Below are 72,089 nucleotides of genomic sequence, written 5' to 3'. Positions count from 1 at the left end.
CCTGACTCCTGGAGCACTCCCCACTCCTACTTCTCCCTCAAGTTCTTGGTCCAGCTCTATCGCAAGAAAGAAAAGGTAAGGTGGGGGCAGGGACACAGGCATGGTGGGTGTATCCAGGTCAGATTTATGCAGCCCATGTGGGGACAATGTGAAGATCCTAACAACCAGGCAGGCACTTGCTGCAGGGCTAGGCCTGTGCTGAGGACTCTCTCTGTGTGTATCACACACAACCGACACAAAGGCTCAGAGGTGCCTCTTCACAGAGGACAGTGAAGTTCAGAGAGGCTATGACTTGTCCAAGTTCACCCAGCTTGAGCAGTGACAGAACCAGAGGCAGTTTTATGGAGTCTTTAAAGTCACAAATCAAAGGCTTTTTTTCCTACATAGCATTTAGAATGTGGTAACAATTCAGCTCAGAGATTCAATCACCCTCTAAAAGTGGGAGAAGAAAATGAGGTTATCTTGAAACAGATTGTAACTATTACACTTTGCTAAATTTCAGCCCTATGTATATGTATTTAACACTCATATCTTAAATAGGTAATGTTCAACTTGATAAAAGCTTTCTGAGCACTTTCCCATAAATACTGTATTTACCTGCTTCAATTCTTAGAGGCGGGCATGATCATGGGCCCCATTCATAAATAGGGAGAGGTACAGAGAGCCAAAGACATGTTCCTGAAGCCCCACAGCTGTTTGGTAGTACTGCCAGGATTTGAAGTCACCAATGTAAGCTGACAGGCACGAGGGGGATGGGGGATGTCGTATTTCTGGATAGCCAGAATACAACTAAGAAAGGCCGGTCTCAGTCCCCCCATGAGCCTCATTATGGAGTCTTTGCTTGTGAACAGACTATTATTCAGAGAGACAGAAGGTGAAGCTTACTAAACAGAAAAGTGAGGCCCTGGGAGATGGGCGAGTCAGTGAAGTGTTTCCTGCTGAAGCGTGAAGACCTGGATTCTAACTCCCAGAAATTATGTAAAAGCTGGATGAAACGCCTATAACCTTGGCATGGCACGAGTGTGTGCACACGCATTTACACATGTATTTACAGCTTCTGCCAGCAGGTGGTGCAAGGATAGCATCCTTAAGACGACACTGTGTTCGTTTAAGAAGGTCATGTCCTGCAGGAACATGCCAACCTGCCTTAGATTACCTAAAACCCTTACACACTTTCCTCTCCTTTGTAGAAAAATGACTCCATGATTGTAGATGAGACCTCTACCAAAGTCACATGCCCCAAAAATACAGAGGTCCGCGTACGAGCTCAGGATCGCTACTATAATTCATCGTGGAGCAAATGGACATCTGTGCCCTGCAGTTAGGTGAGCAGATCCAAAAATCCCAGACACACCTACACATTCAGCTATCCCGGTGGAGGAAAACAGTGGGGGCGTGGCTTTTGAGAGAGGAGGGGATTGAGTTACTGGCACAGGGATATCACGATAACATTTGTTCATTCCCAGATATTAATTTGATGTCTTTGTTAGTTCAGGCACTGTTCTGGGCCCAGGGATATTACAATAAAGAAAACAAGCAAGGGTCCTATCTTTGTACGGGGAAAAGCAAGGAAGGCTGGATGCCGAGGAAGCCAGGAATCAGAGTCAGGAGGACCCGGAAGTAGATAAAGTTGGAACATCATCCCAGGGGCTCTGACGACCACTGAAGAGCTTTTAATAGCCTAATGCGATGCCCTTTTAAGAAAATTCTCTCGAGAGCCCCTGGCGAGCATGAAACCAACTGAATTCTGAGTCTTGTAAGGAAGGGCTGGTTCTTCTCACATGGGAATCCCCAAACCCAATGGCTAGGGAGAAGGTGTGCTGAGCAATGGGAGGTGTGCTTCTGACTAACACAGACTTATCCACATTTCCTTACAGGGTCTAGTCCCAGGATGCAACTTTGGAAGAAAAAAAAAGTGCAAGACATTAGGGGAAAAAAGTTTAAACTCATGATGGAAGAGACCCCTCCCAAAATCTATTTTCTACTTAGTTGGCTTTTTCCAGTGTTTTAGCTTCATAATGACACCTTTGCTATATTTCTACATTTAAATGTTAAATGCCCACTGAGACAACGAACTAATTTATTAACATAACGAGCCTTATGTTATTTAAATATTTAAGTAATTTATGTATTTATTAATTTATTTCTGTATTTAACATTTGTATACCAAGATGTATTGAATATTTCATGTTCTCATGGCCTGATCCACAGGGACCAGGCCCTATTATGCAAAGTGTGACTTTATTATTTTTTCAACACCTTTTCAACCAGTGCACAGGTACCCTGGCTTTTAAGACAACCAATAAGAGCATAATATTCTGACACAAGCAATGTTACGTATTTGTGACCAGTAAAGACACAGGGGACATTAGGAGACTATGAAGAAGCTATGAAAGAAATTAGTGCTGGCTCCAACATCAGTGAAGACTTCCTAGCAGTGGCATTGATAAGAAGTCAGGAACACCTGTGCTTCTATTAGATTTTGGATACCTAAATTTAAAAGATTTTCTAAATCCAGGTTTTGGTAAAGTGTTTGCCTAAAATTCGTGAAGCCCTGAGTTTGATCTCCAGCCCTGTATAAACTAAGCACGGTGGTGCATACCCTAATCCTAGCACTAGGGAAATAGAGGAACTTCAGAAAAAGCAGACGTTCAGCATCATCCCCATCTACATTACAAGTTCAAGGCCAACCTAGACTGTCTGATATACTACCTCAAGAGGAAGGGAAGGAGAGAGGGGGTAGGGAGAGTTAGCTGGTTACTCCTCCTTGGCAGTCCCCACCTCCAACACTCATAAGACACAGAATAGAGGCATCCTGGGTGTTTGGAAGAAAAGGGACTCTTAGAATTGGCATTTGAGAGGGAATATAAGTAAAGTTGTGTCTAAAGGACATAAAATCTGAAGTGCCTTGATAACCATGCAAATGGATGCAAAGAAAGCCATATAGAATCACTGCCTCATCAGCCTGAGTACAGCTATGACCTGACAGGACTCCTCATGCCCCCGAAGGTACCACAGCTACATAATGACCTAATACCATGCTTCTTGTAGTGATCAATCGCCTTTGTCTGTTTATTTGTTTATTTATTTATTTATTTATTTATGCCTTGTGAAACCAAACGAATAAAAACTTTTCTTCGCAACCATGGTTTGGTACTTTCTCAGCTGACTTAGGCGTTCCGTTTCCAAGCCTATTTGGGTACCCTCCACCTGCCCCCTCCTCCCCCTACCCTCATCACCCCATAGTCTAAGAACTGCTTCTCCTTGAAGTGATTTCATCTCCAATTGTGCAGAATCGCTCTTTCCTTTTATAGTGTCTCCAGCATTGGCACCTTGCTGAGCTCAGGGAAGGTCCCTGCAAGCTTCCCAGCAGGGACTCCACGAGGGCACAAAACTGCACTGTGCCCTCTTTAGGGGTTTGATGCTCCATCATCAATCCTGAAATGATACTCTGATTCCCCGCCCCCGTCTTAGCTCGCTTTATATTGCTGTGATAAACCCCCACAATCAAAAGCAATTGGGGAGGAAAGGGTTCATTGTAGCTTAAAGCGTGTAGTCCACTGTGGAGGGAAGTCAGGGTAGGAACTCAAGATAGGAACTAAAGCAGGGGCCATGAAGGAGCACTGATTACTGGCTTGTTCTTTGTGGCTTGCTCAGTTTTTCTTTCTTATACAAGTCAGGACTACCTGCCCTAGGATAGCACTGTTCATAGTAGCCTGGGCCCTTCCACATCAGCAGTCAATGAAGAAAATGACCCTCAGGCTTGCCTTATAGGTCAATGTGATGGGGACATTTTCTTTTTTCTTTTTCTAATAATTTCTTTCTCTCTCTCTCTTCTTTTTCCCTCTCCCCTCTCCCCATCTCTCTTTCTTCTTTTTACATCCCAGTCACAGTCTCTGCTCCCTCCTCTCTTCCCAGTCCCTATCCCCCACCCCACCCCCACCCTCTGTTCCCACCCCCAATTCACTACTCCTCTGTTTCTGTTCAGGAAAGAACAGGACTCCCATAAATATTAACAAAACAAAGCGTATCAAGTTGCAGTAAGACTAAGTATCTCCCCATGTTTTATGTCTAGGCAAGGCCTCCCAATATAAGAAGAGTCCCCAAAATCAGTAAAAAAAAAAGGGGGGGTCAGAGACAGCTCCTGTTCCCACTGCTAGGAGTCCCACAAGAGGACCAAGCTTCTTGTAATGTTGTCGACCCCCTCTGGCTCCTACAGTCATTTCTCCTCCTCTTTGGCAGGATTCCCCGAACTCTGCCTAATGTTTGGCTGTGGGTCTGCATCTGTTTCCATCAGTTGCTAAATGAAGCCTCTCTGATGACAATTGGGCTAGGTACCAATCTGGTCATAGGAGATGACCGGTTTAGACTATGTATCTACTACTGCTAGCAGTCTTAGCATCGGTCAATCTTGTGGATTACTGGGAGATTCCATTGCACCAGGCTTTTACCTGACCCTGAAATGCACCCTCCCTTTCCAGTATTCTTTTTTCATGACTCTCTTCCCTGCCCCACAACCAGATCACTCATGTTTCCATCCCCACCCACCCTCAGCCCATTCACAGAGTCTATTTCCCCTTCCCAGGGAGACCCTGGCATCCTCCCATGAACCCTCCTGGTTACCTAGCCTCTCTGGGTCTGTGAATTGTAGCATATTTATCCTTTATTTTTGCAGCTAATATCCACTTATAAATGAGTACATATGATGTTTGTCTTTCTCGGCCTGGGTTTCCTCACTCAGAATAATTTTTTTCTAGTTCCATCCATTTGCCTTCAAGCTTCCTGATGTCACTGTTTTTAACACATGTTAACTTCATTGTGTAAATGTACCACATTTTCTTTATCCATTCTTCAGTTGAGGGGTATCGAGGTTGTTTCCAGGTGCTGGCTTTTACAAATAAAGCTGCTATGAACATAGTTAAGCAAGTGTCTTTGTGGTATGACTGAGCGCCCTTTGACTATACGTGCAAGAGTAGTCTTGAGGTAGATTGATTCCCAGTTTTCTGAGAAACTGTCACACTAACTTCCAAAGTGACTTCCAAAGTTTGCCAGCCGTGGAGGAGTGTTTTCCTTGCTGCACATCCTCTCTGGCATGAGCTGTCGCTGGTGATTTTGGTCTTAGCCATTCCGACAGGTGTAAAGTGGAATCTCGGAGTTCTTTTGATCTGCATTTCTCTGATGACTAAGAATGTGGAGCATCTCCTTAAGAGTTTCTCAGCCAGGGACATTTTCCTAGCTGAGGGTCCCTCTTCTCAGATGACTCTAGCAAGTTGACAAAACCCTAACCAACACATCCTACACCATGAAATCAAATTCTGTCTCTACATGAGATGGATGTCCTCCTCATTTCCCCATTTCACCCACTCAGCTCCAGGACTCACTGAAGATCTGTATTGGGTCTGTATGTCCGGTAGCCCTTAGTCTTTGAAATTTCCAATGGACCTCATGTTATTTCCCCTCAAAATACCCATTTCTGGTATTATTTATAAAATAAGGCTGGGCATGTCTAATCCCATTGAGTGCTGAGGTGCTCACTGTGTATCATGTTCCAGGATCTCAACAGACTGAACAGAAAAGAGAAGTCAACTTTGTTTAAATCACGGGCAGATCCTATCAAATTCTCCTAGTGGCTCCTATGGGAAGAGTTCACTAAGGGTTAACTCAGAGAAAATGGAGATTAACTCCCTGATATCCTAAAAATCCAACTGTAAACAGCAGGGCTTCTTTGCAATGGTAGGGGGATTTTTTTTGGTATTTACTTAGAGTCCTGGTAGTATTTTCTAGAAGGGTGGGAGGAAGTTTCTGTCTTTCTATTCAAGCCATTGAAGTACAACATCCTGTTATGAGCCCACACTTGACAGTGGGGAACAGCTTCTAACACCTGTTGATCTTCCTACGAGTTCTTTTATCTAGTGATACCACAACATCTAGTAGGAACCAAATGAACAATGATAGGAAAAGAATAACCACATTTTAGAAGCACAGAGGCCTAGGGATGCTTCCCCAAACTTCCAGCAAGCTTAGGGCAGGCTTGGCTGTGCTGTTCCAGCCCTCGCTACACAGTTGCTTTTCTGATATGACTTCTTCTTCTTCTTCTTCTTCTTTTTTTTTTTTTTTTTTTTTTTTTTTTTTTTGGTTTTTCGAGACAGGGTTTCTCTGTAGCTTTTTTAGAGCCTGTCCTGGAACTAGCTCTTGTAGATCAGGCTGGTCTCGAACTCACAGAGATCCGCCTGCCTCTGCCTCTTCTTAATATTTGATTGACTTTAATGCATGCAATTGTAGTAGGGAGAGCAGGTCCTTTTGTTTCATCCCACCCAGCTAGCTTACATCAGAAATAACCACACAGAAATTGTATTAATTAAATTACTGCCTGGCCCATTATCACTAGCCAATTACTGGCTAACTCTCACATCTTGATTCAACCCATTTCTAATAATCTGTATAACACCATGAGGTCATGGCTTACCAGAAAAGATTATAACTGGAGTCAGTCTTAGGCAGGAGCTTCATGACGTCCTTCTTCCCAGCATTCAGTTTGGTCTACTCCATCTATCTAAGTTCTGCCCTATCAAAAGGCCAAAGCAGTTTCTTTATTAAACCAATGAAAGCAACACATAGACAGAAGGCCCTCCTACACCATGCAATGAAGAGTTTCTCCATTTGAGTTTCTCCAGGACAGACCTTCATAAAAGTCAAGTACCTGGATGTAGCAATGGCACTGAGTGGCTTGGTCATGCAGTGCGAGTGCCAACCAACAGGCTCCGGTGATGCTCAAAGCCCTAAGACCTGCTATGACCATCCTGATGAGGTTAAGATGTGGCTGGTGAAGACGCTTCCAATAGTAGACCGCAAAGGGCTGACAGGACATTAGCATCATGGTCTGATGGTAACCAGACCATGGGCACTTTGAGGTAAGGGTTCATTCTTGAGGTACAGAAAACGCAGAAGCCCAGGAGTGTGGTCCTGGTGGAGCACAAGACACAGGAGGACACCACTGAGCCCCGGAAGCTGAAGGTCGGGAACTGGATAGAGAACCAGCAGTTACAGGGGATGTACGTCGATGGGTGGCAGCAGAAAGCAAGAGACAAGAGCAATGGCAAGCCCACATGACGAGGAAGAGCAGACTTAGGCGCAACTGAAGGAACGAGCACTGTGCCCACAAGAGTGAAAACTTTCATGCCCAGGGGCACCATAGAGGCCTGTATAGAAGCATCAGGCTCCTGAAAGAGCTACCATTGGGCCAGGCGGTGGTGGCACATGCCTTTAATCCCAGCACTCAGGAGACAGAGGCAGGCGAATCTCTATGAGTTCGAGGCCAGCCTGCTCTATAAGAGCTAGTTCCAGGACAAGCTCCAAAGCTACAGAGAAACCCTGTCTCAAAAAAAAACAAAAACAAACAAACAAACAAACAAAAGCACTACCATTGAACCAGGACTAGAGAGGGGCAGGGCATTCATGGTCAGCTCTCAATGCAGATGCTCTTAGGAACCCAGAGTTTTGTGCCGGTAATTATTAACTGCACAGAGGTCAAATACACAATGGTGTGTTGCTTCTGGACTGGGACCTCTCACAGCACCCCTTCCCATCCTCCAGCTCTTATTTACTTCCCACTCTCTTTTCTCGGGATGTTCGCTGAGCCTTGGGGAGCTTGATACAGATGCCCTATTTAGAGTTAGGGATCCAACAAGCGTTTATTCTCAGTACTTTGAACAGTTGTAAATCTCTGCATTAGCGGCTGCCCACTGCAGACACTTCTGTGGCTGGGATTGAGAAAAACACTAATTAAAGAGTGTCACCACAAATATTTAAAAGGCAGTTTGGCAGCATGTCTACTTAGGTAAATAATAGCAGTAAATAGGGCCACAACTTTCCAAACCATTGCCTTCTAACCAGTTTTATATCAGGCATGAATTCCTATTATGGAGCAGGCTTCAAATTCAATCAAAGTGATCAATAGCTGCCACTCTGACGTCCATGCCACTGTTGCACCAGTGGGCCCAACTTACAAGGCAGGATGAGGATGGCATTACAGCATTCCGAGTGCTCCACTGGGTGGTACCATTCATGAATCTTCTCTCTCAGAGGCCTGCATGGTACCTTCCAGAACTGTCAGAATTAGCCAGCAGCAAGTTTTCAGGTCAGTTCCAGCTTTATTTTTCGATATCCTGCTGTGAGAGTGGTCTGCTTTGATGATTAAAGTTTTATTGGAACCCTTCCACATCCCAAAGCAAGCTAATAAAAAAAAATCAATAAATATCTGAGCAAAAGATCTTAAAACTTGGAATCAGAAGGCCAGGCTTTAAGGCAGACCAGTTATGTGACCATGCAATCTTGAGCAGGGCATCAGTCATGATCTGTTGACTGTCCAACCAATACTTACTCCCAGGGTCCTTCTCCTCTGCTCCTCCTCTTCGGTTCCCAAGGTTAAAAAGCTGAGTAAACACTTCTCTAGGCATCTAGGCACTCCTCCTGCTCAGCAAAATCAAGGAGGCCAGTTCGCCAAAAAGTAAGAAAATTCCACAGAGAAATGCTGAGACACCTCCGTTTTCCTGCTGAGAGATAGAGCCATGAATATCATTGTTTCTCTCCTTCCTTTCTTCAGCAGATAGAACTCGAGACACTTCAGAGGACATCTAGCACTTGGGGTGAAAGCCATTGTGTAAAATCTGTTCAGTGGGATTCCGGATCCTCATGGTAATATCAGGCAGTTAAACAGACTTCTAATAATGATCTGCCCTAGAGTCCAGTTGAGTCATGTCTTAGTCTGTTCCTGTGGTTATAGAAAAATACCTCAGACCAGATAATGTATGAATAATAGAGATCTGCTCAGCTCATGGATTTGAAAGTGGAGAATCTGAGGGCACGATGCCAGTACCCACTGGGGGTTGTGCTCTATAATTTCATGCTGGAGGTCATGAGAAGCTAAGGTGATGCAAGCTCAGGTCTTTCTTTATCTTCTCATAAAACCACTAATACCACAATGGAGCCCAACCCTCATAGCTTCATCTAATTCTAATCATCTCCCAAATGGGAGACCGTCACCTTCAAATACATTAACATGTGAACTTGAGTAGTAAGTTTTCAAGACATAAATTTTGTTTCTGGTGGGGGGGTGGGGGTGGGAGCAAGTTCTCAAGTAGTTCAGGATATCCTAAGATTTACTTCCTATGTAGCCAAAGATGTCCTTGGAACTTCTGATCCTTCTGCTTTCACCTCCTAAAAACTGGAATTGCAGGCACACATTCAGTTTTTTAATTAACTAATTAATTAGTTATTTTATATCCCAGGCTCAGTTTGCCCCTCCCTCCTCTCCTCCAAGTCCCTCCCCCATTCCCCTCTGTAACCCCCCCCCCCAACCCACTCCTCCCTTTCTGTTCAGGAAAGGGCAAGTTTCCTGTGAGCATCAGCAAAACATGACATCTCAAGTTGCAATAAGACTAAGCACTTCCCCGTGTGTTAAGGCTGGGCAAGGTGACCCAGTATGAGGAGTAGGATCCCAAAAGCCAAAAAAAGAGTCAAAGACAGTTCCTGTTCCCACTGTTAGGAGTCCCACAACAGAACAAAGCTACACAACTGTCATGTATTTGCAGAGTGTCTAGGTCAGTCCCATGCGGACCCCCTGGTTGTCAGTTCAGTCTCTGTGAGCCCCTGTGAGGTCAGATTAGCAATAGGGGATACATAGCTCGAATTGGTCATCTTCTGTGACGAGGCAAGACTTCAATTGGAGGGATTGGGACACCAACCCTGCCACACAACCTTAGACCTACAGTCTGCCTATGACATGGGCTGGGGTAAGGGTGGCCTAGAAATTGAGGGAGTGGCCAGCCAGTGACTGAGAAAGCCCACCCCTGACATTGCCTGGAGCACCAGACCCACATGCTAGACCAGAGACCTAAGATAGAACCAAACACACCTGAAGAAAAGAAATGTCAAAGTAATGATAGCTAACAATATTCTGCTGTACTTATAGATAGCCCAGCCCCATTGTCATCAGAAAGTCTTTGTCCAGCAACTGATGGAAACAGATGCACAAATCCACAGTTGAGCATTAGGCAGAACTTGATGGGGAGAAAGGATGATAGGAGCCAGAGGAGTCAAAGACAACACCAGAAAACCCACACACTCAGTGTTATGTGATGCTGATCTAACTGAGGGCTCTGTACAGGCTGGGCAAGCACACTGCCACCTGAGCTACACCCCAACCCAACACATGAAATTTGGGGACACACATTCAAACCACATTCCATGAGAAAGCAATACCCATATTTGCTTCTTTTCTATGGTGTTGAAATACAGACAACGTATCTTTTACTGCATGAGTCATTTAGTACACAGTTCACTGCGTTAGTACGTTTGCAGGCTATACAGTGGTCACCACCGTCCACCTCCCAAACTGTTTTCTCTTCCGACAGCAAAAGCCTGTACCCACTAAAGCAGAAATCCCCTACCTTTGCCTTTGAAACAGAAAATGAATAAACCAAAGATGGAACAACAATGGCATCCTCCCTTCCAGGTGTGGGGGTGAGTTCCGGTCCTAGCAGCACTCGGAAGATGGGGTCCTTCCAGGTGTGGGGGTGAGTTCCGGTCCTAGCAGCACTCGGAAGATGGGGTCCGGAAGATTAGTTCAAGGATAGCCTTGACGAACAGTAAGTTTGAGGGCAGCTGAGGTTATGTGAGACACCGTCTCAAAAAATAATTACCCTAAATATCTAGACCCCCCCCCCCACTTTTGGGAAGTTCCCAACCACGTCAGATGCTGGGTTCAGAACAGTATGGAAAGGAATCTAGAGCTCGACACTAAGAATCCTGGCAAAGAACTGGAACAATCCATTTCCAACAATGCCGTGTGGGACCCTTGTTGGAGACCCTTGAACCCTGTACTTGCCAGGGTTCTCGAGAGGAAAAGAACAAATAAATTGACCATATATGACAAAGGGGTGTGTACTGATTTTATACACTGTGAGCTGGACAGGTCAATAGTGACTATTGTACAACAGAAGAAGCTGAGGACATGGTATCTGTTCAGGTCATGAGGCCGTGTGTCTCAGTAATCCCATTCTGGTACCGAAGGCCTGGAAGATTCCTGGTGAGCCATGGGTCTTCAGTCCATGTTGGAAAGTGGAGGAAGTTGAATTCCTTTATCAGCAATGGATAGCAGCAGCAGTAGCAGCAGCAATCAACCGACCGAGCAGGGGCCAGAGTCAGACAGGTGAAGGCAGCCCTGCTTTCCCCAAAGCCTTTTCATAACCGGGTCAATGCCAAAAAGTGCCACTCACTCTGGGGGAAGGTTCTTCCTCTTCACTTAGTCTTTCCAGGAAATACCCTTGCCATATACCCACCAAGACACATGTCTCTGAAGGTTGATACCTAATCCAGTCAAGTTGACAACCAAGATTAACTGTCACAAACTTCAACACACGGGCCAACCTCTGAGACCCACAAGAATCAAACCATTAAGAGTCTGCTCCTGGTGAATCTCTGTGGGTTCGAAGCCAGCCTTTTCTACAGAAAGAAAAAAAATCTACTCTTTCCTGCCTGCATTTAACAGAAGATGGAGGAGCTAAGGACCCGTTGCATCTCATGAAAGCTGTCTCCTTAGGTTCCCTGATCACCATAAGGAGGAGAATGTCACTCTCCCATTAACTCAAATATTTAAGAGTCAGGGCCCTGTTTTCCATTGGTCGCTGTCAGCAATGAAAGGTGATGGGTGGAACATGAGAGTCCTGGGAAACAACCTCTGCTGCAACTTCACCACGTTTCCTGATTGGGACCACATTGACTTTACAGCTACAGGATGAGCAAGCCATACATAACCTCACATTGGTCCCAGCCTTCTGAATTCCAAAAGGCTGGCACTTTCATACAGTAGGTCATCAGGAAGTGAGGCCATCAGTTTAATGTGATGGGCACAGTGTAAATAGCAGCTCTGCACACTGACAGCTTGATCTTGAATCAATCACTTAACATCTCCAAGACCCAATCCATCTCATCATTGTAATATCTACTGTCTTGTAGAGCAGTTGCAAGGATTAAAGGGCTATGGGAACAGAAAAGAGGATACTTCCTGTAGGCAGAGACTGCTTGTTCGTTTCCCAGCTGCCCAGACCCAAAATGATCACACAAAATTAAATTAATTACAACACTGCTTGGCCTTTTAGCTTAGGATTCTTATTAACTAACTCTTACATCATAAATTAACACATTCCTGTTATTATATATTTTACCACGAGGCTCGTGGGTTTACTGGTAAGGTTCCAGAGTGTCTATCTCCTTTGGTAGCTACATGGCATCTCTCTGACTCTGCCTTCTTTCTCCCAGCATTCAGTTTAGTTTTCCTATCTAACTCTATTCTGCCCTGCCACAGGCCAAAGCAGCTTCTTTATTAACCAATGATAAGAAAACATATTCACAGCATACAGAGGGGAATCCCACATCAACCTCCTGTACCTACCACAGGAGTCATACCAACTTCCCCATAGCAAAGACAAGTTCACATGAGAAAAATAACACTAACTTTGTTGAATTAAACCTTTTTAAAAATGAACACAGGCTTAAGGCTCCAGAGAAAACCATTGTATGCTTTGGTTCAATGAAAGGACTAACAGTAGATAGACATATGATCAGGTAGAAGGGTGTGATCTAATGATGAAAAACTGGGGGCCCAATCCCAGCAAAGCCTGTGTGTTCTTAAACATCTTGGTCTCTTTGTGTAGTGGCCCTTGCTGTCAGAGATGGAACAGGGCATCTCTGGTATGAGTGTTTTAAAAAGGGAAGAAAGAAGAGAGAGAGGGCAAGCTTGCTCTTCAAGTTTTGTAGCTTTCTTGGGGGCAAGATGCTCCTATAATTTGTCTAGAAAAAGCAATTCTATTTTTTGTGAGCTGCTTTGAGAGTAGAGGGATAGAGATGGGAGAAGAAGAGGTCAGAGGGAGATTTTTCTTTGGAGCTCTTTTCCAATGTCCTTTGGGTTAAAGTTCCCTGCATGCCAAAGCATCATGCTGGACCTCCCTATTCTAAGCCCCAGTGGTGCTTAGGAAGCTGATTTTCCTGGACTTATGTGTGAACTACTTTGTGTTGATGTAATAAAACACCCAGCAGAAACAACTTACAGGGAGAGGGATAGATTGACTTCAAGTCAGGCTTAAGAAGGATATTGTGAAAAGAAAGGCACCAGGGACATCTTTGTAGCCACTGGAGAATGTTGGGAGATTTTCACATAGCCATGGTTCAGGAAGAAAAGAATGAAGACAGAAACCAGAAGTATGAGTTTCCAAGGAGTAGCCATTCTGGCCCGTTTCCAGCAGTCAACCCCTACCTCCTAAAGGCTCCACAGCCTTCAAAATAGTGCCACGAACTGGAGGGGCCAAGTGTTCAAAACATGAGCCCATGGGTGTGCTTCTGATTTAAACCACAATAAACATACACTGTTTATCACTGGAAATAATCTTGAGGCTGGACCTGTGCTTCGTGTAGGGGTGAGAATGGAAGGCTAGCTGCTGATGTCTCTGAGAACTAGGTTGGCATTGAAGGATCATTCATCAGCTTCAGGGATTTGGGTGTGGATAATTTGGCATCGAACGTTTTTCTTACAAATAAATTTGCAAACCTTCCTCCATTTGGCGATATCAAGATGCAGCGACCCCAGGCCCTGACTTCAGGGATCGTACAACCTGTTAAGAGAGTATTTAATTTATCACTAAGGTGAGTATATTAAAAATACAACCCAGCTCAGATAAAGGCATTTGTACCACAACTGTTTCCTTTACAGAGGTTTCCAGCTCCTGGGAGGAAGCTCTTTCTTTGTCGTCTTCCCAGGATATAGTACCTCAGCATAAACCTACCGGTCCACCCTGCCTGTAAATCAGACTCTAATTATGTTTTTCTCTTTCAACACAGACTTTCTTCCAGGGCAGTGTTTGTGAGGAAAACATCTTTAGACAAGACTTTCTCCAGAGGGCCGTATTATACCAAGGAAATTAATTCCCTCTCTCAAGCTCATAAAATGCAGAAATAAAATCAGCATTCGAGCTGAAGGCTGAGGGAACTGGGTGCTTGCACTGAAAGCCCTCCTTCTGCAGGAAGCATGCTGCAGGGCCTTATTTGCATTTCCCTTCACACAGGCCTGGGTTCTGCAGAGCCTGGCACTCTGGTGGCCCACCCACTGTGTGGCCCAACCTCTGGACTGGTGGCCAAGGGCATGATGGGCTGCGGAACTCCACAGTTGCTCCCTGAGCTCCTGCCAAGCCTCACAAGGAGCACAATGCTGTGGGAAAATGCTCTTGTACACCAAAAGATTAGTCACTCACATTGGTTTAATAAAAAAAAAAAAAAAACACTGATAGGCCAGTATGCAGGCAGGAAGTATAGGTGGGGCAATCAGACTAGGAGGCTAGCAGGAAGAGGAAAGGCAGAGAAGCAGTCGCAATCCAGAAGCAGAGGAAGCAAGGTGAGAGAGAATGCCTTACCAAGAAAAGGCACCAAGCCACATGACCAAACATAGATAAGGATTACGGGTTAATTTAAGTTGTAAGAGGTAGTTAGTAATAAGCCTGAACAATGGGTCAAACAGTTTGTAATTAATATAAGCTTCTGTTTGTTTATTTGGCACTGAATGGCTGTGGGACTGGGTGGGACAGAAACTTCGGTCTACAGCACAGACCACCTCTTACGTCGCTTTGCCCCAGCCCACCTGGCACCTTCCCCGGTTGCTGGTAGAATGTGTTAACAGGAAAATAAAAGAGGAGTAGGTACCAGGGAAGCAGGTGGGTTCCTGCGGCCTTGGGTTGAGGGAGCGGGAAGCATAGAGGCCATCCGCTCTAGTTATTGATCTTCTAAGGTCAGGTGATGTAGGAGTTCCCTCTGTACCATTGATTAATAAAGAAACTGCCTTGGACCTATGCCAAGGCAGAATTTAGGTAGGCAGGGAAAGTTAGGCTGTATGCTGGGAGGAAAAAGGGCGGAGTCAGAGGAAGAAGCCATGGAGCCACTGGAGACAGAGGCTGGGAATTTTACCCAGTAAGCTACAGCCTCGTGACAATACACAGATTAATAGAAATGGGTTAAATTAATATGTAAGAGTTAGCAAATAAGAAGGTAGAGGTAATGGACCAAGCAGTGATTTAAATAATATGGTTTCTGTGTGATTATTTCGGGTCTAAGCTAGCAGGGCGGCAAGGCACAGCATAGGCAATCCTAAACCATCTCTTCTCCCATTCTCATGTCACAAGGGGTGGTTTAGACCATGAACTGTCCCCAAAGCTGTGTTCTGTCACCTATCAGGAACTTGGCAGTGACCCGGCTCCCAAATCACAGCACCCAGAGCAATGGCCTGTTTCGAAAATCCATGTACAAGTGTTCTGCGGGACCGTCTAAAACATTCTTCCTTCTTCCGCCATGGCCAGTCCCTTTCACTGAAATCCACCCACCCACCCAGTAACCCCATCCCCAACTCCTACCACCCCCATCCACAAATACACACATTGCCTTAGAGGTTAACAACCAAAGGTTGCCTGACTGGTTTGAGCAGGGTGGGGGTGGAGGGATGAGGGTGTCTCTTTGTTCAGCTTGTCCTCTTAAATGAAGTGCCACCATGCAGAGTGATCTTGGCAGGAGGTGTCTAAAGGGCTGCTTCACCTGCAACACTCTTTCAAGCACAATATATTAATTCGTGTATTTCCTGTGTATCTCAATATTAAGCTTTCGGAGTTCTCATAGGAGTAGCAGACAAAAGCAGAATTGTCCCACCCCTGTCCCCTGACCCTTTTCACCATAGACAGCCCTGGACCTCACAATACCCCCACTTTACAGGGCACCGTTGAAAATGTTCTGGCTTTATAAAAAGAGGAAAATGGAGGCAGTCTGGTGCCTTGTCCAAGACCTTGAGCCTGATTAATGTCAATGCTCAAACTTGAACTTGGATCTCCTGACTCCCATTTTGCCTGTTCCTTGTAATGAGTCATAACCCCCAGACAGTTGGCATTAAAGAGACCAGTCCGTCACCAGAGTGAGACAGCACATTAAAATTTACTATCTCCTACAAGCACTCTAGCACGAATTAGCTTCTCAAAATAGTTGTCCATCTCCTTGGATCATGATGTTCAGAACCTGGAGAGCAACCTCTATTTCACACCACAAGAGGATGGAAAAACCCCAGCACCTTTGGAACTTTGCGTGATGGCTCTTCCTGGTTGTCTTCTTGGAATCGTCATGGAAACAAACCCCCGGAGCATGTCTGTGAGCCAGCTTCTAGACTGGGCTTACTGAGGTGGGCAGACCCACCCCATGTGGACGACACCAGTCTCCTGAACTGGGATTCCAGACTAAGTAAAGGGGTGAAAGGAAGTTGAGTACTAGCGCTCCTTGTCTTTCTCTGCTTCCTGACTGTAGATGTAATGTGACCAACCCCCTCAGCCTCCTGTCACCGTGGCTTCCCTTCTGTGATGCCCTGATGGACTGCACTCTCCAACTGTGAACCAAAATAAACTCTTCTTTGTCCTTATTTTTTTGGGGGGAGGTGTCAGATATTTTGGCATTGCAACAAGGTGAGTAACCACCGGTGCAGCTTATCAGCATAGAAAAACATGCTACGGGCTTGTCCATAGCACTGCCTGCAGCAACTCTTTGCTAATTAGGTCAAAGTCATGCCTGCTGCAGGTATGCGACCACGTACCAGTTCCTGCGGTGGGACAGTAGAGAGCAGGCTAGATTAGAAAGTTCCCGCTTGATTCGTTAGTCATCCATACTCAATAAAGAGTGTTGGTCCTGAGAGAAACTGAAGGAGGAGGGGGAGTTTCGTTCAGTTATTCACTCATTCGTTCATTTAGCAAATAGTTACTTTGTCGCTATACTAGGTGCAAAGAGAACACGTGAGCAAAGTGGGCGGGTCAACGTTAAGATCTCCGTAGAGAGGACAGAAGACCTTACCGATAACCCAAGGACAGTGCTCTATGCGCTTGCGTAGGTGAGGATGGGAGTTATAAACTGAGATATTTCGCGTTGCAAGTAAGAAGAATCCTATTAAAAATGCCTGGGGAATAAAGGGCATGGAGGATGAAAATGTTAGAAATTCTGGCCGTAAACTGTGGCACAATAAATTAATCCAGCATTCAGTGACATTATCTGCAACCTCAGATCTTTCTTTCCCACCAATGTTGATATTCTGTCCTTCCTCCCACCAGGTATCTGCTACCTCAGCAAACATCATGCCCTCAGCTCCTCATGCACCAAGACTGGAAGCGCAGCTCTCTTCTTAAAAAAAAGGTTTTGTGTTTTTTTTTTTCAACTAGGAAAGATAATTATTCCCAGAGTCCCCTGGGAAAATATGCCCACACCTTGACTGTAGCAGGAGCTTAGAAAATAAAAATCTGGTCTTTTCACCCACGGAGAGCAGGAAGGAGCAAAGACTGAGGAAAGGCAGTATGTTAGATGACCCACAGTGCCTGCCTCCAGAGCACAGGGAAGGACATGAAACCCAGGTTTGAAGGTAGGGACATGTGGCAGGGAAACATTGGCCCCTTTAATGTCCACACTAGCTCCATTTCTGTTGCTGTGATAAAATATCCTCAAACAAAAAGAGCAACTTGGAAGAGAAAGGTTTGCTCTAACTCATAAGTCCAAGCCACAGTCCCCATGAAAATCCCAACACAATTCTTTACAGATCTTGAAGGAACAATACTCAGCTTCATATAGAAAAACAATACCAGGATAGACAAAACAATCCTGGACAATAAAAGAACTACCAAAAGTATCTCCATCCCTGCTCTCAAACTCTACTACAGAGTTATAGTTTCAAAAACAACATGTTACTGACATAGAAACACACACTGATCAATGGAATCGAATGGAAGATCCAGATATAAAGACACATACCTATGGATACTTGATTTTTGACAAAGAAGGCAAAACTATACAATGGAGAAAAGAAAGCAACTTCAACAAATGGTGTTGGCATAACTGGATATCAGCATGTAGACGAATGCAAATAGATCCACATCTATTACCCTGCACAAAGTCCAAGTGGAACAAAGACCTCAACATAAATCCAGTTATACTGAACATGATAGAAGAGAAAGTGGGAAGTACTTTGAACTCATTGGCACAGGAGACCACTTCCTGAATAAAACACTAGTAGCACAGAAACTAAGGTCAACAATTAATATATGGGTCCTCCTGAAATTGTAAAGCTTCTGTAAAGCAAAGGACACAGTCAACAAGACAAAATGGCAGCCAACAGAATGGGAAAACATCTTCACCATCCCCACATCTGACAGAGGGTTGTTCACTAAAATATTTAAAGAACTCAAGAAACTAGACATGAAAAAACCAAATAACCAAATTAAAAAGGGGATGCTGACCTAAACAGAGAATTCTCAACAGAGAAACATTTAAATGTTGATCATCCTTCACCATCAGAGAAATGTAAATCAAAACAACTCAGATTCCACCTTATACCTGTCAGAATGGCTAAGATCAAAAACACAAATAACAGTCTGTGTTGGAGAGGATATGGAGCAAGGGAAACACTCCTCCATTACTGGTGGGAGTGCAAAATTGTACATTCACTTTGGAAATCAAGATGGCAGCTTCTCAGAAAACTAGGAATCAGTCTTCCACAAGACCCAGCTACACCACTCTTGGGCATATGCCCAAAGGTTGCTCAATCATACCACAAGGACACCTTCTCAACTATGTTCATAGCAGCTTTATTTGTAATATCCAGAACCTGGAAACAATCTAGATGCTCTCCATCTGAAAAATGGATAAAGAAAATGCGATACATTTACACAATGGAATATTACTCTACTGTTAAAAATAAGGACCCTAGCCAGGCGGTGGTGGCGCACGCCTTTAATCCCAGCACTCGGGAGGCAGAGGCAGGCGGATCTCTGTGAGTTCGAGGCCAGCCTGGTCTACAAGAGCTAGTTCCAGGACAGGCTCTAGAAACTACAGGGAAACCCTGTCTCGAAAAACCAAAAAAAAAAAAAAAAAAAAAAAAAAAGGACCCCAGGAAATTTGAAGGCAAATGAACGGACCAAAAAAAATACTTATCTTAAGAGACGTAACCCAGACCAAAAAGAACAAACATGGTATGTACTTACTCATAAGTGGATATTAACTGTAAAGTAAAGGATAACCACGCTACAATCTATAGACCCAGAGAAGCTAGGTAACAAGGAGGGCCCAGGGGGTGACACATGACTCTCCCTGGAAAGAGGAAATAGAGGCGAGCTCCTGGTTGAACTGGGGTGGGTAAGCATGGGAACTTGAGGGATCAGGTTGGGAGTGGCGTGGTTGGAGGGGAGAGTGCTGAGAGAGATAACTGGAAAAGGGGTCTCCATGGAGTCTGATAAAAGCCTGATGCAGGGGAAATACCCAGGAGTCTACAGTTTGACCTAGCTAAGACTCTTGACAGCAGTGGATACATAGCCTGAACTGGCCATTCCCTATATTCTGATTGGTGGCTACCCTGTTCTCATCAAAGTACCTTCATCCAGTGACTGATGGAGGAAAATTCAGAGACCCATGGCCAAACATTGGGAAGTCCTGACAAGGAGAGGGAGGGGGGATTGCAGGAGCCAGGTGGGTCAGGGACATTGCAGGAAAACCCACAGTAACAGCTATCTTGGCTACTAGCGACTCACAGAATCTGAACCAACAGGGAGACTGCAGGGGACCGAGATAGGCCCTCTGCATATATGTGACTGTTGTGTAGTAGGGACTCCTAGCAAAGGGAGCGGGGGCTGTCCCTGGTGCTTTGGCTGGCTCTTGGGACCCTACTCCCAATGCTGGATTGCCTTGCTGATCCTGAATACAGGAGGAAGTGCTAGGTCTTTAGGTTGTTTGATAGGCCATGCTTTGCTGATGCCAATGGGAGGCCTGTCCCCTTTCTGAGCCAATATGGAGGGGTGGTGGATTGAAGGGAGAGAAGAGTAGAGTTGGAGGAAGGAAGTGGAAACAGAGGAGGGAGGAAAGGCTGTGGTCAGATGTAAAATAAAGTAATAATTAATGAATTTTAAATAATGAGTGCTACTTTGTATCTGTGGATGTATTTATAACTTAATCAATGGCAGGATTCTTAAGACTGTAATAATGGACCCAGGACTACATGTGAGATTTGGCCTGGGTGCAGGGACTGCGGATCACCAGAAGATACAAGACAATAACCTTGCCTCCTTTGGGTGATCCAGGGCATGCTTGCCATCCAGAAGACCCCACCCTGAGTGAGAGAGCAGCTGAAAACTGGGCCGACCTTCTCCTAGTCAGGCTGGCTGAACTGGTGCCAGGAAGGGCCGGGAGCACCCATTAAAGATAATCGAATGGGAAAATGACTGCAAAAGGCGAGCGAATGAAACCCACGGACCACGCGTCTCTCCTAGACCGCGGCTATTAAAGAGGAAAGCCGTGCTCTCTGTTTTGTTAAAGGCATTCCAAAGGCCAAGAATGTCCTCCCTTGTGGTTCAGATACTAAACTCGGGCTCTGGTTTCCATTTAGATTAGTTGATGCTTCCAAAGTGGATCCTCTCCCGAATGACTAATGTGTTTTCTTGGGAGGAATCTCAAGCTTGACTTTCAATGCCCCCCCCCCCCGCAAAAAAGCAGATATCCCATTTCACAAGACTGAGGTGGTCAAAACCGGATGGGCAGAAATGAAACTTGATTTGGTAACTACATGTGCAGTTCACTGTTCACTGTCCTTGGAAATTATATGTGGCATATCTTAAGAACCTCAAAGAAAACTGTGGGGGTTTGAATAAGAGATATCCCCCACAGTCTTGAGCATTTAAATACTTGGTGCCCACTCAGTGGCACTATTTAGGGAGGCTTCGCTCATACAGCCTTTCTGGAGGAAGTATGTCACTGGGGGCTAGGTTTGAGAGTACAAGGCTTTGTCTACTTATATTTTTGCGCTCTCTATTTTCACGCTTCTGTTCAACACGTGACCTCTCAGCTTCCTGCTCCAGCTGCTTTTGCTTGTCCCCATGCTGTCTCTATTATCATAAATCTCACACTCTGGAACCAGAAGCCAAAATAAAGATTTTCTCCTCTTGGTCCTGGCGTTTTGTCACAACAGAACAGCAACCGTCCCAAATTCAGTGAGAAGCCTTTGGAATGAGAATCCAGGCGAAATAACCCAATGCACAGTGGTTAGGAATATACCGATGGCAAGTGCAGAGGTTAGAAATCTGTTCTTCCACTTGCCAGCTGTGCAACCACAGCACAGTTAGTTCCCACTGCATCAATTCTCTGAGCCGTCGGCAAGATGGAGGGGCCAGAGAACTTCCATCGCAAGTCAGTTTGGTTCTTCCATGTGAGCCGTGGAGATCTAACTTAGGCTGTCAGGCTTGGCTGTAAGCACTTTTACCCCCATAGACCCAAACCTCAGGCCTTCCACCAGCCATCTGCGGCCCTTCATTCTCAGTGAATCCTACCACGGGGCTGACATTGCCAGGGTTGGTGATATTAGCTTGGCCACGTGGTTTGGGTGTTTCCTTCAAGGGTTCTCTACTGGTGCGGTTACTCTTTCTCCCTGGGGGATGACTATCCCTTCTGGAGGTGCACCGTGATCTGTGAGAGACCCTGCTTATATGGTCACACTTGCTCACAGTCATCTTGTCACATGTGGCTAATACTTGCTTGCAAAAATCATTGTCTACTGACATTTCCTATTTCTAGCTGTTATTGGTCTGCATTTCCTTGTAATTAATATTTAATAGGTAGGAAGAACATACATACTCCTCCCATTATTATTATTATTATTTTTGTTTTAACTAAAACCTCTCTTTAACTATATAAGCTACCAGAGGACATTCCGTGAGCTCCCTAGGACTCGATTCTTGAGGCTGCCCACTTCTGAAATAGTCTCCATACACGACACAAAAGAGGAAAAAAATCCTTCTTTATTTGGCATTTAAACCTCATGACTTCCCATTAATAGAATCTCAGAAGGCCCAGTGTGCCAAATGCTTCTCGAGGCGAAGAGGATGTTTAAATTATTCAAGAGAACTGTTTTTATACAACTGAATGTACACATAAAAATTAATGCTAATTACATACAATTTCCAGCTATTCATTAAAACAAACCCCAAGGCATTCCAAAAGTCCTTAGTTAGCCTAATGTTATTCTAGGTGCTTGAAAACAAATTGGCCTTTCTTTAAAAAAAGAAAAACCCTGAGTTGTGCTTTATGTAAAACACATATCGGCACTAGCCATGAGCACGTCTCCTGGTGCCTAGATCCCTTTCTTTCTTTCTTTTTGGCATCCACTCCACAGTCATGTATTGAAAATGGACCGCGAGCCAGACAGTTCTCTAAATGCTAGGTTGAAAGCAGTAAAGAAATAAAAACCAAACCCTACGGCTCCAGCTCCCAGTTTTATGGAAGACAGAGAGGCTGTCTGTAGTGGCTGCTTGGTGAATTAAACCCAGAACCACGGCAAGAGGACACAACACGGGAGAGGGAAGGCTGACATTTGTGTGACCTGGACAAGGAAGACGCCTCAGAGGAGGTAGAAGAGGTGGGTGGAACAGAGGCCTGAGAGAAGGGACGGGAAGTGTTGAGGCTTAGGGGAGGACAATTGGAAAAAGAGGGAGTCAGTTCAGACCCCTGCAGAACAGTAATGAGTAGGATGGGGGCAGGACTGTCCCCGGACAGCCCACTCACCTTCTAAGTTTTAAGCTTTCTTCCTCTGCTTGATTTTTCTTAATAGTTTTGAATATATTTCCTTGTCTACAAAGTCAGTAAGTATGATATAGCTGGAGATATGTGGAGAGTGATTAATATAATACTGCTTTATCTATATTTCTTTTTTTGTTTTTGGTTTTTCAAGACAGGGTTTCTCTGTAGCTTTGGAGCCTGTCCTGGAACTAGCTCTTGTAGACCAGGCTGGCCTTGAACTCATGGAAATCTGCCTGCCTCTGCCTCCCGAGTGCTGGGATTAAAGACGTGCGCCACCATATCTATATTTCTTTGATACTATTATTTAATACATGACATTTATTTGTGCACCAACAGAAATCAAGGAACAGCTTTCAGGAGTCAGTTCTTTTCCTACCACACAGGGTCTAGGGATCAAACACCATCATGAGGTGCGGCACTAAGTTCCTTTACCTGCCGAGCCTTCTCATAGGTTCTTCTTCCCCTCATATTGCATTTACTTCCAGACAAACTTCCAGGTTGTTGTTTAACCCAACAACCTCTTACCGTTCTGCTTCCACATTCAAAGCTGGACAAGCCGCTAAGAAAACCAAGAATGCTATCCTGTGAATAACCCAATCCTAGGGAAAGGAAACCACATCTGCCTATGCTGACCCACACAGGCAGGCATGGGCGCATGAACTTGGGTAAGATGGGCCGTGCTAGTAAAGTAGGCTTGGGGTAGTGTAAAAGAATGTAAAATGCCTCACTAATAATGCCTCCTATAATACGATCACAATGGAAAGTATATTATAATTATATCTTTTTAATATTAAGTTAAATTATTATTAACCTTTATTTCCCCTTCCAGTTAAATGTATATACAACGTAATTTTAAGCTACATATGACTCATATATACTGTGCACTTTTACCTTCTTTTAAACAGCATTAATCTACGCCAAAGTATTGATAATGTTATGCCAGTTGTTTTTAATGTCTTCTTTGGGCATCTGTAGAATCTTCAAGTATTCTTTAAAATTATAAAGACTGCAATGGAGAGACGGTTCGGTGGTTAAGAATACTGCTGCTCTCGAGAGGATCTGGGCACGCACATGGTGCACAGAGGTGAGCAGTAACACATGCACAAATGTAAATAAAAAATAAATACATAGTTTCCAAATGACGAACATATTTCCCAGCGCTGTTCAGCCAAGAAGAGACTGTCACCTTTCAAAATTGAAAGCATTTGCCAATTAACCATGATTCTAACACTGATGCCCACCTTCAGATGATTGTTTAATTAAGTTAAATTGAAAAGAGGCTGTGCCCATACCTTGAATCCCTACATAACAAACTACAACCTATTTGAGGAATATTTTATTTTTTTTTTCAAACAAATAGCTGAGCCTCAGCCAATAGCAGCACCCATGTTTCAGACTATCACAGACTCCTAGACCATCACACTACACCCAAATAAGGCAAAAGACCAGCTGCAGGGGGCCAAGCTCCTCTGCCCCAGCCCCACCCATTTTCCCCGTCCTTAAAGTTTCCCTTTTCTAGCTGCAGGATAGCCACTGAAAGTCACCAAAGCTAAAGGCTTAAGAAGCAACTAATATCTATCAAATGTAATTTGTCTAAGGTTTCAACAGTACCCGTAGACCCCAAGGGACAAACACCCTGGAAAAAATAGCAGCAGTAATGTCAGAATTTATAAATGCATTGATGTGTCTTAGCCCTGGTCCCATATATCTCAGGGATGATGCCATAGGATATCCAATGTATGATGGGAAACCCAGTGTAGGGATGAGAGCTGCTCTCAGCCTCCATTGGATAAGCTTCTTTTCATAGAGAATGATGGTTAATGCAGAGACCTATGACTGCTCAAGGTGCTGAGACTAAATGCACATCTCTAAACAGGACAACTATAATGTCCCCTCAAAGGGTCAGCCAAGTGAGCCAGGGTATCCAACTAAGACAGATTTAGACTTTTGACCTTGGAAACTATGAGGTAATAAACATCGGGTATTTAAATCATAAGGGCCCAACCCATTGCGGGTGGTGGCATTCGTGGACTGGTGGTCCTGGGTTCTATAATAAAGTAATCTGAGCAAATCTTGAGAAGGAAGCCAGTAATCAGCATTCCTCTACGGCCTCTACTTCAGCTGCTGCCTCCAGGTTCTAGTCCAATTTGAGTTCTGCCTTGGCTTCCCTCAAAGCAAACTTGTGATTTGGGATAGACAAGCCAAATCTACCGTTTTGTCCTTAAGTTGCTTTTCATCATGCTGTTTTATTGCAGCAACAATAACCCTGACTAAGACATGTGGGGATAGCAATGTGTAAGGCTATTACGTTCTTGGCATCTCTGTGTGGAAATAGCCAGCCCCTCGTCTTCACTCCAAAGCCCACGTTTACCAGGCTTATACCCTACCCTCCTGTTCTCAGACTGGAATCTTGTTTTGGGTCTCAGCTGTTCTCTACTACCCAACTCCGCTGACTTCCCCAGATCAGTCACACAGAAGGACCTTCTCTGAGTTGATCACATAGCAAGCCACAGTATCCTTTCATATGTACAGAGCTGTCTGACCATGGGGGTTCGCCTTGGACACATGTACAAATTGAATTGTCTAAGAGACATGTGACTCCTCCTCCTCCACTTACTGCACTCAGAGAAGCTGCGTGTGTCGGTGGCTTAATGACCTGGGTGGTGGCAGCGCAACTGGGCTTCCCTTTCCACTTGCTGCTAAGCCACATCAGTTTTAACACCTCTCATTGTCCTGGGGACCAGAAGGGACAGCCCAGAACTCTCCGGGAGCATCATTGTAAGAGAAAATTGGGGCATTTAGGTACGGCGTTGTGCATGCCTGCTCTTCATTTATGAAGTCATGTGAGATGATGTGAATCAATTTACTACAACACTAAAAGCGGCAGGTATTTAGGAGCGGGAAGAAAATATCTATCATGCATTACAGAGATCAAATGTACTGCAGGAGTACACCCATCCAGCACCTTCACATCAAGACCCAGAATTTGCAAATTTCTTCTTTTATGATAAGCTGTCCTGAAAAGATTTTTCCAATTTTAGCATCTCTCCCTGTGAAGGTAAATTGAAAACTCGGGGAGCAGATACGCAACAGGATGGAAATAATACACCCGTTGAGTTGATGTGAGTTGACGTTGCTCACATCACAGCTGAAAGCACTCAAAGAGGTGAAGTGGTAAAAACAAATTGACATTAAACCAGTGTGGCTTGCTTGTTACCGCCTCATATGCTGGGGTGGGGGTGAACAGCTCAATACTAATGGCACTTGCTGTATAAGCCTGGTGAATTCAGTTTGATCCCCAGAATCTACACAAAAGTGGAAGGCATAAACCAGCTCCACAAAATTTTCCTCTGACCTCCACAATTGCATATGTTCCCAAACACATGAATCACGCACACACACACACACACACACACACACACACACACACACCTAATACTAATATTTATTTTTAAAAAACAGGCACCAAGTTTGGAACCTTTCTGGATACTTGGGAAGAATACAAAGAAATAGACATACGGTGTCTGACTTTGGGAGTTCAATCAAGCACAGAGATGCTTAATATTGTCAACTTGACAAGATCTGGAATCACATGGAAACAAATTTTTTGGAATGTCTTTGATAGGTTATCTGGATTAGGTTAATGGACACATTTTAAATATGGGGGGCACCATTCCTTTGTCTGAGGCCCTCTACTAAATATGAAGGAGAAAACAAATTGAACAGGAACATGCTTTGCTTTCTGCTTGCTACCTGTGGGCCCGAGGTGACCAGCCACCTCCAGCTCTTGCTGTGCTGCAAAATTTCTCTACCATGATGGAGTATGTCTCTGGAGCTGTGAGCCAAAATAAATCCCCCTTTCCTTAAGTCGTTTTTATCACAGCAAAGAGACAAGTAACCAAGCAGAGCTACTAAAACCCATCTGGTCATTCTCTTTTATTTGCAATGGCAAAATTTATTTTAAAAAATATCACAGATGAGAAGCCTATCTTGGTGCTTTGAAGGTAAGTGTTTTCTATTTGAGAAAAGAATGAATAGCTTAAATTAAACCTCCAAGAAGTTCAGTTATCTAATACCAAATCTCACAAATACTTTCTCATGAATTAATTGTGCCATACGCATATACATAGCATAAACATTTGTGATGTCTTAGATGAAACCTATAGTTGCTTACATTCTAAATATTTGTGAAGGTTCTGTGCATTGTAAATGTGATTGTCGATGCTGACATGTGCGTGTATACTCATGTGTGGTGTGTGTGTGTTTGATAATGCTGGTGTGTGTGTGTGTGTGTGTGTGTGTGTTGAGACCCAACAATGACATTAGGTGTTTTCACACAACTCAATCACCCTCCACCTTAATGTTTTGAGACAGCATCTCTCACGGGATCTCTTGCACATACATTTGGCTAGGCAGGCTGGCCAATGAGTTCCAAGGATCCAGCTGATTCCACTCCATCCCACTCCCAGCACTGGGATTCCCGGGTGCTGCTCACCATCACATGTGGCTTTTATGTAAAGTCTGGGGATCACAGCTCAGACCCTCACTCAATGAAGAAGGCATTTTACTGAAAGAGCTACCTACCGTCCTCTACTAGAACATTGTCCTTACCTAAGTAGATAGCCATCATTTCATCCCAACAGAAATAAATCAGATCCAATAGCAAATCAAATAATTGTGGTGGCGACACAACTAAGAATCACATGTCAGATGTGATTTCCTATACAGAGATTTTATCCCAATAAGACTGTAAACACAATACGAACAAAAAAAATGTTATTTCCACACCCTCCTGAGTCCCTTAGTGTTCACTAGACCACTTACTGTGACCTGCAGAATTGTCCCTTTCCTGTGAACGTGCTTACCTACCCCTCCTGGCCCTCTCAGCCTACCAGCCTAGTCCCTGAATCTGCTGGTTTTCTCCTGCCTGCAGCTTAGCCACATCTTCCCCCTGGAACTTTCTCCCTAAACCCTGAGAGCTCTTGCTCAGCTCTCTCTGTGCAAATGCCATCGCTGTGACTTGAATATGGCTTCATGGATCCCTGCAAGAGCCATTTGGTAGATGCTTGGACCTCGGTATGTTAGTGTTGACAGGTTTATAACAGTCGGCGCTCGGAGGAAGGGCTCGGTTTGGTTGGCGGTGTGCTCTGGGAAGACATTGCAGGAAGCCACGCTCTCTGGCTACCTGCTTTGACACTGACGTCTTCCCACGGTCTTGTCGGTGCTGCCCCCATAGTGTGATAGAGCTATACGGGCGGCACCATGCTGTTTGGACTTCCAGGCTTTCAAAATGTAGGCTAAACACATTTCTTAATAAGTAGCCTGACTTAGGGCCCTAGTTTCAACTCTGTTGCTGTGATTAAATGTCCTAACAAAAGCTATTTTAAAAAGGAGAGGGTTTATTTGGTCACAATTTCAGGTTACAGCCCATTGCTGTAGGAAAACCAATAGAGGAACATGAAGCAGCCGCTCTCATCCACAGTCAAGAGCAGAGAGACAATGAGAACACATATGCTTGCTCATGCTCGGCCCATCTCCCCCTGCACGCCCCCCCCCCCCTTAACTAATCCAGGACTGAACTCTAGGGAATGGCGCCACCCACAGTGGGTCTCCCCACATCGATCAACAGTAAGTAAGACTACCCTCTCCAGGCAAGCCCACAGGCCAACTGATCAGGACAATCCCTCACTGAGACTCTTCCCAGGTGATTCACGATTATCTCAAGTTGACAGATAACATTATAGGGATGCAGATATGGCTAAGAGGTTAAGAGTACCTACTGTTCTTGCAGAGGACTCAAATTTGGTTCCTAGCACCCCTGTCAGGCAAATCACAACCACTCACAAATCCAATTCCAAGGTATCTGACACCCTCGTCTGGTTTCCTCAGGCACGGCAATCTGCTGCACACCTCTCTCTCTCTCTCTCTCTCTCTCTCTCTCTCTCTCTCTCTCTCTCACACACACACACACATACACACACACACACACACAGAGAGAGAGAGAGAGAGAGAGAGAAACGCAAATCACTTTAAGTCTCTTAGAAAACCAGGGTAATACTTGCAATGTGTACGCCTAATCACTTTCTTTTCTTTTAAAAGTACATACACTCTTGGTGGTGAGAATTCCAAGAATGATACAGCTTGGCTGGGGATGTAGGAGGTCAGGGGTAAAGAGAGGTCCCCAGTTCCATCCACAGCACTGGAAAAATATAAAGAATGGCATGGCTCAGTTTTAGACATGTGACTCAAACTATACTTAACGTCTGACATTCAAGTCATGTGAGCCTCTGTCACCCCATTTGACCTTTGCCACAGACTATGAGAAAGACAGTTTTTCTTTTGGTATTCTGTACGGAGCAAAGCGAAGGGCGGAGCTGAGGTAACTTGCCCCAGGATCTCCTGCCAGTTAAGGGGGATCCCTTCCTAAGCAAATGCTCACACTTCCCTTTTGAAGCCTTCGTGCAGAAGCACAGCAGTTCCCCTTATGGATGATATACCACAGGAAGCAACAGCAGTCGGAAGTGTGGGAACCAGGGGAGACTTGGATTGAGTTAGAAACTGAATAGAATCCTCTCAGCTGGGATATGGCGCAGTGGATAAAGCACTTGCTGTCCAAGCGTGAGAACCCAAGTTCAGATGCCCAACACCATACAATGCCACACGGGCATAGTGACCTGCCTCTAATTGCGGTGGTCTGAAGGGAGAGACAGAGGATCCTCAGAGCAACTCACTAGCTACACTAGTCTGGTCTGGGAGCTCTGAGTTCAACTGAGAAACACTGCCTCTGTAAATATACCGTAATCAAGGAAGATATCCAGTATCGACCTCCAACCTACACACACACACACACACCACACAAATGCGCATGTGCAAGAGCATGCAAACCGCAAGGAGAACAATTGCATACCTCACACTACTGGCCTACATACTTCTGAAAAGTCATCAGTTTAATCTTTAGTATCCTAGTTACACATACTAGTTTGACAGGGGCTTGTTGTAGACGTGTAGACTTACAGGAACATCTCTGATGCTTAGCAACTTTTAGTTTGGGCATTTGTAAGGTTTGTATTCTTTCTGCTTATTAACCATGTTTAAAAAACAAAACAAAAAAAATCATAGGTTCCAGCTAGCATAGCATGATCATTATGCCTATGATCCTGTAGAAAACGAGGATGTGGTCAGGCTGTGGTGGCGCACGCCTTTAATCCCAGCACTCGGGAGGCAGAGGCAGGTGGATCTCTGTGAGTTCGAGGCCAGCCTGGTCTACAGAGTGAGTTCCAGGACAGGCTCCAAAGCTAAAGAAAAACCCTGTCTGGAAAAACAAACAACAAAACAAAATGAGGATGTGACTTGCTTCGGAGTGTGGTTGAGGGGAAGATTCTTATTATAGATATGAGGGAAGAAAGAGTACAGCCAGAAGCATCTGGAAGAGTCCAGAGTAATAAACTGAATATGGCCAGCAGACTGGACTGGACCTTGAGAGGAGAAAGAGGGAGAGAGAGAGAAAAGGAAGACAGAACAGAATGCCTGGCAGAAATGGTAGGGTTATATGGGAATGAGAAGCTGGTAAAGGGAAGTCAATGAACTGGAGAAATTTAGGGTAGAGGTGCAGGGTGAGACAACCTAATTAGTGTCACAGACACTGAGTGAGCCTGGAGGCCAGCATCGTTTTGGTATGCTAACAGGCACCACAAATAGCTATTGTCCCTTCTGACATTGATGAGGAATGGCTCCTTTGGTGGAGGGAAACAGGTGCCAGAATTTGGGGGAGTGGAGATGCCTTTGGACCTGACAGATCCCAGCATTCAAGAGGCAGAGGTGCGAAGATTTCAACTTTGGGGCCAGCCTGGGCTACCTAATAGCAGCACTGCATCTCAAAACAGAATAGCCAATTTTTAATCCTTTTAAGAAGTATCTTTATTACATTTTTATTTATTTAGAGATAGCACACATGTCATGGTGTCTATGTAGAAGTCAGAGATAACCTCTTGAGAGAGTTAGTTCTCTCCTTCTACCATGTAGGTCCCAGGGACTGAACTCAGGTTGCTTGGTGACAAATACCTAAACCTGCTGAGTCATCTCACCAGCCCCCAAATCAGTATTTTAAATAAGTGAACAATTTATATCAGGAAACCTCTTTAACCTGAGCATTTAAGAAGTACTTCCTTCCTTTCAGAGTCAACAATGACGAGGCTCAGTGGGTAAAGCACTGGTCCTACAGGGTAAGGACCAGTTTGCATCGCAATACCCAGGCAATACCAGACCGACGAGGCAGCCCACTTACAATCCCAAAGCTCAGGAAGCAGAGAGAAGACCCCAGAACAGGTGTAGTAACACCACACTGTCACATCAAAAAGGAGGAGGAAGAAGAGGAGGAAGAGAGGACGAGAAAGTGAGGAACAACAGGAACCACCACCAGTATCTGAAAGGTGTTTCAGTTTTGTTTCGTTGGTGGAGTCTCGCTATTACCATGTTCTACATAGGTCCTCCCTGGCATTTCTAGGGATGCACATCTAGCTTGCAGGTCTGTGCTTCCTCTAATGTACTCATCTGTCATAAAGTATCCAAAATACTGTGGGATAATGCTCTTGTAAGGACTGTAAAGATTTGTCACTCATATAGGTTTAATAAAAGGCTGACTGGCCAGTAGCCAGATAGGAAGTATAGGAGGGGCGACCAGACTATAATTCTGGAAAGAGGAAAGGCAGAGTCAGTCACCAGCTAGATGCAGAGAAAGCGAGAATGCCTTAATGCCTGAGAAAAGGTACCAATCCATATGGTTAAATATAGACAAGAATTATGGGTGAACTTAAGTTGTAAGGGCTAGTTAGCAATAAGCCTGAACAATAGGCCAAACAGTTTATAATTAATATAAGCCTCTGTGTGTTTCTTTGGGACTGAGTGGCTGCTGGACTGGGCAGGACAGAAACTTCCATTTCAGATAAACAACTTACAAGAAAGAAATGTTTAGATTGCGGTTTCAGTTAGTGGCCAGTTGGCGATATTGCTTTAAACATTTGACAGAGATGAGGTGAAGCAAGCTGCTTACCTGGGTAGGCAGGAGGCAGAGAGAGCTCACTTCTGCAGCAAAACCCAGCTCCCGTGTCTAGCAACCTACGGCCCTATTTATGAGGTCAGTGCCCTTGTGGTCCAACTGCCTGCCCAAGGCCCTACCTCTGAACACTAGAGTCCAAGTCTTCAACACATGAGTTTCATGGGAAAGTTTGAGAACCACAATATTAGTATTGACAACTAAAGGGCACTATCTAAACAGTATTTTTTGCATAGCCTTTCTAGTCTCTTAGAAAGAGACTCTCCATAGCTCTACTCCCATAGAAGCCTAGTTTACTTCCATAACTGGACATGCTTCAGTTGCTTGCTATTCCCCTGCTGATCCTCCACCTATTGGACTGACTGCTACTATAGATACAATTCAACATCCCAGTGCTTTCTAATGCAAACCCAAAGGACTCCCCCGTCTCAAACCACTCTTTGAAGGTGAGATTTCATGATGCTATGTAGTTGTTTGGCTAAATATGTACCACTAGATAACATTTAAACTTAAGCTTGGAATTATGCCTGATGAGTTTTACCAGATATTCCGTTGAACTGTCAGTTGTATATCAAAGGGATGTCACTGCCATAAATCTTAAGAGTTAAAAGGTATAAAGGTTCTCATACCCCATGAAAGTATTAATCACACAAACTTCACGTTCCCAACAGCCTTGGAGGTTAGTAACAGAATGGCTAGTAAACTTTGGTTTGGGTGCCACCTACTGGTAGGAAATGTATGTCAAAAGCCCACCTGGTTAAATGTTGAGCTATGTTAAGAATGTTTTTCCCTGACCTATGTTAACATATCTTTCATGTTCAACTCACTTGAAAAGATAAGGCCCTTCCCCATTCCTATTTGGAATAATAAACACATTGCATAAGGAAAATGAAAAGAACCAATGAAACGTTCTTAAAATGTCCGAGTCTAGGACTGGGGAAGATGACTCAGTGCACAAAAGGACCTGTGTTCAGATCCCCAGCACTCATGAAAGATCTAGGCAAGGAACTGGAGAGATGGCTCATTGGGTATAAAGTGCTTGCCATCTGAGTATGAGGACCAGAATTCAGATCCCTAGTACCTACACACAAGACACAGCAATGCCTGTAATCCCAGCACTCAGAAGATAGACAGGGAATCCCGCTGGCAAACTGGCTAGCTTAGGTTTGTTTTGCCTGGTTCAGCAAGAGTCCCTGCCTGGAGTAAATAAAGTGGAGAGCTATGAAGGAAAATGTCCAATGTCAGCCTCTAGCCTCCACATGCATCCATGCACCCACACATAACACACCCACACCCCCACCAGGAAAAGCCAAGCAACACAAGCAAGACTATAATGCTAGTACTTTGGAGGCAAAGAGGCAGATCCTGTCCAATCAGTGAGATCCAGTCTCAACAAATAAGGTAGAAAGCAACTGAAATCATATAGGTGCACACATACACATAAATAACTTTTTAGAAAAATTCTCCACCACCAGATCTCATTACAGATGGCTTTAAGTCACCATGTGGTTGCTGGGAATTGAACTCAGGACATTTGGAAGAGCAGGTGGTGCTCTTAACTGCTGAGCCATCCATCTCTCCAACCCTCAAATACTTTTTTTAAAAATTACCATACATTTAAGAAATATTTTAATAAATTATTTCTCATCTAATTAGCTGTTAAGACAATTTTGAAAGACTAGTGATATATACACACTTATTCTGCAGTGGGCCTCCAACTCTGAATCTTCCTGCCTCTGTACACCAGGCTCACATTTAATATACAGAGGTCCTTGCCTGAACACGGTCAGTGATTTCACAAAGAGGAAAAAAAGGAAAAAAAAAATATTTGAGACATTACAGAACAGATAACCAGTATTTTAAGAAAAGATATTTATTATTTACACCACTGAAATAGTCCTGTAAGAACAATGTACACCATGTTCATTTAAAAGGAGCAATTCCCTTCAAGAACTGTATAAAGCAATACTGTCAACACAAAACAGTGGTCACATTACATATCTGCAGGCTTAAGCATTGCAAGTAACAGGTATTTTTAATCTTATGGCCAGAAATGTTTGCTGCAACGGTGTTAGTAGTTGGCAATGATGCACAACTGGAGTAGGCAGATGCTATCCATGCTTCAGAGAGAGGAGCTGGTGGTGAATGTGCCTTTTACTACTGCGGTAAGCTGTGCTCAGGACTACAGTTTTAGGCAGAAGTGCTTCTACTTAGCCTCTACTTAGCCACCAAAAGGACGCCTACTCTTGTCCACTAGTGTGATTTCAGTTTGTTTGTTGACCTGCCATCGAGGGCACAGCCTTATCATACAGATGTCCTCCATTCTTAAAGAACACTGACAACTCCAGCTTCGAAATCTTCCCGGCAGACAGCGGAAGAGGAACTCTGTGACAAGGAAGAACAACTCTAGGGAGTTTTCAGCACAACAAACTTATTTAAAAGCTTGTTTGAGCTTTTTGGTTTTGCTTTTGGTTTAAAAGGGAAAGCATTAGCGAGTTTGAAGATAGGTTTGGTCTCAGACTCAGGCAGCTGATTATACAAAGAGACAAAAAGCATAAGACAAAACTTGTTTCCAAAGTCACAGATGACACTGGTGGATATATTTTTCCCCACCTTCCATTTCATTTTGTTTTCCATTTCTTAGAGGGTTTGGAAAACACCTCAATAATCAATGCCAGAGAAAATTTTCTTCAGGAGTAAATAAACATAGAGGGAAGAGAACTTTTTTTTTAGCACTTTTGTTATGATCTTCAAAAAAATACAAAATAAAATTTACAAAGCATTGGAAGACCACAGCTAGGCAGCCTGGCATCTGCTTCAGTGTCCAGCACAATCATGGTAATGCCTAGCAAAGAAACAAATGTCCATGGACCTCAAGGATCTTCAACTGTGAATGTAACTACCGGTATCTACTGTCCTTGCTTCTTTGATAGATACCTGCAAGAAATGGGACAAACACTGGATCAGGTAAACTCATGAAAACAATCGTTCTCTCCTGCCAAGGACTTATGGGCCTTTCAAGAGGAGGACAGTTACTAGCTACTACAAACTGCTGCGTGCCCCATGCTCAGAGTGGTTGCAAGCACGTGTTGACTTTAACCTTCACAGGAACTGCAGAATGAATTTCTGCTAGAACTTCCTCCTATTTCTTAGGTACAAAGGTTAAGTAATTTGCCAAGTCAGGCTGCTCAGATTCACAATTAGCCTTCGGAAGTTACAAACATTAGACACCACAGCACACTGCCTTTTCCAATGTTAAATAGCATTGTGATTTCTAATTAACTCAGACTTCATCTAAATATCGGATTTTTTCCTGCATAAAGATAATGGAATAAAAGATACTACAGGAGGCAGGGCACACATACACATATAAACATAAAATATGTTTTTAAAAAGGGACTGGGCTCAAGAGTGTAAAGAAGGCTGGGGCTGCAGTTCAGAGGTACAGTGCCTAAAACAGCATACATGTGACCCTAGATTAACTACCTATCACTATAAAAAGACTAAAGGGTGTTTTACCAAGCGATCAACTGTTTCCTCATATTCTTTACTAGGATCTACTGCTAGATTAAAATTTTGAACCCTTTCTCATATTTAGAAACTACCATCACTAGTTATATGTCAGTAATGTAAGAAGCCAAAAGTGGAATTTGAAGGAGCAAAGTGCCCACCAGGGGTTTCTTTTGGTATTTTCACCAGCAACAGATCTTTACAGGCCTAATTTTAAAGCAGCCTTACTTATAGGACACAAAGCCCTCCCATATCTCTAGGCTTTCCTTGCTCTGTCACCTTGATGTTGATTGTGATCTGTACTGGACTTTTTCATGGCTATACTCAAAGAAAGAGCCCAGAAGACTCTGCCAAACGGTAATCTTTAGAAAGAGAAGTCATAAGCAACCGTTCTGCTCTCTACTCCTGCTGCTATACACTCAAGTTCCCTGTAATTTTAAACAATGTTTTGCTGGACAGCTTAGAGCGTAATAGTGGTCAACTCCTAGTCAGTCCCGCATGCAGCCCAGACGCCGGGAGGCTGAGACAGGAGGACCAAGATGTGAAGCCAGCACAGGTTACAAAGAGACCATGCCTTAAAGAACCACAGTGGGAGGAGCGCAGGGAATTCAGAGGCTGGCCTGCTTCCGTCACAAAGCAACTCACCAGCCTCTCAAGTTCCCACTACTGCAACATTAAAGACCCGAAGGAATGTGGGATTGATTATGAGTAAGGCAGGGGTTAGAAGAAATACTTTTTTTCATTTTTTAATTAATTTTATTGAGTTATACATTTTTCACTGATCCCCTCCCTGCCTCTCCCCTCTTCTTCAACCCTCTCCCATGGTCCCCATGCTCCCAATTTACTCAGGAGATCTTTTTCTATTTCCCAGGTACATTAGGTCCATGTATGTCTCTCTTAGGGTCCTCACTGTTGTCTAGGTTCTCTGGGATTGTGACTTGTAGGCTGGTTTTCTTTGCTTTATGTATAAAAGCTACTAATGAGTGAGTACATATATTTGTCTTTCTGGGTATGAGTTACCTCACTCAATATGATATTTTCTAGATCCATCCATTTGCCTGCAAATCTCAACATGTTATTATTTTTTTCTGCTGTGTAGCACTCCATTGTGTAAATGTACCATATTTTCCTTTTCTATTCTAGAAGAAATACTTTTGAGGAAACGCCAGAAGAAAAAATATTTTTAGAATTTTCCCACTTTTTATATAGAAAAATTAAGGGCATGGCCGAGTAGTGCGCATGCCTTTAATCCCAGCACTCAGGAGGCAGAGGCAAACAGACTCTGTGAGTTCAAGGCCAGCCTGGTCTACAAAACAAGTTTCGGGAGAGTCAGGGATACACAGAGAAACCCTATCTTGAAAACCAAAAATAAAATAAGGGCAGTTTGGCAATGCCAACATGAGAGACAAATGAGGGTTTGCATCTACCTTTCCCAGTACTTGTGATTCAGCTCCAGGAAGTCGTCCAGCTTGGCGATCTCTTTGAGATACTGAGTGAGCTTCACCAGCTCTTTGTCTTTATCTCGATTCAGGTGCGCTTTCATGAAAGGCCTTATCTGTCAAAAAACAAACAAACCTCATATTGTAGCAGAAAAGTTAACAACAGGTCATGCTACTCCAACATTTCAGTCAGGTACTGAGGCTAAAATACCAATGCAAGTGACTCATAGTAACTAAGTTTACAGGAGTCTTGGGTACAGGTTTAAGCTCTTCCGTCTTCAGCCTAAACTGGACACTGGCCTCCTCCAGCACTGGGATCTGCACGGCTACTTGTATGCTGCTCACATTTTATTTCCTTCTGTCATCTGAGTGGCTCCCACTAACCCATTCATTTACACTATCTACTCTATACAGATACGAGCTTGCCCTAAGCACAGAGGAGTCATCTCTACTGCAGCTCCTCTACCACTCTACCCGCTGTCTACACTTGTCGCTTTGCTGAGTGTTGGCCTGTGTGTGCCCTGTGCATGTGCAGGAGCCAGTTCTCTCCCTCCACCATGTGCTTCCTGGGGATGGAACTGACATTGTGCAGGCCCCATTATGCTGAGATTATTAGACATTAATGCCAGTTTTCTGCCACATTTTGCCATAAACATTTTACTTTGTCATTTATGTATAATGATCAGTTTCCATAAAAGGGCAGTCATGTTCTCCCAAATTATAAGGTTGATATATTTTATATCTTCACTTAAAAAAGTACTACTTCAAATATAAAAGTCACGAAAACAGGAGAGACTGGATCTTGATTTACACAGTGAGAGAATGAAGTATGACTATCTTTACATAAAATAAGTATGACTTATTTTAAATGAAATACATGTTTGGGATGTTTCAGAATATTAGAAGACAGGGCACAGAGTGAACACACTTGCTTCTCTTCCAAGGCAGCAGGCTGAGTCTGTGCTCTGACCCGGCTTCTCTCAAGACTGCACCTGCACCTGCACCACCCTCACTTCCTCCAAGTCCCCATCCCTGTCTTCATCAGGACAGAGGGAAACCTCTTCCAACAGGATGTCCACTACTACTGTCAGAGCACCTCTGCTCATACTGTGCAGATGTGCTAGCAGCCATGGGCATCAGAAGCATTCAAGCTTCACTGTTCTCTGCTGCCAGGATGACGTGCCTCTGTAGCTCCTACACAGATGTTGAGTGACTCGTGCTAAGATCATCACTGACTCAGGAACCTAGTCACATAGACTCTGTCCAAATTATGTCAAATACCCATCACATACACGATTTTGAGTAAGTCTTAACTTTTCATCCTAGGATTAAGAAAGGGAAACAAAATAGATGTGGTTCCTTCTATCACTTGTGCCTGATAATTCTAAGATCTGTGCTTAACTTAAAAGAATCCAAAACCCTCACAACCATCTGTAACTCCAGTTCAGTGAGCTGACACCCTCTCCTGGAATCTGTAGGTACCAGGTACACAGTGACAAACATATATACATCTGGCAAACAGTCATACACACAGAATAAAAGCAAGCAAATTGACAAATTGTGTATGGGGCATTGTGTATGATGTGTACATGCATCACTGAACATTTCCTTTCCTGAGATACATGAGATGGGTTTCATCACTGTTTGAACACAGAATATACTTTATCTGACTTCACACCTAAGTCCAATGGTAAAGCCTACTGCTTGCTCCCAGTCCACAAAACCATAGCATGTTACTGTACTAAACACTGTAGGCAATTATAACACAATGATTAAGTATCTACACAAAGACAGGGCACAGTAAAAATGCTAGGTAACAGGAAATTTTCTGCTCTGTTATCTTACAGGGCCCATTCTAACACTCAGTCTGAAAGATCATCCAAAAGTCCATTACACTCCACACTCAGGCTACATGAGCCTAGAGCAAGTAGAGCTGTCTTACCTTCAGTCCGTTCTGTGGATTCATTAGAAAATTTCTTCCTATGTCATCAAACATAATGGTGTTTTTTTTGCTGTAGAACTCAGAAAACTTTCCCCAAATGACACCAAGAGGCTTCACCTTAAAATAAAGGTTTATATTTAACTCAGTATGAGTTAACAGTTCATCCCATCCTAAAAGCAGAGCAAGCTTCTTCCTGCCTGCAGGGCTGCACTAGATGGCCACCAGGCATTACATGAGACTACAATGTTCAATGGCCTGTCTACCTCATCCAGCCCTACCATAAAACTTTAGACAATATTCATATGAAGATTCTAAGGCAAAAGACATAGGCATTTCCTGGGCTAATAGATACCCACCTCTCTCAAGATCTTTCAAACTAGGGGCATCTTAGTGAGGAAAACTGCCCTAGGCTCTTTCAATTAATAATAATTAATAATTTAGGTAGCTTATTGAAAAAAATATATATGTTTTTTTTGTATTTTCTTTATTTCTGTATTTCTTTTCTTTTTTGCCATTTCAGAGCCCTACTCTGCAGCCCAGGCTGGCCTTGAACTCATATTCCTCTAGTCTCAGTCTCCTGCGTACTGGAACAGAGGTGGATGTCACTGTGTCCCAGTGATTTTGTCTTTAAGTCACTGCACCAGTGCCTGATTTCTAGGACATTTGATCCACAAACTTCAAAGGCACCAGAATTTAATTCCTGGTTTTGTTTCAGAATTCCTAATCCAGGACTACAAAGGGACAAAACACTACAGACCTATCTGCTGGCACTCACATAGTTTACAAAAGTCTCACAAAACCCAACTGACAACAACACTTCCATATAGAAGCATTACCAGTCACCATATAGGCATGAGGTGGAGTAAGCTCTTCCTACAGCAGTGGTTCTCAACCTTCCTAATGCTGTGATCCTTTAATGCAGTTTCTCATTCTGTGGTGATCGCAACCATAAAATAAATTTCACTGCTACTTTATAAATGTAATTTTGCTGTTATGAATCATACTGTAATGTCTATGTCCTCTGATGGTCTTAGGGAACCCCTGTGAAAGGGCTGTTTCACTCAAGGGGTTGCAACCCACAGGCTGAGAACCACTGTGCTAGAAGGAAGCATTCAACAAACTATGAACCTTTTATTTTGGAGCATAGATATGAATGAACAAAGCATTCAGAAAATGCCGAAAATCCATCAATTTCTAAAAAGCAGATTCTTCTTAGGTGGCAGGACTTCCACTCAGTGAGTTGAGTGGATGGGTGAGATGAGCAGCAGCGAGGGGAGAACGCTTGAGGAACGCTCAGCCTAACACAAAGACAACGCTTTCTTCCGAGGAATACGATTTTAACATTTTTTCACATAATTTTTTTCTACTATTTGTTTATTCCTGAAACACAACTGCCCAATTTTTGAATCAAGAATATAGAAACTAACAGTAAGTCGGACTCTAGGGGTTTGCAGGGAACTTGTCTCAGGTTTGATGATATAGAAACTAACAGTAAGTCGGACTCTAGGGGTTTGCAGGGAACTTGTCTCAGGTTTGATGATGAGATTATTCAGATACCAGGACTAGATACCCTACATTTTAAGTCTAGCACACCTTGTTCCCCCAAACATGGACTAATATTGCTGACCACAGAATAATCTGAAAACAAAGAAATACACAAAGGAAAATTTCAAATCATGTGTTACTATGATAGGTAACAACTAGACAGTCTAGTTCATTCACCTCCAGGCTTGGCTTTTTGTTTTTTCAATTAAAAAAAAAAAAAAAAAAAAAAAAAAAACAGCCTCAGAAAGTTCACTAAGGGGAATCCTAGAGTCCACAAAGGCTAAGGACCATCCCCACTGGCCTGCAAACATCACTAAGACTGCCTTTATTTGAAGTCCTTAACCATTCTGCTGCATCAAAGGAGGAAGTAGATTGCATCGCAAGCACCAATCACAGCTCTCCATCCCCAACCACAGGGAGTGAGCTGTCCTCTGATGCCCCACCGCTGCAGCCCTGCTGGGCTTAGGTTTCCTGAGCTCCACAAGACTTAGACCGCAGAAGGCAAGCAGTAGGTCATAATTATGCATCTCTCCTGGTGTGTGAGTAGCTCTTGCACTGAGGAAGTCCTCGTGCACGGAGGCCACTGTTTACACTTTACCATCAGTTCTCTTCCTTCCTCATACAGGGACATTTCCCTCATCTTTATGACTAATTGTGCCTGTGGTTGGGCTGTGTAGGAGCAGTCACTTGAGTAAGCCACGTCAAAATTCCTCATTTTTCAAGCCCAATCCTCTTCTCTGATGTCCTGCTGTTATTTTCTAGATGTAACCGGGTCCATGTATTATACATTAGTTTCTTCTAGAGAAGAGCGCGTATACTGTGATTGTTCCCAGCACACTTCCTACCTGCGCGGCTGTGCTTCACCATCACTGCAGGAGCCTTCACACAGCTCCCTCTAGACAGCCTTTCAACAGCTTTGTTTGCATCATTATATTTCATTTACATTTTTTAAGTTAATTCATTTATTTTAGATTTTTGAGACAGGGTCCCATTATGGAGCCCTGACTCCTAACCGGTTTGGAACTATGTATACCATGCTTGACCTTGAACTCAGAAAAATCTGCCTGCCTTCTGAGTGTTGCAAATCTTTTAAAATATAATATCTTTGTCAAAATTCAGCTGCCACTTTACTATCTGTTCAGGTGAAATTCTAAATTCTACTTTTTTTTTCTTTTCTGAAAGTTTAAATACCAAAAATACACTTATGTTTAACAAACACAGCAGGAGTTCTTACATCGATGAGCCCCCTCCTGGGTGTGTGCACCGTTATCATGGCGCCACTGTCCAGCATGAAGGTGATCTTATAATTGGCGTTCGTGCTCACTCCCAGCTCCTGTAACACAAACGTTCATGAGGTTAAAATGCAGGAGCGGAAAATCCCAGGCTGTCTGAACATTCTGTCTGCAGTTTCTCAAACTGTCAATTTAATTTTCTACAGCAATTGCAGCCACATTCTGCTACACAACTGGGAAGCATTTGTTTTGTTGAATCGTGTTGGTGAGCAAATCAGAAGTGGATTCATTCCTAACTGGCCATTTTAGAATGAATCGCCTCATCAGTATCCCACACCAGAGCAAAGGGCAGAGAAACATTACTGGAGTAAAAGGGAGGTAAAAACGGGGCTTAGCTTCTCCTTGGAACCAGCTTAGGCATTCAGATCAACCCATCATTAAGCAGGCTCAAACACACCCCTACTCCCAACACTGGCATTCTGTAGCTATTAAAAGACAGCCAGTAAAAAATGGAATTGATTCAGTCTTAGAATCTTTCATCTGTCTAATGTGATTTTAGAACATGGTGAAATGGCTTGTTTCTAACACTTACTTTCATTTTAGCTTCAATCCACTTCATATTTGTTGCAGCTAAAACATGAGGAATAATACAATACATATGAAAAGTTTGAGTTTCACTTTTTTAAAAAGAATTTTTCTGAATAAACTTTCTAAGCAAGTCCACAACTTTAAAAACATCATAAATAATGGTCCCTAATAGACTTATATTAGTGTGTCTTCTAAAAAGAATAATACTTAAACCACAGGTAACCACGGTAAGTAAAACCCAAACTCCATTTAAACCAGCCCTGCCACTATTCCAAAGTAGTTTGAGAGGTGTGGATCTCAACTTTCTCTGGCAGCGGATCCAGGAAATGCATAAGCACTTATGTGTCAGCATAAACATACTTATGGTTTGTGTCAAAAGTCTTGTGTGGAAGACTAGCCAGGTTTGTCAGGCTTAGCAAATGACGCTTGTAAAGCCCAGCATCTTAAAGTATGAAGTCCCCTACGTTACATTACATGTCTGCACCAACACAATCACTAATACAAAAGCCAATCATCATCTTCCCATGCTCTCCTGGTCTCAGCTTACGCTTTACATGCAGAATTGGTGGGTAAAACTCCAAGTTTAGAGAATGTCGCGTTCCCAATGAGAACAATCGTAAAGCGAAGTTAACTAGTAGCTGTTCTGTACAAGTGACTCCAGATGAAAAGCGAGGACACAGTAAACAGCTCTTCACCGCTAAGGCATCACTGTGTTAGCAATGGTGCTAGTTACCAGACCTCCACCCAAAATATAGGTCGAAGTACTGCTTCCAGGTGAAGAGAGGGAGGCTCACAGAGATTAAATGACCTGCCTGATCCACAAAGGATACCACTTCCTAGCGTATTTAGCTCTAAAGTAAGTATCCTTTTTCAACCTACAGCCATAAAATAATTTATCAATAATTTACTTTAAATATATGATATAAAGGTTCTCTAAATGCTAATGCTTAAGTTCTTTTCTCTGATGTCATATTAGATGGGGAAAAAAATTGCTTCAGTTAGCTCTCTTCTCCAAACATCAAAAATGAAATTACCACACTTTCCCTTGTTTTTAATCTTATCAGCTGTGAACTAAGCGTCAGTGCGCAAGGGATATACTCTCCATTACAAGGGAAGGACAAAGAAAGCTTACAGACTGCAACCAACTATCTGGCTTCTCATCAAATACCCACTACAATTACATGGGAAACTTTTATACTTGATGCAATCTTATTCTAGTCATGGTAACTCTGATATGAAACTGCCAAGAAGTAATTTCAATGTCTGCAGAGGGGTGGGATGTCTGCTTCATTTACCAAGAAACAGAAAGACAAATGCCAACTGAACTCAAAGTGTAACCTTAATACAGCAAGCTTCTACTGTGTAGCAAACTCATGATCTATCATGTGTCTACATGTCCACAAACTCAACATCAGAAACACTGCTTCTGTCGTGTATTAACTTTTCCATAAGCATTTTACACTCTTCTTTACTCCTGTCCAGCTACACTGCTAAGATATTTTTGTAAAGAAATGTGTGTCCAAATATTTTTGAAACTAAAGTAAGGAAAAAAGAGGAGGTACTAAGGATTAAGGGTTAGGGATAGAGCTCAGTGGCAGAGTGTCTCTAGCCTGCACAGGATCCCTAGTTCAAGTCTCAGCACTGCAAAAACAAATGAATAAGCACTTTTATTCTAACATCATGGCCTATTCTTGTCCTATACTCAACTATCTTCTTACTATTAAGAAAATATACTTGTACTTCATACAATGACGTAAGGAAGTCAAACATCGTTTTAGAAATTCACTTTAAAAAAGAAACATTCACATTTAAACAAATCTTTTCTAGTAGTGTTTTGTACAGTAAAATAATATAAGTAACAAACTTATTTCCATGGAAAACTAATAAAAAAAAAATTAGGCTTACACCAAATAACAATGTCATAATCTTCATATGCAGATGTTAGAAATTCATGAAGATATGGTCTCATTAACTCTACCCCAGTCTCTGCACAAGACCTATGATCTAAAAAAAAAAAAGTGGATCATAAAAACAATTATTAGTTTATTATCAGGGACAAGCACTGGGCAGAATGAAGTTATTATAAGACAGTAATCTTCATGGGAGAGAATATACACAACTGCGCATTTCTTGAGGCTGAAGGGCACTGAGGATGAGCGGATGTTTTTGCAAGGCACAGAATTTAACGTCCTTGAACTGCAGTGTCAAAGGATCAATTCTATATAACATGCAACGAGAGACACTGAAAATTCAGACTTAAATGGACCACTGTATTTTTTTCATCTAGCTTGAGTATTATTCTCAATAACGAACAGTAAGCAAAGCCCCCCATACTCACATAGACTCATCACCCTAAGAAAATCAACGTCACTGCACAACAAGTACAATCAGTTGATTAATTCTTAAGCAAAGTGCAAATTAAGTTATAACACATTTAATGCTCAGGGTTACAAGCAATAAAACTTCACTATCAGAAAGTATATATTTATTGCCAATACTAGAAAATGAAACAAATGTCTTTAATTTTCAATTGACATGACTAATTTTAAATTTAAGAAAGGTACCTGAATATATTTAAAAAGAAAACAAGGGTAAAATAAAAACACTATTTTTTAAAATAGTCCTCATTAAAGTGTCAATCAGGGTTAAGTTGGTTAAATTATAACATCTACATCCTTTGCCCCCACAAATAACCTATGTGTGAATACAAATATTTTTAGGTATGTGGCTTGGTCGGGGTTTCTATTGGTGATAAACCACTACAACCACAAAGCTCCTACGGCTCTCAGGTCACAGTCCTATATGGAGAGCAGGCAGAACAGGAACTCCTGAAGGCAGGAACTAAAGCAGAAGTCATGGAGGAACACCACTTGCTGTTCTGCTCCCACGGTCTATTCAGCCTGCCTGTTACAGCACCCAGGACCACCAGTCCAGGGAAGGCATCACCCACAGTAAACTGGGCCCTTCCAGATCAATCACCCATCAAACGCACTACAGGGCTGCTTACAGGCCAACTGTATGGAGGTATTTTTGTTTTAATTAATATTCCTTCTCACAGACAATCCTGGCTCGAGTCAAATTGGCACAAAAACCAGTCAGCACAATATATATTTAATTCAAAGCAATTAACATTAACAAAAAAGAGAGACACACAAACACGCTAAAAAGAAAAATTAAAACATTAAAAGAGGTCATCTTTGGCTCTTAAAATTATAGGTAATGCCTTCTTTGCTTATCTATATTTCCTAGGTGAATGATTTATTTTTGTAACAATAAGGAAGCTTTCAAATACTTCGTGTGGACATGGAGTTGCTGAGGAAAACTGTTACAGGTAAAAGGACAGCAGAGTGTACCTTAACTGACTCACCAAATAACGTATAATCGACATCCAGCACCAGAAGCTTTTTCCCTTCCCTGGGGGGGTTTAGTACTTCCACTTTGTACTCCTTGACTCTGCGAGAGATCTTCAGTAAGTTTTCTTCCCTAACAGAAAAGGTAAGATCAGATGAAAATCCTCTCTCTTTGCACATAACAATCTCTTTGAAGGCCAAGAGCACTTACCTATTTTCTACTTCAACTATTTCATCTTCAATGTCAAAGTCGTTGATGACATCATCATTGTCAGGAGGAGGGCCTAAGACGTCTTCCTGTTAAGACAGGAAAGCTGTCTTTCGCCGTAACAAGCATACATGTTGGCAATCTGAGCTCAAGCACAGAGCGTGGGAAAATCTCCACTGTTAATTACTTGTTCTGTATGTCCCCTGGGCAGATCTGACATATTAAATTTTACACATAGGCTATATATACTTACGACTAACTATATACTAAAAAGGTCCCCACTACCTAGCTCTGCTGCGTTAATACCATATTCATCGTGCAGTCATTTTTCACCGATCATGAGATGGAAAGTTTTAACACAATTAAAACTATAACAGTACAGTGTCTATTGGAACACCTTCAAAGGGACATATGGTAACAAAAGTAAACATTTACCAAGCTCTCCTCACGAGTTCCCATCATCATGATTTTAGTATTTGGTTTCAGTTTGAGAGCTCCAAGCTTAACATCATTTTCTGCAGGTTTGCCTACAATACAAGCAAATGACTGTTTTCTCACTAAAGTTCAAGTGCCGGTTCCACTATCCCATTACATAAAAGCCAAACATCAACAGGTCTGATAGTATTGGGTTTCTTTTGTTTCTTTCTTACAGTTAAAAAAAAAAAAAATAATAATAATAATAATAATAATAATCCTACTACTGAGTATGCACTTAGCATAGTAAATCATTTGTAATACAAGGACTATCTCCCTGAGTCCCATCTGACCTGGCAGTGGACCTACCTAAGCAAAACTGACTCGTGCTTTATTGCTCAAGATGAAGATGGCACCGTGCTAGAAGCCTTGAAGCCCAAGGCTAAACTGTAGATTCTCTAGTACCTCAAACTCACCTGATCCAAGTAAGCTAGCCAGGGACAGTGCCAATAAACTAAGTATAATCTCCACTTCCGAAACAAGAGACGATTTGGAAAGAATACAAGCCTAAGTAATAATGAAAGGCAAATCACAGATGCCAGAAACAAGTGACTCTCACCTGGGATTTCTGTGTCAAAGCCTTAACAAGCAAATACCAACTGTCAGGGGAGCCAAAGTCATCTAAACAGTAGCGGTATTTTCAAGTAACTGTTCATTATCCTTATTTTTATCACTGAAACACGTTTAGGAAACTCAATAAAAAAGTTTCTTTTATTAAAAAAAAAACATAAACCATAATAGCAAACAGGAAAACCCATAACCACCAGTGTAAAAACCTCCAAGTGAAGAGATTACCTTTAACTTTGAGCCCCAGTAACTTCTGGCGCTCTGGGAGCACTCCCGTAAGGGTCTTGAGGAACTGCTTGAGATCCAGCACAGTATCATCTTCTGAAAGCGTGGTCACTGAATACTCCTGCCCACCCCATTTCACAATGATGGGGAGCGCCATTCTTCAAGCATATGAAGTGGTAGCTTTCTGTCAGAACAAAACACCTGGAAGACAGGCACACACACAGTAAGTGCTTGCAGCCTGAACCCTACTGTACAGTCTAACAGTGGAGATGGGTGTGCCTCCTGCAAATGGGGCTCACAGAATCCCACACGCTACAATTTCCTCACTCATTCTGGCTTAAAGTTAGTATTTCCTAACAGTCTTTCAGATTCTTCCTCTTGTTCAACTAGCGAAGAACAATGAGCTGCCTACCCATCCTGCTTGGTTTGGTTGGGTTTGTGCTGGAGAGGCAAGCCCCTCCACAGCAGACATCTATGTTCATTAAATGGTAGAGAGGCATTCACTGGGAGTACTGAATGCAGAACAAACTACCTGGGTTCAGACCCGAGATCTCTACTATTTCACTCCTGAAGTTACTTGGCTTAGCACATACCTTCCCTCATCTGCAGAACAGAGGACTGCTATTTGCATCTTAAGGTTCTTGGGATGAATATATCGGTTAACATTTCTAACTACATGGGAAGCAGTATCTAAGTCTTAATTAAATAAATTTAAAGCAGCCCTAGATAATACACCATTATGTGCTTTATGTTTTACAAACTGACCAGATGTACAATGATCATCTCATCTAGTAAAGGTGTCTAATAACTCCAAGTGGCCCTGGAGGAGTTAAAGCCATCAAATTTCAGTTTCAAAAAACAAACCTGCTCATATAGCTTCAACCATAAAAATGTTACATGGCAGCTGCTATTCTAACAACGAAATGCAAGTTGCTTGTCCCATGAAGCTTTCAACATTTATAAACTCATTTCCTTCATAGGTCAGAGAACTGAGCTTCCTATTGGCATTCTGCAAAGCTTTCACCTACGTAACGAAAACATTTGATTGTACAGAATCGTCACAACCTATTGAGAGAGAGGGTAAACCTTAAATGACAACCTGCGAAAACCTACCTTGGAAACTCTGTCACCGTGCTCATTATAAAATACTAACATCCCTATTCACACTGGCTTATGCGGTTCCCTTCACAGTCAGTTATACTTACTCATATGTTAATAATGTTCTACAGAAAATCTGCACCAAGCCTGCTAATTGGGGAAATAAATGTCACTTTAGGCAGAATCTGCCCCCAAAAGTGTTATGACCTTGAATAAAAAGGCATGTGAGTCAAACTGAAATAGTTAAATGTTATTTTCCTGTAAGACACAGAAATGGGAATGACTGACTGTTCATAAGGTTTAGGAAGGCATCCACCACTACTTTGTGCTGTGATGGGCAGAGTAGCGCTTGGAGACCATGAGAGACTGTTAACTCGTGGTTCCTAATCAAGAGCACCGACCTAACTGGATGTGCCATCAGAAGGTAAAGGAAATGGACGGGAAAGGGACCTGATAATGTGTATCTTAACCAGTCTTACTCTACGGTCTCTGAAGCATGCTGAAACCCGAGCACGCCATTCCTCTAGGCTCTTCCATGTTACCAGCTTTAGAAAAATCTGCCAACGGCATGGGCTCTATGTGCTTAGCAAAACAGAGCACAACTTCATAAAGAACTTCTGCCACAAATGCTAACTAGAAGTTGGTGAATGCCCTAAGAAGCCGAGCATAGAAAACAAAGGTTACACACTTATACCGCTTAAGTTCCTAAAACTTCTTTTTTCAATTTTGGGATCGTATTTCATCACTACTGAGAATCATGCAGGACGTAAAAGCATGGCATTTCTATGCTTTTTCTTATACAATTCTAATAGTTTATTACGTAAGACCGTCCCAAATTGGGGATGGGAGCCATAAGGGCTAATAGCAATCAAGCTCAGAAACACATTTTTATGGGATATGTAAAGAATATATATTTAGGTCTGAGTTCTGCCCAACATCCAGTGTTGGCTTTGCCTAGTCAATTCATACCTCTGTCCCTCAGCCTGCTAAACCCTAAGACGAGTCAATTCAAATTTACGTGTTTTGATAAGCGATAACATCGAAAGCACTTTGTAAGGTGCAAGGAGCTAGATGAGCCGCAGTAGTGAGAGAAGGGCATGCTAAACATCGCAACTGTCTCAATATTCACAATCCTGAACAGCTGCCCTCGCTGTACAGGCTAGAAACCTGCCAAAGAAGTCACAGCGACTCGCCCAACACCGCACAACGAAAAGCAGCTTAAAGGCGGCAATTTCAAAAGTAACAGTGTGAACTTTTCATTAAGCTCGGCAAGAGTGAGTGTGTGGTGGCGGGCTCCGGACCCGGGCACCAGCCAGCAGCCGCCGCGCGGGGTACGGCTGGGACTGGACCGGGAGAGCATCCGAAGGCAGGCGAGACCCAGACACAAACTGCCTGGGACGCCTTCAACAACCACCTTGAGGGGACGGCGAGACAGACCCAGCAAGAGGGAGGAGTGAGGCCAGCGGGACGCAGAACATTCTAGGTTGTGGGGAGCCCTGGGATCAGGTGAGAAGGCCGGATGCGAAGGCGGCGGCCACGACCCGCAGCGCGCCGGGACAGGGGCCTCTGAGTGCCAGGCGGGACAGCCGCGGTCCCAGCCCGCCCGGCCCGTGAGCGAGACAAACAACGAGGCGCATGCAACTCGGTAGCACTCCCCAGCCGCGGCGTCGCCTTCACAGGCAGGCGTGCCGCCGGACCCCGCGTCCCCTCACCTGGAGCGCGGCGGAACCAGCCACAGCGGACGCCAAAGCCGGCCGCAGCGGAACCTAAGGAAACCGGAAGTAATGGGCGGGGCCGGAACCGGCGAGCGGACCGGAAGTGTGTGGTTGAAGCCGGAAATGTGCTGTAGGAGGACGAGGGAACAGTTTGTTTTGGTTTCTCTTCAAATGTTAAGCCCGGAGAGCCCCGGCCAAGCATCTCCAGAGAGTGACGAGAAAGCCGAATCTTTTCCAGACTGTGACCTCTATTTAAAAAAAAAAAAAAAGGACCCCCGGTTCCTGGGTGGCCGCCGGCCATTCTGCGCATGCTCCGAGTCCGGGTGGGCGCTTCGGGCTTGTGACTTTTTTTTTTTTTTTTTTTTTTTCCCCCAAAAGCGACCCGTGTGGATCGTGGATCGTTAGTGTTTCCATTCGTGCAGAGTTCTCTGGTACTCACGAGACTGTAGCTCGTGCAGCAGTGTCCTGTCCCGAATGAAAACGAGCAGACGACCTTTGAGAACTGAAGACGAGACCTTTCTATAGACGCAAGGAGCCAGTAATGCTAATAATTTCGGATCTTTATTTTATCCACTTCAGGGAAAAACTGGGGGTCCGGAAAGAGAAAGGGCAGGCCAGAGTGACCCAGCCACTCCGGGAACAAATGTCTGTGTGACACCTGTGGTCCAGATTTGTGTCTCAGCTCAGAACCCCACCCACCAATACATGCTTTGCCTATTCCTTGAATGCAAGAAAAGCTAATTCTCTTTACAAAAGAATCTTTGCTGTAATGAAAATACACGCTACTGAGTTCGAAAACACCGAGAGACCAGACTTGATTTAATTCTAATTAGCAGATTTTTGTTTTTAAACTGCCGCTGCCTTTAGATCCCGGGAGCTAAAAGGGGAAGAGCGTTTAAAGGCAGGTTATAGTTACTTCATGCCTTCAGAATGTACAGCCATATGAGGAATTGGCTCACTCCCCCTGAACATAACGATAAGCAGGGCTTACCAGAGCAGGCGATTAATCACCTCATAGCAGGTTTACAATTCTAGTGAGGGAGCAAGGAGTCAGAGTTGTTAGAAACTTACGTTTTAAGGATTTAGAATGGGTTCCTCAAAGTTTTCCGTAGCCTTCACATACGAAGAAGTCTATCTGAACCCCTTTAGGTGGCTGGGAACCAAACCTGGGTTCTCTGTAAGAGTCATGGCTCCAGTCCCATCTCAAGGGTCAAACCAATATCTCTTCTTGCTTTGTTTACCGGCTAACTAGATGCTTAGCATTGTCTGGTTCTGTTTTCATCACCACAACGAGTAGAGTTTGTTAATCACCAAGGTCAACCAAAATACTTAAAATACTTAAATGCTACACTACCATTGGCACAGTAACACTTCCTGAGGAGGTTCTTGTTCTGATGTTAGAAAAACCGTGTTACCAGAGGTCTAATAACTATTACCAGAAAATAAATAGTAGCCAAGTGTTTAATAGTATTTCTCAAAAAGAGTATTGTAGCAGAACAGTTTTTGACTAATCTAAAAGATGATTTCAATTCATCTTTTGGCTGTTTCTTTTCTTTCTTGTTTTGTTTGTTTTTCTGGCGGTGAGTATAAAACCCAGACCATAACATGTGCTAAGCAAGTGCTCTTCCATGGAACTACATCTCCAACCCTTTGTTTGAGACAAGATCTCCATATTTAGCCCTGCTGGCCTGAAACTCTTCATTCTTTGGCCTTGACCTCTCAAGTTCTTGGATTACAGACATACATCAACATGGCAAGCCAAGTTTATTTCTATTTAGCTAAACCTTCATGAAATGAAAAATACAGTTAAGAAAACAATTAGAGGGTCAGCTAGATAGTTCAAGGATCAAGGAGGTGTTGTGTTCAAGGAGGTGTTGTGTGAAGTTTTACTTTTGGCATTTTTTTTCTTTTTTCTTTTTTTTTGGTTTTTCGAGACAGGGTTTCTCTGTAGCTTTTTTAAAGCCTGTCCTGGAACTAGCTCTTGTAGACCAGGCTGGCCTCGAACTCACAGAGATCCGCCTGCCTCTGCCTCCCGAGTGCTGGGATTAAAGGCGTGCGCCACCACCGCCCGGCTCTACTTTTGGCATTTTGTGGAGCCCACCACCCACCTCCCAAATAAATTACACATGGGAGGCTTAGTCTTAGTTAGGAATGTCCCGCCTTAGCTTGTTTTTTTTTCTTGCAAACTTTTCTTAAATTATCCTGACTACCTTTTGCCTCTGGGCCTTTTTCTTACTTCTCTATCTCTTACTCCATAGCTGGCTGGGTGGTTGAGCAGCTGGCCCCTGATGTCCTCCTCCTGTTGTTCTCTCCTTGTTCCTCTCCCCTTTCTTGTTTCTCCTTCTATTTGTACTCTCTGCCTTCCAGCCCCACCTGTCCTTGCTTGAGCCTCGCTATTGGCCAGTCAGCTCTTTATTAGACCATCTAGAGTTTTAGAAAAGCAAAGAGTCACAGTTTCACAAAGTTAAACAAATGCGCATAAGCAAAAACAACACACCTTAAAAGTTCCCAACAAGGAGGCTGCCACCCAGCCTGAATTCCATTCCTGGGTTCCATGTAGAGAGAACCAATCCCTGCAAGTCCTCTGCCCCCCAGTCCTGTGTGTGAGAAACAGTGTTATGCTCTCATGAAATACAAAATTAATAAAAACATTTTTAAATTTTTAAAACACTTAGTAGGGATTGAATTGTATAATTATTCCTTTATCTTAATGAAGAGACTGAACTCTTGGTGACTAGGAATGAATGCAGAGTTGACCTAGAAAGGGGCCCACAGCAGCCTACAGCAGCCAAGAAGAGAAGCTATCTGTCATTTCTCCCCAGAGCCTCTCCTAACACAGAGGAAATGATTCTTGCCCTCTCCCAGTGTCTTTGCTGTGACAGACAATCTGTAGAAGGCCTGGTAGATGGTTGGTTGCCAGATATAAAAGACTTAAAAGAAATAGCCAGCTTTACAAAAATAGATGCCAAATTGCAGATATCACTATGGCCATAATTATTTTGGAAGAACAAAGAACATTTCCCTTTCTAAATCCATTATCATTGCTATCCTGGTTATCCCCACTTTTCTTGAGAACTATTGAATACCTTTTCCCTCTCAAGTCATTTTTCTTTCTCTAGTGACTGTCTTATCTTCCCTCATAAGGCTCTGGAAGACACACACACACACACACACACACACACACACACACATACACACACACCTGCCTCCTTGTCTTTTTCCCCCATGCTAAAAAGTGGCTAGAATCTTCCCTAACATAGGCTCTCAACTAAGCCTGGCAAATTACATCTCTTCTCTATTCTGCTTGCTTCCCCAAAGCAACCATTTAAAACTTCTACCCCACTCAGACTTCAAACCTTCAGTTACTGCCTTGTTCTAGGCAAGTGGCATTGTCCCAGATTTTTGGAGGTCCTCTCCAAACCTTTTCAAATCTATAAACTAAGTCCTCCCTGTCCCCATCTTCACTTCCTTTGTTTCTGAATGAATTGAGACAGCTCCTTCTTCTATGCTCGGGCTCCATTCTCCTCAGGAAACCTTCTGTAAATCCAGTGTCCCTCTTCCTTATCGTTTTAACTTCTTTCATAGGTGGTTTCCCTTCAGTGAGTGGTATGTCTCGGTGTCTCGCCACCATCATTACCAGCCTTTATACCGCAGCTTAGGACTCAAAGCTTTTGTCTGCACTTGTCTAAATATTGCTTATTACTAAGTGTAGCCTACTCTTCAGCATGTCTTTGGAACATTATTAAAGGAACAGCCTCAGCCACTGTCCTGTAAGCTTTGTGAGGAAACAGATGGTGCTCTGTTCATTTACAGTCTTCGTCTTAGAGCCTAGCATGGTGTTAGCTAAAGTGGAGGCTCACGAACTATGTGATGAATTAGGAATTACAAACGTTAAACAATGTATATCTAATAATACACAAGCATGAACTGCTGTATGTTAATGAGGGATTAAAGGAGTGTAAGGCTCGCTGCTTGGAATGCGATAAGTATTATGTTGACAGGGTCTAGCATTTATGTGGTTCAGTTTTCCATTACTGGGACAAAATACCTAAGACAATCAACCTGAAACCAGGAAAGGCTCATTTGCACCCAGTTTCAGAGGTTCACCACATGACTGCTTGTCCCCATTGATTTAAGCCACTACTGGCACACAGGGTGTAAGAGAAAGTGGTCTCTTCACCTGGTGGAAGCAGTAAAAGTGGCCTGAAGGAGTAAAGGTCCTAATGGTTCTTTCAAGGGTACATCTCTAACAACCCATTGTCCTCCCTCTTGGCATCACCTCCTGAGTTTCTATGGCCTTCCTGTAGTGCCAGAGGCCGAGGGGAGAATAAAATTCACATGGTCTGGGAGCTGACTTTCTAGATCCAAACTAGCAGCCTTTAAAAAAAGTATTAAAATCACACAGATATGTTCTTACCAGAGTTAACTTCAGTGAGTATACCTGAAAATATCTTATATGTATTAAATAATGTGTGTATATATAGAGAGTTTGTATGTGATGTGAAACAAAGGTTTGTTTTGTTTTAGATAAGATCTCACTATGTATACCAGGTTGGCCTGGAACTTATGAACTGCCTGCCCCCACCTCCTAAGTGCTGCAATTTCAAGCATGTGCCATCATGTCTGTGCACAATTTAAGTACAAACATAATAATAGGTTCACAAGAGCTTGCAAAAAAGTCAATTACATTCCTTACTCCTTTTGGCTTACTAATTACATCTTCTCTACATGTAGTACATTACCTGTGCATATAGTTCTCCATCTCTTTAGCCTATGTAATGTTATACAGGCACAACCTGAGTCAAGATCCAGAACTGTCCCATCACCAAGCATGCCACCTGTGCTAATCTGTTACACCACCCCTATTCCTCTGAACCCCTGGCCAGAATGATAAGACAATGAAAGCATACAATATAAGCCTTTTGAAATTATAAGAGGGTCCCAGACCTTAGCAGGTCTCAGATCTTAACACAACTGCCACCATGATGGAAGTACTATTTAGGCCACAAGACTCAGCGTGTAGACAGTACCACTTCCCAAAACAAAAACAAAGACCTAAATCCATCAGAGTTCACCGTTCTGGGAAAGTCCCTAAATGTACTAACTTTGCTTTCTGACTTCTACAGTTCTGCTTTTAGCTAACTGTTCTTGCTAACTGAAGTGTGTCAACCAAGGATGCGGGGTTTTTTTTTATGCTTAAGAGCTCACCGTGAGAAAGGTTTGGGACTACTTTGTGATCCCAAATACCTACTGTAGTTGAGGGCAGGCTAAAAAGGACTGCTGGTCTAACATCATGTCCGAGTAGTCTTTCCTGGTGGATAATCCACACAAAATGGCCTTTTTATTCCACATAAGGTCTTGAGATCCATCGTAATCAGTACTTTCTCTTTTGACTGTGAATCACTGATATAGATTTATCACAGTTTAACCATTCCTCAAGGGTTTTGGGGTGTTTTTTGTTTGGTTATTTTTGTTTTGTTTTGTGGGGGTTGTTTGTTTGTTTGGTTGGTTGGTTGGTTTTTCGAGACAGGGTTTCTTTGTCATGGGACTAGCTCTATAGACCAGGCTGGCTTTGAACACTTGGAGATCTGCCATGCATCTGCCCCCAAGTGCTAGGATAAAAGACGTGCTCCACCACTACCCCACTCCCAGTTTATAGTCATTGTAACTGTCTCTTCTATGTGTATCAATAGCTATATGGAACAATGTTATGATATCACCAAACAAAATTTAGAAATTTCCAGAGAAGTCTATGGTATCTTCATGTTTTGCAATTTCTGTTATTTTTCTACCCTTCCAATATTCAAGATTCTTTTTATCTCCTCTCTCTCTCTCTCTCTCTCTCTCTCTCTCTCTCTCTCTCTCTCTCTCATACACACACACACACACACACACACACACACACCACACCACACACACACAATTCTTTTACTGATTCTTTGGGAATTTCACATCATGCGCCCCAATACCACTCATTTCCAAGTTCTCCCATATCTTTCCTTTGCCCTTGTAGCCTCCCCCCAAAAAGAAATATTTAAAAAAATAATTAAAAGAAAAACACACTTCCCTCCTCTGTCTTTTCTGCCTCTCTGTCACATGTTCTTTTGTCTTAGAGGCCAGCTGCGGTGAGTCGTGCGTGCAGTATACCCTCTTCCAAACAGTTTTACTTGCACATGTTCATTGCAATGAGTGGTTGGTCTGGTCCAATGTCCCTGGCTTCTAGGACACCATCAATACTAAACCCTCGCCGAAATGTCAATATCCTGCTGTCGCCCCGAGTCATGGTGATCCGTGGCTGTGGGTCCATAGGACCAGTCCCTTCACATGTCCCAGCAGGTCATAGATGGGATAGCTATTGGGGTGAGCCAACTCAAAACCGTGGGTGTGGGCCTGGGATGTAGCTGTATTGGTCAGTGAGGGTCTCCACCAGGACTTCCTGTTCAAGCAAGAGTCGGTGTCATCTCTCCTTTTAAGGTAAGTTGGGGGGGGGGGCAGTACTCTCAGGGCCATCGAGGGTAAAGTCTAGCTCTCCTATACCCACGCCACTGGAGCCAGTTCTCCCAGGAGGAGGGTGGGCAGCTTTCCGTCTAAGGCAGCTGGCAAAGGGCAGAACCAGCTCTCCAGTGTCCCAGCTTTCCCATGGCCCCTGGTGGCAAAAATGGCCACAGATATCAACACAGACCCCAGCTATGGTGGGACCACAGACCCAGACTTGGCCTTTGGCCTCAGATCAGGCCTGGATATCACCATAGCCCTAGATGGCAATTCAGCCCACTCAATTGGTATGGTCCTGGTGGCAGCATGGCCCTCGGACACCAATGTGGCCTCGGGTGGCAGCCCAGATCCTAGGCATCCCCATGGCTTTTGCTAGTAGCACTGGCCACAGCCACCATCACAGACTCTGGCTGCAGTAGAGCCATGGACCCCACACATGGCCCTTGACTGCAGCTCAGACCTGGACATCACCATGGCCTCGAGCATCAGCGCAGGCCACTCAGATTAGTATGGCCCTGGCTACAGCGTGACCCTTTGACATCAACATGGCGTCAGGTGGCAGTCCAGACCACAGGCATCTGTATAGCCTTCTGTGGTCACACAGCACCAGGCATCAACACAGCCCCAGACATGCTGCGGCTCAGTGGCAACACGGGCCTGGACAGCACATGGCCCCAGGTGGCAGAGTAGGCCACCCGTTTCAGACAGCTCCTCCCTGCCAACACAACTCCACTTCTCTCCACAATGCACGAACTGTTCCACTTCTCCTTGGCTCCAATTTCTCCACCACATACCTGCTCGTGGCCGTGGCACCCATCAGCCCAGACCTGTGGCTGTCTTCCGCCTGCCTTCTGCCACAGGGCTATAGGGGCGCAAGGTTATCTTCTTTCTTGATAGAGTCCTTTGGAAGCCATTTTCTTAGGTAGTTCATCATGGCCAGGTAGGCATGACAATAGAAAATTCATGAGCGCAGAAGCAAGGAGTGGGACTGATCACATTCTCATTTACACACAAGAAGCAGAGAAAGGACCAGGAAGGGGTATACAGCTATAAACCCTTCAAAGCCCTCCCCAAATGATGCACTTCCTCCACAAAGGATATGCTTCCTAAAGGATGTATACTTCCCTAAACATCCCTGCTCACTGGGGTCGAGTGTTCACATTTCTTTATTATCCAGAATGCCACAACATCTACTGATTATTTGGGTTTTGTTGTTGTAGTTTTTTTTTTTTTCATTCGTGTGGAAGTTCTCCAAAGTGCTGGGTGCTGAACCCCATCTTATTAGAGCCTGAACATTTTGGAGACTCTACATCTTGCTAAGAGGCAGGTCTGGATCTTACTTCAGCAGGCCTTCTATGACTGAGTTGGTAGGCAAAGACAGATGCTATGCTATGACTGCCCCCATGGCCAACCCAAGTTTGGGGGAGGGAGGGTAAGTATTTCATTTCTGTCGGGCAGAGCAATAGGACTGAGCTCATTACCTCTTGCTTGGAAAGGATACAGATTCCTCTTTAGTGCTAGTCCCATGGCACTACTGAAACTTGTCGGAGTGTGGAAGATAGCTGTCAGCGGTTGAAAAGTGGTGAGGTTCTGGCCTCCCATTTGACCTTCTCCGAAACCGTGCTGGAGACAGAGGATTGGGCACCTTAAAGCCTATGTATTTGAAGAGCTAGCCTTCCCCTCTTCACATGTACACACACAGGGACAGGACTGCCGCCTTCAGTGTGACGGCTGGAATGTGGCCGTGTGCCACAGTTCCAAGAACACTGTTGAGTTGTTTTCTCGGAACACTCTTAGACTCCACTTATACTCAAGGATAATTTTTATTCCAGTAAAAGGCTACAAATAAAAGCAGAGAAAGGAAAATACTCATGAAATACAAGGTGACCAAGCCTGAAGAGTCCAAGGACTCTCTATTAGCTGCTTTCCCCACCACCGTGACAAAGCACCAGATATAACAACCAAAGGGAGGAAGGATTTCTGTGGGCCTACAGTTTCATAGGCTTCCACCTGTCGTCTTTAGCCCTGTTGACTTGGGGCCAATAGCATGCATCATGGCAGAGAGCACATAGCAGAAGCCCTGCAGAGAAGAAGCAGAGAGATAGAATGGTACAAGTTAGCAGGTTTAACCTCCTAAGAGGTTAAACATCTCCAGTGCTCTCCTCCAGCAGGCTCCCGCTCTTAGAAGTTTCCAGAACCTCCAAAAATAGCACTACCAGCAGGGGATCAAGCACTTAACAGAGAGCCTGTGTGGAGCATCTTTTGTTTAGGCCATGGCAATGCTGGCAGAGCCACATGGGAAGTTCTTTTCTTCTAATTACAACAGGTACAGGGTGAGTACCTGTAGGAAGTTTGTTAGAGACTCCTGCCCAAAGGGCTTGGGGAAGAGTAGGTAATCCTGTCTAGATTTTTGTTTGTTTGTTTGGGGGTTTTTGTTTTGTTTTTGCCAGCTTGATACAAGCTTGGGTTTTCCGGGAATAGAAACCTCAAATGAGAAAATGTAGAGCATTTTCTTGGTTGATGATTGATAGGGGAGGGCCTACCCCACTGTAGACAGTGCCTCCCCTGAGCAGGTGGTCCTAGGGTATATAAAAAAGGAAGCTGAACAAGCCATGGGGAACAAGTGAGCAGTATTCCTCCATGCTGTCTGCTTCAGTTCCTGCCTCAAGGGTCATGCTTGAGCTCTGTCCTGTCTTCCCCTTGGAAGTGTCAGCCAAACAACTCTTTCCTCCCCAAGTTGCTTTTGGCCATGATGTTTGTTACAGCAATTGAAAAACTGAAACATAGGCCATGCAGATCCCACTGACTACCACATGTCCAAAGTCTCGAACTCTCAAAAAGGAGCACAGGTGTGCATGAAAGCAGCACTGTTTGCCAAGGCTGGCATGGTAAGTCCCGCCTTACCTAAGGGAAAATTCCATATCCATGTAGGAAGTTTTCAAATATGAACAAAGCACCAACTTCGCAAAAAGGACTTCAAAATGCAAATGAAAATACATATTAGTATATAAACATATACGCAAATATAGGGTCAACAGTTACCAACAAGAAAGGAAAAATATTTTATTATACTTGTTCTAAAGGAATGCCTTTCCCTAGATCTACAAAAAATACATAATCATTATTAAAAAATGAATTCATGTTTCAACATTTCAGGGTGTGTGTGTGTGTGTGTGTGTGTGTGTGTGTGTGTGTGTGTGTGAAATGAAGATTTCAAAGTTAAAATGGTTGCAGCGTAGGAGATCTAGACTCACTTAATCTCACCACTGCATTTTGTATCAAGAAAAAAAGCAAAGACGGTAGCAGCTGCAGAGGAGACAAAGCCCAAAGTGTTGAAAGTGACCACTGAGTGAAAACACCCTCTTTGGGACAGGGAACTCTTTCCTTGATGCCACAGCCCTAGCAAGCAAAGATTTCCTTGATATATATTCTCTTAAACCAAATGACACAATCATCACTTTGTTTGTTTGTTTGTTTTTTGAGACAAAATTTCTCAGTAGCTACAGAGCCAGTACTGGAACTTACTCCATAGACCAGGTCGGCCTTGAACTCACAGAGATCCACCCGCCTCTGCCTCCCAAGTGCTGGGATTAAAGGCGTGCGCCACCACCCCCTGGCAAATGACAGAATCTTGACTGAAATGTGAGCGCAGAGAAGATTTTTGATGAACTTGTAAAAATGAAATTTGAAGTTGAATGTCATGCTGGTGACTCAAAAGTGGACTTGGTAGTTGAATCAGCCAATACACAGCACCAGCATTCCTTCAGGTCATTGGGATGGATGGATCAGGAACGTGTGCTGCACAAATCGCTGGTGGTAACAGGTCCCTTATCGCTAATCTTACTGCTCCCAATTGTTATCAAGATGGAACACATGTAGATTTGGAGAAAATCGGGATTTTGGTAGGAAAAGCAAGTTTATTAGACAGCGGCCTTTTTTCTTGTAATTTTCCCAAAGCCAGTATTGAAGGTGGCTTACTATGCTCGCAAGAACAGGCTCTTCACTCTAAATCTGTCCGCACCAGGTAGAGGCCAGGCCTGCGTGGAATCCTTGATGAAAGTTAGACTTCATGTGCTTAACCGTTTCGGAGATGAAATGGAAGCTGCCAGCTTTGGTAGGGTTTTGAGCAAAGCGTTGGAGGCTGCAGCCTTTAAAAGGAGAGAGGCATGAGCTCTTCCAAAGGTGAACAGAGGTGGCGAATCCTGACCTTCACCCGTAGCCGAGATGGCACTAGAGCGGCTACACACCACTCGCTGCTATTCTGTCTTGACTTAAAGCCAGAAATTGTTGACATGGAGCTAGAGATGCCTCTGTGGGGGTTTTCTCTCCCAGCTGTTCTCTGACAAACCCCCCGACCGAACAATGCATCTGTGCTGAGTACTACGCAACAGACATTATCGATGACTGACTGACTATGTGTTTCCTGAGAAGCCAGACCGCTACTGATGAACGAACAGAAACCCCAGGCTGGGAAACACAGACACTGCTGTGACTGCTTCCTGACAGCTCCCACAGTCTGGAAGAAGGAAGTGATCGGCCATCGTTCCTTCCTGTGATTCCATCTTAGTTCAGTGCGCAGAACTGCTCCCAGAATCTTCGGTCTCTCCAAAACCTATAGAGATAGTTTTATTTCTAGTTTGTTAGCGCCTTTTAAGTGTCAATCAGGCATATAACATTTTAATAGAAAATTTACTTCTATTCCTTTGTGAATTCATCTGTATTTAGTCAGCTGGACAATTTTTTAGATTGCTGCTCTAAATGCAGGAGCAATTTAATGTAAGACTTTTTTAAAGGGATTAAGCATAACAACATCAATCTTTAACCTTTTATATAAATATATTTAATTTAGAGGTGTGTGTACACATATTGATAAGATACACACACACACACACACACACACACACACCTGATGATTGGTCAAATAAGATACAGAAGTGTTTGTCATGCCAAATTATTTCAAATGTGCTTTTCAATGTGCATTCAGAAATGGAGGGCTTTGGATAATCAGCAGTTTTCTCCTATATTACAATAGTAGAATCGTAACCTGGCACTTGCTTACGGGACCCTGTAATTTGACACAAATAAAAACTTGTCACAAAGCAGTGGGGAAGAATAGAAATTTCCCTGTGGTTGAAGTCTAGAGGCAGCATGGGCCCCGTCCTTTGAGGGTCTGCTAGGCTGTTTCCCACACACAGAGCTGGTAAGAACAGTAAAATATGTGGTCTTGTTTACGTCTGAAACCATGTGCCCAGGAGACCCGTGTCTTCCTAATCATGGGAGTAATTATTTCAGATATCCCTACCCATAAATTCTAGACTAATGAAGCCGTGATGAATTTTAGCATAATATATTGGTGCCTAATCAACAACCAATTGGAGAACGCGAATATCAAATGGTTACGTACGATGCGGCGGTTTTTCCCATTATGAGAGTGATTTAATTTCTTTGCTTTTCCTATCTGTAGTGACTCATAAGTGGATAAATGAATGTCTCCCATGCTTCAGTAAATATTGATGAAATGTCTAGACACTTCAAGTCTAAGCCTTTACAACATGACAAGTTTGATCACCAGTCAGCCTGGGTAATGGATAAGTTATCAATTGCTCTATTCATTAGGATCTACAGGAGACATTTCTTTAACAATGCATTTGTTTTCAAGGATCATGAAGTGTCTAGAAGCAGTTTTGTCTAAAAGTATCCACCTGACCTTGAAAAAAAAATCAGTTTCCCCTGACCATAACTACTCTGCTTGTTAAAATGAACTTACTATGTAACAAAAAGATTTTTTTTAAAGTCCTATCTTTCAGAACCACGGGGATTTGAAGTTGTTCTTAGGTAGCAGCCTATGATCATGGGCTAGCTTCTGGCGCTTCCAGCAAACTTTCACTTGCTAAATGGAAAAAAGTATATAAGAATCATGGAAGTAAACTGAAATACACTGCATACGCCAGCCATCACAGAGGATTTGGATTCAGCACTTAGAACTTTTTGATAACATCAATGTGGTAACATTTATCTTGATATTTTGTAAATAATATAGTAGGGGTTTTTTTGTATTGTAGGTTTTATTTATTTAATTTTTTTACCTTTTGGTTTTGAATCCAGACTTTAACAGCTGAGCCATCACTCCAGCCCAAAGCTCAATGTGGTGACACATGCCTATAATCCTGGCACTTGGGCAGTGAGACAGGAGGACCAAGGGGTCAACATCAGCTTCAGCTACTTAGTAAGTTTAAGACTATCCTTGCTTGTGTGAGACCCTGTGTCAAACAGAACAAAACAACCTCCCTCATCAAGGCATAGGGGAGCCCACGCTCTGGTGACTATTCCCCAAAAAAAGAAAAAGAAAGAAAGAAAACAGAAAATGAAAACAACAGCAACAATAAAACAAACAGCAACAACAACAACAAAAACTTTTGATTTATTCGCTTTTTACCATTCTGTCCTGGTATGCTTCCAGTAGTATCAGAATACTCTGGTGCTTTGCAAACTTTACCCAATTCACTATGAATGGCACTGTGTGACGGACACACTTTTACACACGTGGCATTACTATACAGTATTTCCCATTTCCTTAGAGTCACACTGCTGCCGAGAAGGAAGGTTAATTGACCTCCTTTCTCGGTTTGATCCTTCAGAGTATGCGCTGACCCTGTGTGCACTTCCCATGTTTTTTTGCTGTTGAGACCAGGCTCTGCTTCCAGTTCACGATCTCCCTGCCTCAGCCCCCTCTGTGTTAGAATTACAGGGGTATGCTAGCATGCCTTGCCTTTTTCTCCCCACTTTTCATAACCAGTTGGGAGCCTAGAGATGATTGATCCAATAACCATTTTGATCTTTTTTTGTTGTTGTTTTTTCGAGACAGGGTTTCTCTGCAGCTTTAGAGCCTGTCCTGGAGCTAGCTCTTGTAGACCGACCAGGCTGGTCTCGAACTCACAGAGATCCGCCTGCCTCTGCCTCCCGAGTGCTGGGATTAAAGGCGTGCGCCACCACCACCCGGCTCCATTTTGATCTTTTTGTTGCTATCTTTCTGTCTTAGTGACTCAGTGAGGGTTTCTATCACTGCAACAAAACACCATGACCAAAAGGCGAGTTGAGGAGGAAAGGGTTTCTTTGGCTTACACTTCGTCTTTGCTGTTCATCACTAAAGGAAGTCAGGACGGGAACTCAAACAGGGCAGGATCCAGGAGGCAGGAGCAGATGCAGAGGCCACAGACAGGGAGTTGCTTACTGGCTTGCTTCCCTTGGCTTGTTCAGCCTACCATCTTAGAGAACCCAGTACTAACACCACCTACCATGGGCTGGGCCCTTGCCAACTGAGGGCTAAATGAGAAAATGCCTTACAGCTGGATCTCAAGGAGGCCTTTCCTCAGCTGAGGCTCCTTCCTCTGATGACTTTTAGCTTGTATCAAGTTGAAACACAAAACCACTCAGTACACTTATGAGATGACCCTCAACCAGTAGCAACTACCATGATGGCCCAGGGCGGAAAAAAAGGACTTCCCACAATGCTGAGTTCTTTGAACTAGAATTAGGAGTTGTAAATATTATTTCTGGTTTTAAAATCAGAAACTAAATTAGTCTAGCTTGAGCCAAAAAGGTGTGTGTGGAGGGAGTAGAGATAGTAGTCTGGTGTAGTACTGACCACGGGGCATTAGTTGAATATTGTTGAAGTCAGAACCAAGGCAAATTCAAGGTCCTCGACAATAAAGCCATATGTCTCATCCCTAGGATCCTGCTGTCAGTATGACTCGGGATCCATGTCTCTGTAAGGCTGCTCCAAAGCCTTAAATCTTAGTGACTTAACACATCTCCTGTCTATTTCTAAACCAATCAGATATCAGTTGTCTGAGGGAACCGATATCTGTCATGGATGGGGGCTTCTTTGAAGACTGAACAGCCACTCTGACCACACAGCTAGACACAACTCTAGTGTAATTCTTTTCCTAATAGGTTCCAGTATTTATTTTTATTTCCTTTGCCTTCTAATTAATTCACTATTCATTCACCCATTCTATAATGATTGTCATATTTTATCCATAAGTAAATAATTAATTTTCTTTCTCCATATCTCAGGTCTTAGAATTTGCATAAATTTAAATTCTGCCTCTTGAAAATGTATTTTCCGGCATCACCATTTCATGGATACATAAGAAGTATCAAAGAGTTCCAAATTATTCATGCTTCTCAAATCCTGAAGTGTCTCACATTTTAAATTAGCACAGCTACCCACATTAATTTCTCCTTAGAACTGCTTCCTCCAAATTTGATTACATTTTAATAATTCCAATTTTGACATGGCTCATAGTTACTCTCTTTGACATGGCGAATCAAATCTAAAACTCCTCTCTTTGTTACTTCCTCATAATATTACACATTAATATTCATAAGCACTAATACCATAGATACAATATTTCATTCAATTATTTTAAAAGATTTATGCATATGTGTGCGTGCCTGGTTATCTGTATGTGCACCACACGTGTGCAGGTACCTGTGGAAGTCAGAAGAGTATGTCAGATTCCCTGAAAGCAGAGTTAGGGAGATTTTGAGTCACTCCATGTGAGTGCTGGGAACCCATGTCCTCTGAAAGAGCAGCAAGCGCTCTTAACCTCTGAGCCACCTCTCCAGTTCCGTCACTCAACTCTTACAACAATTTTATGGGTAGCATTTTTTTTTAATTGTCCCCAAAGAGAAGTGATGGGCAAACTGTATATGCAGGGTTTTGCTTGGAGTTTGAGAATGCCCAAGACTAATAGCAGTCTCTTTAGGATAAGAATTCGTTGCCTCAAAGTTCAATTTCATTTAGTTTCCGCATCCTCAATAAGGCTGAGAAGCCCTAAAGTCAGTTAATAGCAATAGATGGGTCACCTTCCTTCCTTTGTAAATGTTATGTCAGCTTTTACAACTGCAGCAGAACACCCAAGACATGGAAAATAATGAAGGAAGGGGCTTTATGACAGTGGTTCTCAACCTTCCTAATGCCGTGGCCCTTTAATATACTTCCTCGTGTTGTGGTGATCCCCAACCAAAAAATTATTGTCATTGCTACTTCGTAATTGCAATTGCACTACTGTTAACGAATCGTGATGCAAATATCTGCTATGCAGATGGTCTCAGGCGATACCTGTGAAACGGTTGTTTGACCCCAAAGGGGTTGCGTGCCACCTGTTGAGAACCACTCATTTATGAGATTGGATGGTGTGGGGCCTGCTGTGGTTCAGTCCTGGTAAGAAGCCTCTGAGCTGCAGCACCCCCATGGCAACGGTGAGAGCATGTTCATGAGCAAGTACTCATAGCGTGAGACTAACAGAAATTGGGGAGACCTCATTCCCATGTTCCTTTCAAGAGCATTCTCACTAGTCTCTGCTTCCTGGGGATCCACACCTCAACAACACCGCATTACGCATATCAACCCCAAGTCGTACATGTGTTTACTTTTGTTGCCAAGCAAAGTTTACCATATATGATATCTGCTACTAAAGTCTATAAACATTAACCAGCAGCCTGCTTGCTTTTCACTGCAGAGGGTGGAGAAAGGAAGAGAAAGAAAGGGGGCAAAATTCCATTTTATAAGTTCTATCCTGTTCTGGCTTGATTCCTGTGGTTAAGATAATACAGGGTGGCCAAAAGCAACTTGGGGGGAAGAAAACACTTATTTTGGCTTACACTTCTAGATCACAATCCATCCCTGGGGAAAGTCAAGGCAGGAGCCATGGAGAAACATTCTTACTGTTTTACCCTCTAGCTCACTGGTTTATTCTCAGCTACCTTTCTTTGCATTCTTTTTTTTTTTTTTTTTTTGGTTTTCAAGACAGGGTTTCTCTGCAGCTTTAGAGCCTGTCCTGGAGCTAGCTCTTGTAGACCAGGCTGGTCTCGAACTCACAGAGATCGGCCTGCCTCTGCCTCCCAAGTGCTGGGATTAAAGGTGTGCGCCACCACCGCCCGGCTTCAGCTACCTTTCTTATATAGCTCATATGCAGTGGCATAGGACGGTACCACCCGTAGTGGGCTGGTCCCTCAGCCATCAATCAGCAATCAAGAAAACACATTGTGGGCATCTCCACAGGCCAATGTGACGTAGGCAGTTCCTCGATGAGAGTGACTCCCTTTTCCCAGGAGGCTCTAGTTTGCTTCACGGTGACATTAAAATCTAACCAGTACACGTCCCACTTTCAAATCTGTGCTGAGAATAAACTTACTGTTATCATACTATTAAGTTGGTGGTTACCTGACACTTGCAAAGATCAATATATGCCATAATAAATGCTTTTCATCTAGGTTGAATATTGTCTGAGCAGATAAGGAAACCAAGACATTGTATGTTAAGTGCTTAAGGTTACAGCATAAATCAGTGAAGGATTATATATAAACTCATGTAGTTTAATTTTAAAACAGCATTCTTTCAACAGAAGAATAAATGGATAATTTCAAGTCCTCAGTAGCCTGTAACAGTAACAGTAACGGAAGAGTAAACAGTAACAGAAGAGAATAATAGGATATTTTATTCAATCCAATGTATCTTAAAAATATTTCAGTATCTGATTAATATAGAAATGATTGTGATTCATGTGAAGCTAAATCTATTCTTGCTGTATGATGTAACAATCTCATTAGTATTTACCCAGTGGAGTTAAAAAGTTACGAGTACACAAGAATCTGCACCATGGATATTTATAGGAACTTTGGGACCCACAGGCCCCTCCCTTGCTGCATCCAACCTGCTCACCTAGCCAGATCCTTGCACATCTTTCTCCAGAGTCTGCCTGGTCCCCCCCCCCCCACCTCCACAAGCCCTTCCCAACACCCACATCTACCCCGATACTCCAGGCTTGGACCAGGAAGTACATCCCAGTCCTCCGTGTCCACCAGACTTCATTCCACCTAAGCCATTTTCAGCCTTTAGGCCCAACCTGACCTGTAACATCCTCTGTTCAGCCCCAACCTGATCTGTCCACATCAGACACCATCCTAACCAAAGGAGTCCACATGTCCAGATCTCATCACAAAACTATAGCAGCTTTATTACACAATTTGAAAGGAACTAAAATGCCCTTCAGTTTGGCAATAGACAAATAACATTGGCGCATCTAGACAATGGTTGACCAGCACCCCGAGGTAAGTGCTGCATCTTCTAACACCTCTCTGAAGCCTCCAGCCACACAGTTCTGCTATGAAAAGCTCAGTATTGTACGAATTGTGGGAAGTCCTTCTTTTCTTGATTCTGGATCATTATGGCAATTACACACACACACACACACACACACACACACACACAAACACATGCATCCGTGCGCACACACACAGAGGTGCACATGTATGTACAGATATATTTAAACATCTATATCTGTGCATGTCAGGGGCCAGAATTAAACTTTGGGTATTATCCTTCCTCAAGTACTGCCCATGTCATTTTTTTTTTTTTGAGACAGAGTCTCTCACTGGCCTGGAGCTAACTATTTAGACTAGGGTAGTCTCAAAAATCTACCATCCCAGCTGTGAGATTGCAAGCATGTGCCCACACGAACAGCTTCTTTACAGGGGTCCTAGGGGTATCAATCAGGTCCCTGTGCTTGGATTGCAAGCAGATTGCCACAGAGCACACCCTCACAAAAGTTCTTTTTCCCTGGCAGTACATGGACACAGATCATGATGGGGTCACCACCATCACAGTCACATGTGACTTGTTTCTGTTTGGGGGTCTGAGTACTGTATCACTCCTGCAGCTGGGATCCTTTTCAGAGATCAACAAACCGAACCTTGATGCTTTCTCCCAGTCCCTGAATGGGACTTCTCTGGGCAGAGGGTGGGTAGCCTAACAAGATGAATGGCCAACTTGTCCTGAGTTTCTACATGGCGGGCGTAAAAATAAAATCAGGACATTTACGTATCTGAAATTATCAAAGACCAAAGAATAGAGAAATACTGAAAGATCATTTGCATACCATGCCACAGATTCCGACTTCCTAAAGATATTCCTTTGGACATGTTACTTAAGCACTTTCTGCTTTAGTTCTAAATAAGTAAATCTAGTAAATAAGTAAAATCGGCATAATGGTATTTCTCTCACAAGCCCAACTGCATGGCACGTGGTGACTGCTCGATAGCTGTCTATTCGATGTGTCTGTTTCCCAGTGATTTATAAAACAACCTTGTACACCTACCACTAATGGAATAAAATGCTGTAGATTATCTAGATTATCTTTCCAATAAATACATGAAGGGAGAACAAAGCATGTTCAAATGTAATGACTTCCATTTTTTGAAAAAAAAAATTTCAGGCAGAATAATTTCCAGGGATTATGCGACATTGCTTGAGTCCAGGAAAACTTCAGTCACAGGAAAGAAAGTTGGGGAATGGGGAATCACTTAAAGTGAAGCCTGCTCTGGCACCTGCTCTTTATTTCTTCTTGAAGACAAATGATTTATACTATCGTTCATCACCTTCTCCTTAGACCTTTCTGAATGACCTTTCTAGCTGTGTTACACTCAGTTAAGGTCTTGCCAAGAGCCTGCTCCCAATGTGCTTGTTAGAGACAACATCTAACAAAAAGAGAGAGGCTCCAGATAGCTTTCTTCATAACAAGTTATCTTGACCCTGTTGTGCACATGACACTCAAAGCCTTTCGAGTTCATATTGGCCACATTTCAAGTTCTCCATAGTACATGTGGCTCTGGCTACTGTTACACTACACAGTATAACTCTACAAGGCTCTTTAAATACTTCATCTTCCTCCTGTTACCTGTTCTAGCTTATAGATTCCTCCATTATGATTATTTTATATTTCCTTAATTTCTCCAAATTATATAATGCAACAATGGAATTGAAATAAGTCATTGGGAGCTAGAGAGATGGCCCAGCAGTTAAGACTGAATAGTGTTCTTGAAGAGGATCCAAGTTTGATTCCCAGCACCCACGTCTGGTGGTTCATGACTGCCTGTAACTTCACCTCCAGGAGGATCAGACCCCTCTAGCCTCCAGGGGTACCTACACTCACACACACACACACACACACACACACACACACTTAAAACTAATAAAACTAAATCTTCAAAGAAATAATTCATATCATGACCCTGGAAACGATTTAAATTATACTACACAGAAAGAGAGATTCAAGTACTCCAAGCTCTCAGAAAACTGGCATCAAAATCCAACTTCATTTATGAGGAAATTAGTATATTTTTCATCAGGATGTTTTCTGTCTTTAAAAAAAAAAATCCTTAAGGAGGAGTTTAGTTGTGGTTTAATGTTCGTTACCAGCTGGACTGGTTTTGGAATCTCTTAGGGGACATGCCCCTAAGAAAGTCCATGTGGATCTTTCCTGGTAGGTTTAATTGAGGAGGGAGGATCATTCCGTCCATCCCAGCTGAGGGGAGTACCGTGTGAAGCAGCTGGTCACATTGCAGCCACAGACAGGGAGAGATGAACGCCGATACTCGGTTCACCTCTTCCATTTTCCATTTGTATTCAGTCTGGGACTCCAACCCATAGACTGGTGCCACTCACGTTAAGGTTTGATTTTTCCTCCTCGGGTAAACGTCCCTTCCTGGCTGCAGATGCGGTGTGAGTCGCTGCCTCACACTCGGACCCCGAATGTCTTCCCGAATGTCTTCTTTGTCATGTATTTTGTTACAGCAACAGAAAAGGAGCTAACACAGTTAGTTACTGTTACGGTTACAGTTAGTGTCTGTGCGTTCAAAGCAAAACTGTTCACTCAACACTCGTTGGCAGGCCAAGAGTCACAAATTGTGCTAGGTGCCAGAAGCTAGACAAAGGCCTCTTCTCTTAAAGAGGAAGTGAGATCTCCAAATTGATAATAGTCTGACTTATAATTTTCCAATTTTAAGAGAACAACTTAAATGAGCCATTACTGTGGTGGGCATACGATGTGTAGATGTGAGTTGCGGGGTTAGTCGAATGTGGAGGAGCTGTCTCGGGAAGCAAGTATCGCCTCTCACCTTTACCTTCCTTCTAGGGATCAAACTCAGGTTGCCAGGATTACATAGCAAAGTGCTTTATCCACTGAGACAGCTTGCCGTCTTTTAACTTCGCTAACTTTTTGAATTTTTATTTTCTCCCAGGTCTATTGGAAGGCGGTCTTGTGATGCAGGTCAGGAGAGCCAGCCAAAGCTGCAGGCCAGTCACCCCATCAGGAGAGGAAACATATCCTCTGCAGTTGACTGGTGGCTCAGCTATGATGCCCAGTGTGTAGTAAATGTATTTTTTACTTACAGGGTATTCATTGATAAGGAAAGCCATTGTGAGCCAAGACCCATCTGTGCATTCCTAAGAGGGGATGAAGAAGTTTGTCACCACATTCCCCTGCTGCCTTCTGAAGTGATGCCCCAATCTCACATGCCAGCATCATGTGCCACCCCAAGACAAAAACCAAGAAATTACATGCTTCCTTTCTCCTTCCTTTCAAGGTATATTTTGTTTTTAATAAGTGTAAGATTGTGATGTCTAAAAAAAAAAAACCTCACATCCCTAAGGATCTATGTAACATGTTAGGTAGAAGAAATTTTAAAATGTAGGTTTCCCTTGATTGCCTCTTTTAAGTCATGCAGGATAAAACACTGTCTCAAGACAAACTTTAAAATCTGTTTATGTATATATATATATATGTGTGTGTGTGTGTGTGTGTGTGTGTGTGTGTGTATTCTTCAAAAACATTTGTTTCATTTTTACATGTGTGTATATGTCTGTGTAAGTGTATGCAATGTGTGTGCAGGTGTCCTTAGAGGCCAGCTGGAGTCACAGGCAGTTGTAAGCTGTCTGCATAGGTACTGGGAACCAATTTCAGGTCCTCTGCAAGAATATTACACACTCTTAACCACAGAGTTGTCCCTTCAGCCCCAGTGTTCCTTAATGCAAGTAATAACAGTCCCCAGTGTGCAGAAGTAAACTTTTAACTTTAAACCCCTGCCCGTGCTACAACCACTTTGTATAAAATTCGGAATTCAACTGCTTTTCTTGCCACTGTGGCCTTGTGAAATGCCAACAATTGAAGCCTCATCCTTATGTGATTTAGAGACCAAAGAAAATTAAATTTTAAGAACACGCTCTTAAAACTTTAGTTCTATTGATCTCCCAGGTGAGCAGCTGTGTAACCAAATAGCCACTCCAGGGAAGCTGAACATGAGAAATCGCAAAACACTCCACGAGGGAAAAATTATTGCCATTTTCTGAATCGATACAATAGAAGAGTCTTGTTAAGCAGCAGCATCAAAATACTACATTTTGTGGAGAGATGAGATAAAATGGAATCCATCTACTGATAAAAAGCCTCACTTATAAAGCGTGTGTTTGTGAAACTCTCCCCTGAGGTCTATAACTACAGTTCACTCTGTTGTGTTTCCATCAGGGCCTTTGCCTGGTCACTTAGGAGACGCAGTGAAGCCAGGAGAAAATATTGACATTTATTTAGGAAGGCAAAAAATTCTGGCTTCTAGATTATTTTAGTGAACACATTAAGCTGTTTTGTTGTTTTCAACAGCAATAAAAAAAAGTGTTGGAACAGTCGGTGGAATGAAATAGTAACAGTTTACTCTGGACATTTTACACTGAAGTTATTGATCATTTACAAAGCAGTATCTTAAGAATTTCTATTACATTTACATTTCATTTCACGCATGGAGTGCTCACTCCGTGACAATGAAACTAAGACAGAAAGTCAGAATTACATTAGAAGGAAAGAAACATGTTCTGATCTTCAGAAATGGACACACCAAATGCTGGATCAGCTTGGGATTTTGTTGCTGTTGTTGTTGGGTTTTTGTTTTTTGTTTGTTTGTTTGTTTTTGTTTGTTTTTTTTTTTGGTGGTGGTGCACACCTTTAATCTCAACACTTAGGAGGCAGAGTCAGGTGGATCTCTGAGTTCAAGGCCAGCCTGGTCTATAAAGTGAGTTCTAGAAGAGCCCTGTCTCAAATCCCCTCCACCCCCCAAAAAAGCCATGTAGCCCCACCAGAGACA

At 43.3% G+C, this 72,089-nt stretch overlaps 2 protein-coding genes across 2 annotated transcripts in view; one reads left to right on the top strand and one right to left on the bottom strand.

Annotated features, from left to right (window-relative positions):
* The window catches only part of Il12b (interleukin 12B), an 8,909-nt gene extending 7,584 nt beyond the window's left edge, over window positions 1-1,325 (top strand). The window contains exons 5-6 of the mRNA XM_038324577.1: window positions 1-75; window positions 1,191-1,325. The exon at window positions 1-75 is cut by the window's left edge and continues 74 nt beyond it. Of these exons, the coding sequence (XP_038180505.1) occupies window positions 1-75; window positions 1,191-1,325 (210 nt within the window). The remainder of the gene's footprint in view (window positions 76-1,190) is intronic.
* A 32,253-nt stretch (window positions 1,326-33,578) lies between these two features.
* Ublcp1 (ubiquitin like domain containing CTD phosphatase 1) lies at window positions 33,579-49,678 on the bottom strand. Its single transcript, XM_038328346.1, has 11 exons — window positions 49,614-49,678; window positions 46,807-47,004; window positions 45,973-46,064; window positions 45,541-45,626; window positions 45,347-45,462; window positions 43,885-43,983; window positions 41,984-42,021; window positions 41,394-41,492; window positions 38,615-38,731; window positions 36,661-36,788; window positions 33,579-34,660 (listed from the first exon to the last, which is right to left on the bottom strand). The coding sequence occupies exons 2-11, from the start codon at window positions 46,958-46,960 to the stop codon at window positions 34,633-34,635; spliced, it is 957 nt and encodes a 318-aa protein (XP_038184274.1). The 5' UTR covers window positions 46,961-47,004; window positions 49,614-49,678; the 3' UTR covers window positions 33,579-34,632.
* Between the last annotated feature and the right edge of the window lie 22,411 nt (window positions 49,679-72,089).

The sequence above is a fragment of the Arvicola amphibius genome, chromosome 4 (genome assembly GCF_903992535.2).
Source record: "Arvicola amphibius chromosome 4, mArvAmp1.2, whole genome shotgun sequence".
Classification (NCBI taxonomy): Eukaryota; Metazoa; Chordata; class Mammalia; order Rodentia; family Cricetidae; genus Arvicola; species Arvicola amphibius.
This window is presented reverse-complemented; position numbering and strand designations above follow the sequence as displayed.

What these genes read in the sequence shown, in the direction of transcription:
- Ublcp1 (XM_038328346.1), bottom strand. Translation starts at nt 46,960, where the DNA reads ATGGCGCTCCCCATCATTGTGAAATGGGGTGGGCAGGAGTATTCAGTG. An exon ending in TTATGACATTGTTATTTGGT is followed by an intron (nt 42,022 to 43,884) that starts GTAAGCCTAATT and finishes CTCATGTTTTAG; the next exon opens with CTGCAACAAATATGAAGTGG. An exon ending in CCAGGAGGGGGCTCATCGAT is followed by an intron (nt 38,732 to 41,393) that starts GTAAGAACTCCT and finishes CTTTATTTTAAG; the next exon opens with GTGAAGCCTCTTGGTGTCAT.